At 36.3% G+C, this 72,089-nt stretch overlaps 1 protein-coding gene across 1 annotated transcript; it reads right to left on the reverse strand.

The window, feature by feature from the left end:
* Window positions 1–7,570: 7,570 nt before the first annotated feature.
* Window positions 7,571–45,463, reverse strand: PPP1R3A (protein phosphatase 1 regulatory subunit 3A). Its single transcript, XM_007089151.2, has 4 exons — window positions 44,676–45,463; window positions 12,541–12,599; window positions 12,303–12,427; window positions 7,571–10,387 (listed from the first exon to the last, which is right to left on the reverse strand). The coding sequence occupies exons 1-4, from the start codon at window positions 45,461–45,463 to the stop codon at window positions 7,994–7,996; spliced, it is 3,366 nt and encodes a 1,121-aa protein (XP_007089213.1). The 3' UTR covers window positions 7,571–7,993.
* Window positions 45,464–72,089: the final 26,626 nt, after the last annotated feature.

A 72,089-nucleotide genomic window follows, 5' to 3' on the forward strand; every position in this document is an offset into this window, starting at 1 on the left:
AATGGAGTTATCATGTCCTGAGCCCTCTGAATAGGGTATAGGCTATAGTATCTGGTTCCACAGTGTTAAAATTATCTTGTGTCAGAAATGTAAATGACTTCTTTCCAGTGGTTTTTGACCAGTGCATTCTTTTTAAAAAGTTCCTGCTTTTTGTTTTTTAGTCATTTGCCTCAGCATACTGAATCTGAAAAAAATGTTAGACTTCTTTACTGAGGCTGATCAAGAGGTGGTATATTATATTATATTCTACAACGCTAAGGACAAGAATTTTACAAGCTATAGAGGTGTTCATATTGCAAGCTTCTACTTTTATTCATGTGACACAGGGTGATTTACACCTACTAGCTAGAATATTTTGTTGGATTTTTAGGCTGACCTTACCATTTTTCATTCAAATTGTGTAACTTTTGAAAGTGAAAGGAGTACTATTAATAATTACACTGGGACATCAGGAAAAAATAAGCACTATATCAATCACATCAAGATGTATCTTCATTGTAGTTATTATGTTTGTAAAATTTAATTGTAAGGAAGTATTTGGGATTTTTACTGTGGTTTTCGTGATGCATGAAATTATAGAGTTATAAAGATTCCACATCTCTGAAATCCAAGAAGCAAAGTGTTTATAGGACCAAACATTCCTTCCTTTGTGCCACTTCTTTTCCTAAATATTACCTCTGTTACTGAATTGGTCACAAGATACTGCAACTGCTGGTTTATATCTCCATCCCCTTTGCTATACTCAAGCTAGGTAAGACCTGGGACAGGTGCATTTCTTGTGGCCTGGAAGGGAATTGATATATATTTTGTTAAGTGAGGTTATTTGATTCATTGAGAAGAACAGAATAGTTTTAGGAAAATTTTTTTTAAGGAGCATTAATAAAGATACGATTATCTGTGGGGGCAGCTGGGTGGCTCAGTCGGTTAAGTGTCCAACTCTTGGTGTCAACTCAGGTCATGATCTCATGGTTCTTGGAATCGAGCCCTGCATTGAGCTCTGCACTGACACCGTGGAGCCTGCTTGGGATTTTCTCTTTCCCTCTCTCTGCCCCTCTTCTGCTCACTTTCTCTCTCTCTCTCTCTCTCTCTCTCAAAATAAATAAATATACTTTTAAAAAGGTATAATTATCTGTGGAAAAGATGGTGTGTTACAGGTAATGGACTTATATACTAGAATCACACCCTGTAGCTTGCTAGTATATAACTGTGATTCATAATATAATTTGGTATATCTGGATTAAAGGAGTAACAGTATAATGGTTAAGAGGGTCGACTCTGAAGAAAGTCTACTGGAGTCTGACTCTAGACTTTGCCACTTACTAGCTGTGTGACCTTGGAAAAACTAGACTCTCTGTGTATCTGTTTCTATCTGTAAAATGGGAGAATAATAGTAAATACTTCTCTCATGGACTGGTAAACATAAATGAGTTGTTGCACACAAAGAGCTTAAAAGAGTGCCCAGTTATTGTAAATGCTCAAGTGTTGGCTATTGCTCTGTTGTTATAATAACAATCGCCCTTATTATAATAATTACAACAGTGATAAATATTATTATTGATACTGTTATTATTAAATGATGAACCTCACATGCACAGATCAATAGAGATACAGGTATAGATTTATACTCAAATATCCCGGCTAACTGGGTACCAAGCAAGAATGAATTTTTCATTCCTGTAATGAAAAATCAACATGTTGCACTTAAATATTAATTTAAGGATGGGAGTAAGACCAGGTAAGCCAAATAATTCACATGGGAGAAGGTAACTAATTAAATTGAAATCTATAAGATTTACCCCAAATATTGAAGACTATGAAATAAATATGAAGGATATTTATAATCTCTTACCTTTACTTCCTATTTTCCTTTCCAACTTTCAAAGAAGAGAAATGTATTTAAAATATTTTCACTTATATCTGCAAAGGTGGGAAATAAATTATCTTTTCTTTAACCTTTACTCCCTTCAGAATGTTTTCACATGAACATGGGGGACTTAAGTGCATAATGAAAATGACAATTGAATTTCCCCAAAATTCATGGGAATACTTGGAAAGGGTCATTTAATGTATAGAAAACATGGTATCAATACCAGTTTTAGAATGTATGTATAAACATGATTTAAATGTGTGGTATTTTCATAAATTCTCCATGTTAAAATATTTTATAAATTGAACATTAAAAGCCTCCTACATAAAATTATTAAAAGTAGATTATGGTTTATTTCAGTGTTTACAAAGAAAATGTCTAACCTTTTATTATACTGATTTTTAAGCACTACCTCTTTGCTGCTTGATATTATGTTTTATAGTGTCTTTAAGAAATTTTAGATCTGTTTTCACTCAGAACAAAGTCAACCAATACATGGCACTGATGAATTCTACAATACAGTAAATGTGTATCTTACTTAATTCTTAAGACACTAATTGCAGATGCTCTCAAGCTGTTGTGTGACCTCATACTACATTTCCAGGCTATATCCTGCTTTTCTTTAGACTCTGCCTCAAAAATAGACATATTTTTGTGTTATCGTTTTAATTTCGTATCTAATATGATAAAATGAGTGTCTTCAAGGAAAGGATAATACCAACTGCGTCACTACACACTGTTAGCAGATCATGTTCACAGCCATTACTGTCACTTATCAGATGTTCGAATACCATGCACACATGCGTGTGTGTGTGTGCGTGCTTATGTGAGTGTATTTTTGAATATATGCAATATATTCATATATAATATAGATTATATAATACATATTACTCTTTTATATGTTAATAGGGCAAATGTTTTCTTTTAAAAAAAATCCAGTGACTATTTTTGCTGGTTGTGCTATTTGCTTCACCCGAAAAGTTGACATGCAGAACAGGTGTGAAATTGAGAGATCAGCCGTTTTCAAAGGGCATGGCAGCAGTTCAGAAGATTGAGTTTCTTACACTTTATACCTTGTGATGTTTGTTGGTTTTTAAACTGCTGCACTACTTTATCTGAAACCAGGTCTTGTTCTATCAATTTTCACATTAGCCAGTGAATTGAAGTATGCATTATTATTCTTTTAATATATAATCAGTATGTTATTTTCCATGAAACAGAAGGAAGGGGGTGTTTCTTGTGCTAGGAAGAATTCACAAATACAGAAAATCAATTGAACTCAAGAGAAGTGGAAAGAAAGGATTGTTTCTTTCTTCCCCACATCCCAAATCCACTGCATTGCTCTGTCTTCTCATTCTCTTGGCCCCTTTCTATTTGGTCTTTGGTAGTTTACTAGGCCATCCCAGCTTTGTTCTGATAAAATTTATTCATTGTGAAGTCAGACCTCAGAGTAGCTTGTCTACGTTTTAGAGATAAGATAGACAGGAGACATTGCTGCAGTTCAATTCTATCCACAAGTATTGACTGAGGGATTCCCACGAACAAGACCTTATGAGGTGATGGGAGGGAAGAAGAAGCCATTGTCCCTGTCCTGAACAAGCAGGCAGTCCAGTTAGGATAATTAGTGAAATGGCCGCTGCATGCAAGAAAGTTAGCATCATAAGAGATCTAAGAACGAGGAGACTGCACAAACTGAACTGGTAGGAGACTTCAAAATGATTGGGGCTTGAGGTGTACATAGAAAAATGTGCAGAGTTAGATAGGAAGAATAAAGATATCTGCAAGTGACCTAGACAGAGGGGTGTATATGAACAGCCACAAAGGAACAGATGTGCATGGCATGTCCTGGGGACAATGTGCCTTGCTTTCCTGACGGAGGACTTAAGGCAGAGAGTAGTGAGGAATAAGGCTTCATGGTTCAGGTAGGGTGATAAGGATGGTGGGTGAATTCCAACCAAGACCAATAACTTGATTAGGCATTGGATGAAATGTGCCACAGAATCAGAGTTTGGAGGCATCTCAGCCAAATAAAAATGAATTCACTGTAACCCACTGTTGATTTACCCATACCACCCTTTAGTATCATGAATATAAAGAATTGGGTACATTAGGGGAAAACTTAGGGAATTTTCCTTAAATTGTCACATAATATATTGTTTCATGTTGAAAAATGAAGGTAATATATACGCATTTAGCAAATACAGAAATAACACAAAACAAAAATACTGAACTTGTTAAGGAGTTATTTGTTTAATAAGTTTTTAGCATAATACAATGATGACATTTCTCAAAAACATATGATCCTTCGAAGCTCGGCTAGTGAAGATTTAATTTGCTATTTAAAGAGGTTTGGGTAAAGTTATTGCAACAGATTAATGACCAAATCTATTTTTAAAAGACAAAAAGTAGATTATGTTGCTATGATTTTTATTATGAACTGTTTCTCAAAATGGAAGAAAAATAAGTAAATTCATTTAAGTAAATAAAAGTAACTTTGTTAGCTGGTCTCTTCACACACAGGTACCACTATGAAGACCGTGGAGGAGCATGGCCTCCCAATATTTCTTTCATACCTTGTCGTGGAATCAAAGGTGACCCCATTCTCAGTTCCACAAGAACTGGCTGAAACGGGATTCAGATAACAAAAGACAACCCCCATTACATTGTTCAATTTCTGTATTCACTCTGTAAAAATTTGAAAGATCAGAGACCCTGATGACAGAAACCAGTGGATGAATTGGCCCTGGGGGTGACAGTCCTCCCGCCTGCTATTTATTTCTCCTGCTAGTTTTTTGTTGTTTTGCTATGTTTGCTTTTTTGGTTTCTTTATATGCAAAAATCAGCCTAATACAAAAGGCAGCAAGCCTGGTGGTATGAGATAATATTCAAGACAAAAAAATTGTTAAGAAAGTCCCACGAATACTATTTGGGAAAAATAGTTTCTTTATTTCCCCAAATTTTGTCTGGATATCTTTAAGTTTTCCATTTACCCAGCAGACTGGCTTAAGATAACAAGCAAAAATGATCCTGTTTCTCTCACAAAATGGTGACAGTCACTGTTTCATTATCAAAATATTAGAACTCCCCAGGGAAGCGTGACTGCATTAACCCAATGTTCTTGAATGTTGAGGAGTGAGTCAATGTTGACTCATTTCCTTTTACATGGAAAAATCTATTGGGATATTGATGGCTTATACAGATACGATTTTTTTAAGACCGTTGATTCTACTACCTGTACTTGCTAACTAATTTTTATAATATTCTTTCTAATAGAAGCCCAGCAAAATAAAAGGTGGTGGGGATTTATCACATTTCTTAGCCACTTTAGGAAGTAGATGTGTAGTGCAGTTCTCTTTGCTTATTTTCGTGCCACACCCTCTTTTGGCCCTTAATCAATACTCGCGGGTGGGATGGGGCAGGAGACATGGTGAGGGCAGCTATGCTTATAAATATGACCTTACCATGGTGATTCACAGTTGAATCTTTATTAACCAGAGGCTACCAGTTTTTTCTGAGATCCACTTCTGTTGCTTATCATAATGCTGTGATCAAAATGGGTTGCAAAAATCTTCCTCTCCACCTAGCAATACTTTCCTAAGCGTTTATGGTTTTATTTCAAATTCTTCATAAGAAATGTTTGGAAAGTCAGTTAAATCACCAATTATTTCTTCATTGCATGCAGAGAAGTACATAATTAAATATTTTAAATTCTTTCAAACTTCTATTGTCATATTACAAATATGCATGAGAAGGTTTAGTAAGTTAATGTTACCAAAAGTCAAGTAAAAGAGATAAAAGAAATTACATTCTTTTATGTATAAGGGAATAATTACAGTTCAGGCACCTGTGTTCATAAAGTAATGTAGTATTCTTTGCATTAATAAGATATGGCATATTGACTGAAACTCTTAAAGGTAGAATGCAAAAACCATGCCATTAAGATCTGAAGAAATACTAACCTTATTTCCACTGTAATTTAGACCTGTCAACAAAATTATCAGGATAGCAGTTTTAGAGATAATATTCTAGGTACAGCCTACAGTGTTCCACTTGTATTTATTGAAAATGTGCTTTCTCAAGCAATCAAATATTTGCCATAAGTTCTACTTCAGGATGTTTGTATTTGTTCAACTAAAAAGTTAAGGTCAAGCATTCAGTTTCAATGGGACTTGAGACAAGCACACAATTAGGGATTTGGAAATAGTTGTGTATCTAATGAAAATTAGGGAAATGATTTACTACCACATTAAAGTCAGTTTAAATGCTTCATTCTCATTTTTTCTTCCCATAGATGCATGTTTCTTAGAACTGTGGGATGAGATAATCAGGTTTTACTCATTGAATTTACCTTTACAGGTAAATAAACAGATTATCTTTTCTCTTTGAAGACCAATGTTACATGCTCTAGGAAAGAAGTTCCTATGAAAAAGAAATCACCCAAAAGGATTCCCTCAGTGTGACTCTCTTCCATATTTCTGGCCAAGTCAAAAGTATCAAACTATATACCCATGCCTCCTTCTGGAAAATTAGCCATTCAGTGTATCAAAGGAAGTACTTTGCCATAGACCAGAGCACAGGATTTTTGCATCTAGCAGTCATTCAATAAATGGTTGTTGAAATCTTGTATAAAAATCTTTGCATTACCTTTATGTGATCAAAATGATTAGTTCCATGATTTCACATACTTAGCCATAGATAATAACAGCAGCCAATGTCACTGCTATATTGGATATTGATTTCTCCCTGAGTAGATTTCTAGATCTACTTAGTTGCCTATTTCAAACTTGAGTAATCGGGGTACCTGGGTGGCTCAGTGGGTGAAGCGTCACACCCTTGGTTTCAGGTCATAATTTCATGGTTTTGTGAATTCGAGCCCTGCCTTGGGCTGTGCTCTGGCAGTGCAGAGCTTGCTTGAGATTCTCTCTCTCTCTCTCTCTCTCTCTCTCTCTCTCTATCTGCCCCTCCCTCACTCACACTCTCTCTCAAATAAATAAATTAATTTAAGAAAGAAAGAAAGAAAGAAAGAAAGAAAGAAAGAAAGAAAGAAAGAAAAGCCTGAGTTATTATCTGATATATAACCTAATGGTATTATAACTATCACCAATGGTTAGTTGTTCATTCTCTATATGCACCTTGGGAAATAACTCATTGTCTTATAACAAAAGCGATTAAAAATTTTTTTGAAGACAAAAAAATACTACCAAGTAAAATAGTTCGTTTGGAAATCTTTTTTTAATTATTATTATCATTTAATGCTTTATGCTTTATAAGTACAAATTCATTCTGAAGCAATGCTTGTACAACTTTAAAACCTCGACTCTTGAATAATTGACATTAAAATTGTTCAGCTGTGTTATGCTTTCTCTTTATACAAGAGAAAAACATTGCTTAAGGACGGGCCACCCACAAAATTTTGTAGATTACAAGATTATCTCCCAGTTGCTTCAGTCTCTGTCAGATTCGGCTTATGAGTGCTCTTTGAATGTGTGAAGGAGGTAAAAAGGATTTGTGTATAAAGTATTCAAACAAACAAGGTCTTTCTTTAAGTTTATGCATTTCAATATACATGGGTATTGTTCTTAAAAATATGGAATCAAAGTTGAAAGATTTGATCTATCAAAACGTGCTGATAAATGATACAGTGATAAATGCAAATTTCATGGTCAATACCAAAAGACCAAAAAAAAAAAAAAAGTCCTCTGCCATTGTTCATGTTTTATCTATTTTTTTTTTTTTTTTTTAACCGTAGAGGGAAAAATACTCTCGGGGGGAAAAATGAAGCTTTACTGCAAAAGAAATGAATGCAAGAAATGGCACTTTAAGTAGTGAAGAGACGTGAAGCATTGCAACTTCATAGCCTGCTAAGGAGCAACAGCTGTACCTAATTTCAACTTGACGTGCTTCAGATCTCATATTCATATAGGCATTTAATGATCCAAACATAATGGTCCTATATAGAATAATTACTTATATGAAGGAGCAAACTTCATACGCATTCCTTTTTAAATGATCCTTCAAGAGAAAAACTGCACTGGGTCTTTGAACAATGAATAGTCTCTTTCACCAATCCAAATGTTTGGGGCTAAAAAGCTTATCATTTAAGAGAAAATAATAATAGTGGTGAGGTTACTTCTTTTTGACAGACTCTTTTTGTCTCCCCCCTTCCCAGGATAGCCAGTACAATGAAAAAAGGTAGAATGCCAAGCCAATCATCAGGTCATACTGGTAGATAGTTACAAGAAAAATCAGAAACAAAAGGAAATAAGGTATTTTAGAGTTGGTGTATTTCGAAATCAGAGATTCACTGCTTTCACTTTGACCTTCCTGGGCAAGGAGACTAGCAGAAGAAGAGCTCTCGGATTCCTTGTCACCTGAAGAGCCCGGTGATTGTCCAGAGTTGAATCCTTCTTTTCCATGCCTTGCCTCTTCCATGTTCTCCACGGCTTCACTGACGGAAATCTTTGGCCATAGAGATTTTTCCTCACTGCATTCTTCTTGTTGAAAAATCTGGCTTGTCAATCTTTCTCTGCTATTACCTGATGTCACTACTCCTGAACTTTTAGAAACTTCTTCAGGTGTAGACCCAGGATGAGGGTGCTTCTCGGTACCCGGGATTTCACTTGTTGGATTACAATTATATTCTGATTTAGTAGAAATAGATTGGAGAGTCATGGTAGTAATTATATTCTCTACAGCAGTTGCCTGTTCATGAGATGGCACTGAGGTTTTAGCATGGTGATTGGAAACGTGAGAGCCATTCTGAGAAGCTCTATTAGTGTCTGAATTTAAAGCAGAATGAATAACAGCTTCTAGATCCGTTCTCTTTGATGATTCTTGGACCTGTTTATGATCTCTGTTTTCTGGAAATGTTTTTTTGTCTGTTGGTAACATTCCCAAATGTAAATCCAGTTTTGAGGCTGCCTTTTGATTGCCTGTAATGACCTGTAAGGATTCTTCTACAGATGTGATATTTCCAATGCCACGTTTCTTCCTGTCATGTGTCTTCCTGGGATTGTACATAGATACGGTTTCTTCTTTCTCCGTTTCATCTACATGTACATTACAAATACCCAAACGTGACTCCTTTTCAAAATCATTGTCATAGATTACACCTCCTGTATCTCGTTGACAAAGGGTATAATGTGAATCATCATTTCTCCCTTCATGTGGATCAAACGCTGTTGCCTTTACCTCGATGGGCCTGTCACTTCGTGCTGTCTCTTGAGGTAGCTTAGCAATTATTGCTTTTTCTCTAGCAGACATGCTTTCTAGAGTACTTTCTGATGTTGTCTTAATTATATAAGCTGTACCTGCTTCTGCTCTCTCAGTAACACCATGATCAGCTAGAGAAGACAGTTCACAGCTCACTGTTTCTTGGCAGGTAAACAATTCTTCCGTAGGAGTAGCTTTCAAACTCCTTGTATTATCTCTCTTTCCCCACACGTCTTCACAATCTGCTTGTTCCTTGATCTGTTCTGTTCTATTTGTCTTACTCTCTCTCGCTTTTCCCTGACTTTCCAGAACATTCCAACTTTGTTTGTGTTGTGCGTTCTTATTCTGATCTTCAGGATTAATCCAACCTGATTTTTCTTCTTCAACTTGGAAAAGACAATCATTCCTCAAAACTTTTCCATTTCTTCGTGAACAAGCCTGATCAGGCATCCCTCCAAAAGTGGTGCTGTCACTAGTCGAGAGACCATGCTCTGGAGTTAACCCAGCTTCTTCCCGACTTAGACTTATCCTTGGTGAATGAAACGTATCTGCTCTGATTGTCTGGTCGGGAATTGTGGTGTCTTTACTCAGCCGAACGGCTAGGTCTCTGTTACCAGCTCCGGTCCCTTCCATACTTATTTCAGAGTGGCCCTGCTTCCTTTCTTGGTCATGTACGACTGAATGAAAATTTTTGCTTTGTTTTTCGTTAACACCTGAATGTGTTCTTTGCTCCCCCTCCTCAGTCTTACCATTGCCATGATCTTTCTTAGAAGATCCCTTTCCTCCTGCTTCTTCTGAATGGAAATCCAAACAGAAACCTCTTCTTAAACATTCCCAATCTTTCACTTCAATTTTCTCAGCTCCTCCTTCATGTTTTTTATCGAGATTCTCTGTGACTAGTTGATCTGAGGAGGGGCAAGATATTTGCACTCTGCCTCTCGCATGGGCTGGATTAGCATTATCATCCAGTACTTCTCTGCTGCCCATGTGTAATTGCACTAATTCATCACTACTAGTGTCTCCCAATGGTGGCTTGATTTCTCCTATATCTGGAGTAATTGTCTCTGAAGGTTGATGACTACACTTACTTCCTGAGGAGTATTTTTCATTGAAGTAAAAATCTCCCTTGAAGGAGCTTCCTGCTGATGAACTTGGAGACAAAGGCCTTTTAAACATGTCAGTGTACACTTCACCATGGATTTGCTTCTTCTCTAACCCCTCAGCTCTATTTGGAAAATTGACCGGATCTATCGCAAATGTATTCTTTTCATCTCTGGAAGCTGTACTTCTTATTAAGCATTGATTTATCTTAGGGGATAAAGAACAAAAACAAAACAAATAATGACCAAATGATTTTAAATATACAAAATGAACTCCATATATTTCATTAACGGGGCTAGCAATTAACCGGTAGGTTTCCTTGGCTCGTTTCATTTATGGATTTTGTATAAATTCTCAAAGCCGGATGTTTTGGGGGGATCCTTGTAGGCTATGACTTGGGAATGAGATTAATAAGAAAAGGGACCAAAATTAATCACTCTCCTTCCCAGCTTCCAAATATCACATTGTATTATTCAACTATTCTTGCTTGTCATTGCACTTTCTCCTCACTTAGGATATACACATTGATAGCTCCATGCTAATCAATTAGAGAGCAGCTTCCTGGGTGCCCCTTGCTGCATTTACACTTGCTGTAGGTGCCCCTATTACAGTTTCTCTTATTAATATGTTTTCTGCAAAGCCTCTGCAAACTATTAATAGCAAAACGTCACTCAAAGAAAAGTGAGGGAGTTAATGTCTCTGCAAATTCTGTTTTAATGACCCTCTGCCAACTGGTACTCAAATGTATTTGAGCTCTTCAGTGATGCCAACTGTCAGGATTTAACAGTGAGATGCCTGTGTTTTTTTTTTCTCCTCATAACTGACATTTGCATGATCTCAATAATTATATGCAAATCTTACGTTTTCCCCTTCTTCTCACATAAGGCTCATGTTACTTGTCAACTGCACAGCTGTCTTGTAAGCCAATGCCTGTGGGTTCCACAGATTTGGTTGTATTTCCATCTATTATAGAGCTTCATTGTTTTATGCATTAACGTCAGCATGGAGCAAATTAGCATCTAAATTACAGCTCCCTGTTCATTTATTGGATGTACAATCTCAGTAACTTCTAAACAAACTTTTATATTTGAGTCTGCTCATTGTAATGAGGTGTATTGGTGAAGTATGTGATTTTTCAGGGCCCTTTCATTATATTCTGTGGTTTGAAAAAAAAATGGCGATGTTAACTTTCAGCTGGTGAGAATTCTCACAATGGGTGACAACTTTGTAGTTTCTTAAAGTTGGAGCAAAGTAAATTGCATACTTTAGTGATGCAGCTTCCATATCACTATAGAAAAGGTAGGAAATGTAGGGAAAGAGATGAGCTCTATTTCTTTTCTTTTCCAGCTCTGACACTTGAAGAGGCAAATGTCATTTTAATCTTAGATGATTATGAATCCATGTATCCTAATGATATGAGCTCCAACCAAATACAGTAAAGGATAAATTGCATTATGTGACTCATTTACTCCCATTTCTTCCTTTGTGATAAAAATGCTATCTAAACCATCCCCCCAAAAATTCCAAATAGATTGAATGTTCACCAAGTGTGAAATTTATGATAAATTTAATACTAAATTGTACAGTGCTGGATTTGTTTCCTGTTTAAAAAATATAGCACAGGCTATTTTCTCCTCATTTGGTAATTTAATACTTTCCAACAACATAGAACTGTGAGGGTCTCATAAAGATGGAAGTAAGTTTTTAAAAATGCTGCTAAATGCAAGAATCACACTTGAAGAGCTGGACAGACTCTAACAATCATCTAGTCCAGCCCTCTCATTTTAGAGATGAGTTTATGCTAAGTGTGCACTTGTCACAAAGATTAGAAATGCACATCAGGATAGTGCTACCTCTTCTGTAATTCCTACAAACTATTACTCAGAGCCGCTGGTAAAGAGATAAGAAATGAATGTCATTAATTTACCACTGCAGAGACCAGAAGCAACATACTGAAATCAAAGTGCCTTGTTGATCAAGCTAGAGATGCGAGGACAGAATAGGCTGTGCTTTCACATTTGCAAATTATATTAGTTGAAACTATCGAAAGGCAGGCGTTGCAGCATCTTTGAAGCATAAATGGATTCATCGTCTCTAATACCGTGGCAACCAGAACACTTACCATCAACTCTAATTCTATTTCATTATGTTCATCATGTTCCCTGTTTACGTCTTTTACATTTTGATTACTGGTTTCTGAGTCTTCCTTGTCTTCATGGGAACAAACAATTGTTGGGATGTAGGTATCTGCAAAGTTAATACAATTGTATCTATGTGAGATTATTATCATCATAGGCTTTAACAAAAGACACAGACTTTGTTTAAAAATTAATTTGAATAAATCAAATAAAAAATAGTACCTGTAATCTTTGAATTCTCAAAGTCATTCTCATCTGATGTCAATAATGATTCTTCTTTACTGTCAAATTTAAAACAAAATGTTATACATGTTTTCTGGGACTACATCTTCTAAGTATTTTTTGTACAGGGGGAAAGTCAAACAAATAGCGAGCCAAATAAGTATTATACAACCTTTCATATTTTCTTGTGTTACTTTGTATGCTTTATAAATAAAATTGATTTCTTAGAATAATTCAGTAGCAAATATTAGTAGTAGAAAAATTTAAAAACAACTTCCATAATGCTGCATTTCTAAATAAGATTGTGTTGCCTATATTAAAACTTACATAACCAAAGTAAAAATAAGTGTAAATGTTGGTTATTCCATCATTCATGAATTTAATATTTGCAAGTGAGAACATTTTTCTCTTGGTTTAAATGCTAAAGTTTTATGAACTGTCAGTCCATTTGTGGTCATGGAAATTGTTTTTTAATGTTCTAATGATTAATTTCTTGTGTTCTACTTTACTCAAAATTCTTTCATTTGGATGGATACAACATTAACTCTCCTTTCAGGAAAGGAGAAAACAACAAACTTACTAAAAAACTGAAAGGCAGCTAAATTTATACTCAGCTTAAAGACTTTATGTGTGTATTGCCAAAGGCTGATTTTACAACTAAGACTTCAGATTGCTCATATGAAAGCATATATTTTCTTTCTTTAAAATTATTTGGGTTATACTTCCTTTATAATAATATTCTGCATTGTGATTAAGAAAGGTAAAAATATTTTTATTTCAAATGTACTCCATTTGTAGTTTTATTTGTGGAATCATTAGGATTTAGATTTGTCCATGACACTCAGCAAGAAAAATGTTACTGAAAAAGCCCATTTTGTGTATAGCTATGTCACAAGCCAATCTATCAGAAACGATTGGCCCAGTGTCCACATTTTCTTGTATTGTCTCAGCTGAATTTTCTTCTAGTGACTTTTCTCAATGACTTTTCTTGAATAAAATGCACGTAGAGAGTTGGCAATGTCTGATAAAGTTGTATAATACAGTCTACTCTTCATTACATGGATAATGTTGATCCAATTTCCAGGAAAGCCAGTCTTTTTCAACAAATCATGAGAAAACTGCAAATTCTTCCATCTGGACTATGCAAGAAAGAAATTCAGTTTTGTATATATTTATGATGCTTAATTGTAACTTCACCAAAAAGATTTGGTATTTTCCAGTGGGCCCATTAAATAAAATAAAGTTTCTATATAAATATAGTATCACTGGAAAAAATATAACATTTACATAGTGGATACTGACTTAATCTATAAATCTGTATCGTTTAATGAGGCCAGTAAATATGCAAAGATTTATTTTTATGGAATTTAACTGCAAATTGATGCATTTTCCTTTCTCCACACACCTAATATATAGGAGCTTTAAAAAACCCAAACCATTAAATATCATTTGATTGTTCTTGCTTCCTCTTTATTCCCATAACAGTGTTGAAAAATCTCATTTGTAGAGGGAAAATCATAGACATTTAAAGCCTTCTGTTTTTTACTAACCAAAATGCTCTCAATCATTTTTCTAAATTAATTCTCTAAGATAATTCAATTTTTAAAAAAATAAGTGCATCAAAAGGAAATAAACCTGCTTCTAACTCATTTTGGGGATAATTAGTTACTAAACTGTGTATTATTACACTGGTGTCTTACAAAACATGTAAATACAGAAATATGGGGGGGGGGTGTGGATCTTAGATTCAGGAATAAATACAAGAAAGAGAAGCTGAACTACATGAAATTTAAATATTATATCAAATATCTATGCAGTAAACTAATAGAAGATGTGTAAGACTCCTACAAGGAAAAGAATAAAATTGTACCAAGAAATACTAAAAACCTAGAAAAATTGAGAAACATACCATGTTCATAGATAAGAAGATACATGAAAGTATTCTTTCCCAAATTGATCCACAGATTCAATCCAATTCTAATCAAAATTCCACAACAGTCTTTTATAAAATTTGAAAATATGATTTTAAAGAGAACAAAGGACTGAAGAAAGAAGAAATATTTCTGAGAAGTATCTGTGAGGAAAACTTGCTCTACCTGATTTCAAGAGATCTTATGAAGTTTTAGTTACTAAAACAGTTATGTTGTGGGTGCCTGGGTGGCTGGTTCAGTTGGTTAAGTGTCTGACTCTTGATTTTGGCTCAGGTCATGATCTCATGGTTCATGAGCTCTAGCCCCATATCTGTGCTGATAGCACAGAGCCTGCTTGGGATTCTCTTTCTCTCTACCCCTTCTCCCACCCGTCTCTCTTCCTCTCTCAAAATAAACAAACTTTAAAAAGACAGTTATGTTGGCACAGAGACAGACAAAGATTGAGAGCTTAGTAAAGATTCTCACATATCTATAACTTGGGTATATGACAATCATAGTATGTCACATAGCAGGTAATAAGAGATTTCCCAATACATGGAGACAGGGAAAATGACTATTGTTATGAGAAAAAAAATGAAATTGGCACAACCTATATTCAGAAATCTACTCTGGATGGATGAAGATCTGAAATGTCAACAACCTTGAAATTCTTAAAAATTTTTTTTAATATTTATTTATTTTTGAAGGAGAGAGAGACAGAGTGTGAGTGGAGGAGGGGCAGAGAGAGAGACACACACACACACACACACAGAATCTGAAGCAGGCTCCAGGCTCTGAGCCGTCAGCACAGAGCGCAACGCGGGGCTCGAACTCACAAATGGTGAGATGGTGACCTGAGCTGAAGTCAGACACCCAACTGACTGAAACACCCAGGTGCCCCAGCAACCTTGAAATTCTTAATAGAAAATGCATGTGAATATCTTATGGACTTCAAAGTAGGAAACATTTTCTTAAATAAGAAAAAAAGTGGCTATAAAAAGGATTGTCAGCCTAACTATATTGAAATTTAAAACTGGTTCATTAAAATACATATTTATAAGAGAAATGTATAAATTACAAACTAGGAAAGAATGCAAAATCAACACAAATAAGTATCAAGACTACATAAAGAACTCCTACAAATCAATAAGAAAGTACAAACATTTCAATAGAATCAGGGGAGAGGGACAGACATTTCATAGAAGAGAAACTTCATATAAGCCTATAATATGCACATAAAGGGGTAGTCAGTATGGTTAGAGAACAGAGAAACGTAAATCAAGACCACAAGGAGATACTCTTTTATATCTATTTAATTGATAAAAATTGCTATCAACTACAGAATCTTGAAACAACCCAAATGCCCATCAACAGAAAAGTAGACACAAAACTATGGCATATCACAAAAAAGAATATTACATAGCACTCAGAATTAATAAACCAAAGATTCATACAACAATATGGATAAATCTTAGTAACATAACATTAAGTGAATAGTCCAAAAACATTACATCAAAGGATGTTCTTTTTTATATGCTAAAAACTACTGAAATAATTTGAATACATATATGAAGGAAAACAGAATATACTAAAAAGCTAAATAATCAAGAAGGCTTGATTTTCAAGATTATGGTTATATTAGGTGGGACAATTTGGGGTAAGGAATGAGAAAACAAGATGGTTAGGAGTTGGTTATTGTTTTGAGTGGTAGTTTTGCAGGTGCTTATTACATTATTTAAAATATCTACTTAAACTCTAGTTTCAGATAATTTGTTAAGACAAATGAGTTGCTCTTTTGATTAGAGGATGTCTATAGATCAAATCCCACTCTGAAACTCAAAGTATCAGTCATATGACCATTACATCTAAAGAGTATAATTAAAACAACTTTAGAAGAATTGAGGAGAAAGACAAGTTGATGATGATAGGGCTAGAACTATACACAATTTTCATAGAAATGAAAAGCATTATTGGATGTTTCTAGTCTCCCTTTTATGTTCTCTGAGCCCTTTGTAAGCGGGCAAGTTTCTTATTTATTTATAATGCCAGTGGCTAACACACTGCCTGGCCCATAATATTGGCATAATAAATGTCCAATAAACGCATAGCATCCTTTCTACTCTTCCCTGGTCTTTACCTTTTTGTCTTGACAGTGCAGAGCTTGCTTGGGATTCTCTCTCTGCCCCACTCTCTCTCTCTCTCTCTCTCTCTCTCAAAATAAATAAAAATAAAACACTTTTTTAAAAAAGGGCCATTGATTCTTCTAGAAGATATTTTGATCACCCACTCTCATAACTTCCAATAAACAGTGGAAAATTCAAGATAAATAAACTATAGCCTTTTATTTCTAGGAAGCTATAATGTAATGACTAAAATAGGTGCATCAATAGGCAATTATAATCATAATAAGTGATAAATATTATAATAAATTATAGAATATTATACATATTCTCTAAGACAAAAAAAGAGAGGACAGAAACAATGAGGTTATTCTGTGGGAGAATCATGGGATTTTTTACAAAGGAAATAACATTTTGAGTTACTGAGTTATTGAGAAAAGTAGGAGCCTGGCAATGAGAGAAGAATGGCAAGGTCATTCCAGACAGAGGCAATAACAAGTGGTAAAAGATTTAAGGGTATTTAAGGGATTTAAGAAAGCACAAAAGAACGAGACACGTTCAGAAATGAAATGTTCGGATTGTTTGGATTGCATTTTGGGGGGGGGGGAAGAATGCCAAGGAACAGAACTGGAGCTAGTTTGAGTACGTTTTTTTAAAGTTTTTATTTAAATATCAGTTAGTTAACACACAGTGTAATATTAGTTTCAGGTGTACAATTTAGTGATTCAACGCTTCCATACAACACCTGGTGCTCATCACAACAGGAGCATTCCTTAATCCCCATCACCTATTCAACCCACTCCTCATGCCCCTATCTCCTCTCTAGTAACCATCAGTTTGTTTTTGAGCATGTTTTAAAGGGCTTAGCATGCGGGGAAGTGGATCTGAGTTCTTTAAGCATGTTTTTAGCCACTGTGGGCATGGTGGGTAAAGGGAATTCAATGGGAGAGAGACATGGTCAGATGTCCATTTCAGAACCAGTCTCTAGAGGTACATTAAGGGACCTTTCTAAGGAGAACCTGGATAGAATGAGCCATGGTGGGGCAAAAAGACTAGCCATGAGATGACTACAGTATTTCAGGCACAAAATGATGAGGGTTAAAGGCGATGGCCAAGAAGAAAGAGGAGAGGAATGAAATGCTACATCCTTTTGATGTAGCAACAATATGATTGTTGATCAATTCCTGTAGATAGATTTAAAAAATGACTAAAGCTAATGCACCTAGGAGATTTAGAAATCTACTATTTTTCCTCCTAAGACCTAAGTAAGGGAGAGTTAAGTCTGGTAGTTAACTGGGGCTCCTGCACTACCAGTCAGTACGGTGTTGAATTAGTCTCCAGGGTGGTTTCTGATCTCTTATGGGCTGGGTGATCTGCTTCTCAGGTACCCATGAGAAGCACCTTCCTCTCTAATCTCACATGCTTAGATAGGGGACCCTCAAGTTATGCTTATTAGTTTTCTGGGTATTATTCTAGTCCTTCACTGGGGAAAAAGAAAATGCCTCTTCATCCATTCTGTTCACCTGGGCCCATAATATTCTAAGTAGTTACCAGTCAGCCTCTAGGTTGGAGCCAACTTGTTTTGCTAGATTTGGGCATTCTATCTTGATGAATTTCTAAGGAACTAGAGATCAAGCTCATAACGGAACTTTAAGCATGCCAGTTGTTCAGGAGCCCTGCTGCCTTGTCCTTCTCTTTTCCCATAAAAACTATAGCTCTTGATACAACAACAGTTCCCCAAATCTCCTTTCACATCAGAAGCACCAGGTCCTATCTCTGTAAGTTTTAAATTAATAGGCCTGCACATGGAGGTGGGGTGGGGGGAATGGACAATGATATTACTGGTAATCTCCTAAAGTGATTTCATGCGAGGCAGACTTGCAAACCCCGATATAGATGTGGTGTGTGTCAGTGCACGGAGTCCATTGGGTCTTGTGGCGCAGGTGGCCCCTTCCCTAGTGATAGGCAGTGGAGAGAGTCATTCTTCTGCTTTCGTTGGCCCTCCTGGCCCCAAACCCAGTTCCCTTACTCCGTGTTAGTTTGATAAGACTTTGTAACACGCTTTCCTACTATTTAGAAAACACTTATGGGTAAAGAGAAATAAAGGCTAATGCAGAGGTTTCTAGTTTCAGAATGCCAAAGGATGGAACTACCCTCACCTGAGATGGAGAAATCAGGAGGCGAAGCAAGGGTGAAGGAAAGCAGATGGGTTTCATTGAAGGAAATGTGTTAGGCTTAGAAAGCCTTTGGGCTTTTGACAAAATGGGAAATGAAAATTAGTTCTTATTGAGTGAAAAATGCCCAGATTATGTTGTTTTTCTTTTACCTCTCATAATACCATTGCACAAACGCTTGCAACATCTTTACATTTAAAAATTTTCCCCCACTTCAGAGAAATGGGATATAGTACTGAAATTTTATGTGATGGCCTCAAGTATATAATAAATATGTTTTGGATGTGTAAAGAAATTAATGATTTCCAGTTAATGATCCCTATGAAATGTAATAGTAACAAAATATATAGTAATCCGTATTCATTCATTCAGTCAAGCATCATTTAACAAATGTTCGAGTGCCCACAAATTTCCAAATATTGTACTAGATCATCACAATGAATAAGACCGAGTTCCTGCCCTCAAAGAGCTCCCAAACCCGTGGGAAGACAGATACTTTTTACACAAATCACAGTGTAATAAGTGTGTGTTCAGTGGGGTGGAAGATGGGGTAGAAATAGTTTCCAGGAGGATCTGGCCTCTAAGTTGAAAATAAGAAGTAACGCTAGTTAGGGAGGAGGGAAGCGGCAATTCTAAGTTTAAAGTGTCATGTACAAGTATGTTATCAGTAAAAAAGAGCTATTTTAAATATGTCAAGCGATTTAAGATACAATATAGGAAGAATGAAAGATCAAAACCCTAGGTATCAAATAGTAGTCAGCCAGTTCAAGAGGCACAAACTTAAAATCCTAACAATGCTTCTTAAAATGTGGTTCACTGAGCGCCTTCAAAAAATGACCTGGTACTCATTACAAATGCTGCTTTGAAGGCCCAAAACCGGTTCTGAATCAGCACGTCTGGAGTGGGGAGTAGGAACTGCATTTTTTAGTAGAACTTCATTTTTTAGTAGATGTTCTAGTGTTTGAAAACATCTAGTCTCACTGCTCATATAAGGGCTGCAGGAAGACACTCTAAGAATCCAGGAAAGTGATGCAGGAAGTAGCTCCTTATGTCTCTGACTTTTCAGCAAGTCCCATCCAATTCTGTAAGGATGGCTGCAGCTCTATGTACAAAATAACTGTTTATGCATCACATATACCCAGAAAATAAGTACATTGGAAAACAGACCAGTCTAGGTATCTTATAGAATAAAATGATGAAACATCGATAAGGTAGAAATTGAAAGGTATTTGCAACATATCTAATAAATTAACAAGAAAATAATAATTTGTGTTTATGAGTCAGCAGTTAATAACTCACAACTTGAGTCAGTTCTACAGACGCTCAACTTCTTAGCCTCATGTAACTTCAGAAATGTTATCCTACTTTTTTTTGCCAAACTCCTCCGATTCATAGGACCTCAGTTCTGTAAGAGGCCTCATACTTGGATAGTCCCATCCCATCATATCATAGACAGAGAAACTAAAGCCTAGTGAAACAATATGGCAGAAGTCACGCACACTAACTAGTAAGTAAACTAGAACTATGTTCAGATTTCTTGGTCACCATGCCAATGTTCTCTCATAGAGGGTCAAACCAGAGTGAAAAAGAAAGGCTTGGATGCACATCTCATTCACCACTTACTAGCCATGTGACTTCAGACATGATACTTAACCTCTCTATGCCTCAACTTTCTCCAAAATATTGCCTCCTCTTTATATAGGGCTATTATTTAACATAGTCTCAATATGTGTAAGTGTTTGATAAGTTTATTATTATTATCACTACTGTGTGGTAAATATGTTTTATAATACCATAGCACCCAAGTCCCATCTTTTTCCTTTTACTTGGACTTACCTGTATTTTTTTAATGTTTACCCTATTCTCTCATATCTTTAATTCACAAGCTACTTTCAAGAGTAAAATTTGCAACCCATGATAGCATACTTGCTTAGTTGTTTTTAGTGTGCCCTTCTTAGAGGACCATCCTCCAAAGAAAAATCACCAGATCTTCAGTGAAAGTAACCTTTTATTTAAAAGTGTCCTCTCCAAATACAGTGTGCACGGGAATGTTAATTCACACTTTGTTCTATCACCCAGTTGTTTTATTCAGTGTCAAGATCTGGGCACTGAGTTAATGCTACTGCAGTTTCTGGGTATATGGACCTTCTGCTTTAACACTGTCAGAATGTAGTAGGTTTTGTGTAAGTAATCATACGGTTTTCCTAAGGTCCTGTAATGCCATTGTGCTAAAAGTTCATATGTCTCTTAAAATAGGAGTGAAACGTCTCAGAGACCCATTCCACACAATCTACGTCTGATGTGATGGAATTACCTAACCAATCAGGGTAAATGTCAGGATTAGGTTGTAGGCAGCAAAAGTGTAACTCTTTTCCAAGAGGAATAAAAAAGTTGGCATAAAAAAGGATCACTTCCAAAGTGAATCATGACTTGTCTCTGTGTCTCCTTAACACTGCTTGAAAATGCTTGGCATTGCTCAAAGAGAATCAAACTTCCACTCTGAGATAAACAGCTAAAGAGTAAATAAAAGTTGAACTGAGAAGTTCAGCCTGTCCTTTTGTTCAAAGCTGGGGACCTCATTTTATTTCCTCTATCATCCTCCTTTAAAGAAAGAAAGGAAAATAAATGAATGGAGAGCTTTTAAATTAGAAAAAAAAATATGTACCTCAATTGAGATTTTTTAAAAAAGACACTTAAGAAGAGTACATTAGCCTTGACATTGGCACAGACAAATGGCTACTTCTAGAAATACCAAAAAGACTTTCAGACATTTTTATTTTAGCCTTTTCTGAACTAGAGGAAGAAAGGAAGCAAAAGCTTGTACTTAATGAGAGGTAAAGTTTGTAATACATTAACTAACTACTAGCGCTTAATATCTATTCCTTTGGTGTTACAATACCTGGAGTCTTCTCTTAATCATGAATAAAACTGAAAACAGAAGCGAAATATATGATCAAAAGAGAGAGAATTAAAGAGATAAATTTCTAATTGTGCACAGACGTATCTAAGGAAAAACATTTAAAGGCATGATGCAGAAGGGATTTAGATTGAAAGACGAGTTACGTTCAGTTCCTTGATGATAAAGAAAGGACAGTAAAAGGAAGACAGCTCTGCATTATTAACAGGGATTGAAAGAAGCAGGAAATCATCTTAAAGAAAAACTTCAAAATTTTTAAATGGCTTTATATTCCCTTCGATGCTGAATCTGGAGATGAATAACTAATACGGTAAGGAACATGGTATTTGTGGACATCACATTCCTTATCTTTAAAGCGAAAGCTCTGGATTAGATTAGGGATATCAAATACAATACCCTCATGCTGGCCTCCCTCTCTAGCATCCATGGCAAGCACTGATAACACATCAAGGGATTTCCTTGCTGAGACTCCACTGAGCTCCACGAACCTTCTCCGCACAGCCTGGCATCCACCACCTGTCAACCCCTTTATTGTTCAAATTGGAATGTATTTGCTCTTCTCACTTTTGCTATTAAATAGCATGCCTTCCAGTTTTAGAGTTCTATATTTATATAAATAATGGGAGTATCTATGAATATAATTTTGACATGTTTAATTTGGAAATTTCTTAAACTAATTAAAAAAATCAAAATGCTAGAAGAATCAGTAGAAATAGCTGTTAACCTAAAATTGTAATACAGTCAAAAATAAACTCTTGATAAAATCTTATGACCAGCAGTATCAGTTCAAATTGATAGAAATCCTACCTGCACAGTGTGTGAGCTCATCTTCTATTCTTTGTAATAAAGATGACAGAATCATGTATTTCCACATTATTTGGCTTTTGTCCAGGTAGAACGTTTCAAATAATGGAACATTACCAGTATCAAAACTGGTTGGGATAAATAAGTGTATTGGATAATACGTAACATATAAGCTAATTTATTACTTTTAAAATATAATCGTAAACCATGGCAAACCACATGCCCCTTGCGTAAACTCTAGTAAACTGCTCAAGCATTCAAGAAACTAAACACATACCATGACATTAGGGAGCAGATGGTTTTATAGAGTCATTTACCTGTTTTCCATTTACTACATTTCTGAAAATCTCTACTTCTATTTCTCAGTTAGAGCATTGCCCATTGCCTCACTGCTTGATTGTGAATATGTACTGGAAACAATGGTACTGTGCCTTCTTGATGCAGGAAATTTCAATAAGTGAAAAACATACTTTTGCTGAAAAATTCTTTGTTAAGTTTCTTTTCCAAAGTTTCTTCATTTTGTCGCTCTTTTTCCTACTCAGGATTGCCCCTTCGAATCTGCTTTGTTATGTCAAAGCACTAGGTGCTTTTTTTTTTTTTTTTTTCTTTCTCACTTCACCTCACAGGAATCAGGACAAAAACAAAACAAAACAAAACAAAACAAAACAACAACTACTTAGATTTAATTCTGTGATGGCATCTGGGCAACATGTGCCATTTTGTGGCAATGTGTATTTTCTAAAGAGGTACTAATTTGTGAGGATCTAGGAGGATCTTGGAGGTCCAAGTGTGAACCAAAAATTGTAGGTCGCTTTGGGAGGAGATGTAATTATAAGTAGAATCCATGAATTTTAAGTGAAGAAGGCTTATAGGTAAACCTGGCCCAAGGGGGGGCCTCTGCCACGTCCTGCCAGTTATACTCGTTATACTCCACTGGGGGAGAAATGTGAATGTTTGTAAGCGATAGGTACTGGAAAAACTAAAGAATACACATCAGAGAGATTTCAGAAAATATTCTTAAACTTATTGGCCCACAGTCCTTATTTCACTTGAGTTTTAAAGGAAGTAATTGTCACCCATGGAGTAGGTGGGTGACAAGAAACTAGAGATTATTCAGCTGAGACTCTTGCTACTTCAGAAGTCTGACATTCTTCTTCTCCACATTTCCCCAGCAAAGTGAGTGCTAAGAGCTTTATACCATCTCCATCTTTCAAAAATTATCAGAGTGTTGTCATGTGAATTTTTTTTCCAGAAGATACTAAATTGCAGGCATTATTTTTTTCATAATGATACTGATTTTGTCTCTGGTGGTGTAAAAAGTCATTATGCACAGAGTCCTGACTACTGAGCCAGCTAATTGCAGTTTAAGAAATTCTGATTCAACGTGTTTTCTTTGTGGAATCTACATGTAAGCATTGCCTAAGCTATTTGGTTTGTTAAATCCAGAGCTTTGACATCCCAGCTCTATAGCATTTGTGTTACGTGTCGTTTGGAAACTGTTTTAAGAAAAAGCAATTTCGATCCCTACAGTGACCAAAATATCTCTTAAAAGTAAATAAAATAAATGTGTGAAGCACTGGAAAAATAAATAAATAAATAAATAAATATTTCTACAGAAAAAAAGAGAGAAAGTGCTTTAAAGTGTAAATCGATATATCCAGTGTATGTTTGGAAGGGTTGGGAGACGGAGTCAATACAAAGGAGCATGAGACTTCCAGACTTGAAAATCCAATCATTCCAGAAGTGACACCTCTGGGAAGGAATTGTTGCCGAAGTAAGGGTGATGGGTATGAAGTCAGAGCACCAGCCTGCAGCTATTCACCTGAGCATCTTTGCCCTCAACTGTGTCTCAAGATAGCAGTGTTGACAAGTAGTAATTCATTTTTTTTTTATGGGGAACAAAGTGCTAAGAAACTTCTCCAACTTTTTTCCCAGCTTCTGTCCAATCCTGTCTCCTGACCAAGAATTTCAAGCATGTGTCAATACTCTTTCCTTCATCTGGATAGTAAGTTGGGTGAGATGGTGTACAGTTCAGTAGAAATACTGAAAGAACAATTCTGCAGTATTTCTTCTAGGAGATCACAGGTTTTATGTTTGTAAAAAGTCACCAGATATCTTAAATATAATAACTGGGACCAACAAAAGCAGAGGCATGACAAAGCAAGTTAGAAAAGTTCCAACACACGGTGCCTTCCTGTGACTACCTTTGTTAAATTTAAAAGCTATAAAGTCATTCTTAGCTTGTTTCTTCCTTGCTATGGAATTATACATGTCTATTTCCTCTATGTTTTTAATTTTTTATATATTATCAGCCACTGTTTTTTAGTTTTAATGAGTGTTTATGATATGAAGTCCGTTGTAATTCACTTCCATTCTCAAGCAATTCAGTTTCACCAACATATTTCCAAACTAGCTCTTCTACTTATGCTAATCACGGGAGAAATTGATATATCAGGGAAAAGAGAAATATGGTAAATTGGGTTGGATGGTTTATGTTAAAATCCAAATAAGAACCCTATTATCCAAGTGGATTTGTATTTAGCTGCATTTGAAAAGTTTTCCAGGCAGACCGAGTAAGGCTTAAAGCATTATTTCTAAATTTAATGCTTTTGTGCACTTACGTCACACATTAAAATCATCTTAATGCACCTTTTTGTCAATTCTTCACAATAGTATTACAAAAGGAAGGAAGGAGAGGATACATTTAAAAAGCAAATGAAAAAGAACTCAATGGAAGCCTATTAGGCTACCTGTTGATGAGCATGTAAGAGAGTCATTAATATGCGGCTCATTGACATGATAGGCCATAATGACTCCTCTAGGGACGGTTCAGTCTATTGTGTCAGAGACTAGTTAGGGATTCATTAACGCGAAGACTCGTGACTTCTTAATATGCAAATTATTAATGCAATGCACTGAGGCATCCCTCACAAATGTCCACATTTTGCATTACATGTTTTTGCCACCCTTCACCCACCCCTTTTGTGAACTATTTTCTTTCTTCCATCTTCTGTTGCGGATTTCTTCACAAAAGATTCTGCACTCACGTGGCATCTATCACTTCACATTCAAAGACCTCCTCCCCTTCAGCGCATGTTTCTTGGATTTAATGCAGGTTTACATATACAAATCGCTTGAACATTTTGAATAAAGCAGTAAAAATTCAGCATAAAACCTGATTTGAGATATTTCTCCAAGGTCAAATTGGTTTTTGGCTAAAGGCAGGGCAATGTGAACAAAGTCGTTGTTTTTAAAAAGTGAGACTCTGAAACATGAATAGTATCATTTGTCCTGAAAGTGGGAGGGGAAAGAGAAACAGAGAACCGAGAAAAGCCCAAGAAAGAAGACACAAGGAAAAAAAAACATTTAATTAAACCAAGAAGAGTAACTATTCATACCAATGTAATACATTAAATGAAGAAATGGATTTACACTACTCAATGTCTAGCATACAGCAAGTAATCAGTAAGTATTAGCTGGTATTATTATGTTGGCATTTTGCATGTTGCAAAAAGTTGAAGGTACTATCCACATTTCCTATTGAAACAATACGAAAAAATATTATGGAGTGAAAGTTGTTCCGTCTTTGTCTTTGAATTAACATACCACAAGGAAGGGATCAAACATATTCTTTATTCCTACAGCAGAATTAACTACAGAATTCATGGAGAGATACTCAAGTATTTTTTGAAACTTATCCATATTTCATGTATAGAAAATATGTTATAATATACCTTGTCATGTGGGACTTTATATACTACCCATATTCATTTTCTTGCACTTTATTACTCTAGCCTTGTCTAAAATACAATAGCTTCTCTACTGCATTTCAGGAGAAACAGACTCTATTTCTAAATTCCATAAACCCTAAACTCTTCAGTGGGTCTACAGAAGTCTGTTTATCATGAAATTCGTATTTCCATAAAAAATTAGTAATTTTTTTAAGCTAACAGCTTATAGAAGTATAATGTGTATATAAACTCACCCACTTTAAGTGTACAATTCAGTAATTTTTAGTATATTTAGTATATTTTCAGTACATTTTAGTATATTTAGTACATGATGGAGTCGTGCCATCACCAAAACCTAATCTTAAAACATTTCCAACACCCCAAAAAGAAAGTTCATGTCCCTTAGAATCACTCTTCATTCCCCACCCGCAGCCCTGGAGTACTAATCTTCCTGTCTCTATATATTTGCCTAATCTGGGCATTTCATACAAACACATTTATGCAGTATGTGTTCTTTCGTGTCTGGCTTCTTTCACAGCGCATCATGTTTTGAGGCTCATCAGTGTTGTAGCCTGTATCCGTTCTTCCTTTCTTTTCGTTGTTTAATAGTATTCCACTATATAGATACACCACACTTGGTTTATCCATTCGCCAGTTGTTGGGCATTTGGGTTGTTCCATCTTTTGGCTCCTGTGGGCAGTACTTCTATGAACATTTACGTATCTGCGTGGGCATATGTTTTCATTTCCCTTGGAAGAAACCTAGGTGTGAAATTGCTGGGCTTGTGATAATTCCATGTTTCACATATTGAGAAACTGTCATATTATTTTCCTTTAAAGTGGCTGTTCTATTTTATAATCCCACCATTAGTGAGTGCATGAGGGTTTTAATCTCTCTATGTCCTCGCCAGCACTTGTTATTATCTCTTATCCATCATAATCATTCTAGTGGGTGTGAAGCAATACCTCACTGTGGTTTTGATTTGCATGTCCCTAATGATTAATTAGTTGTCTACTGTTTTATGTGCTTATTGGTCATTAAAATAGCTTCTTTGGAGAAATATATATTCAAATGCTTATTGCATTTTATTTTATTTAATTTCTAAAATTTATTTATTTATTTTGGGAGAGAGAGAGCGTGCAAATGAGGGAAGGGCAGAGAGAGGGGAGGGCAGCGAGAGAGAGAGAGAGAGAGAGAGAGAGAGAATTCCAAGCAGGCTCTGCACAATGGGCTCAATCCCACAAACCATGAGGTCATGACCTGAACTGAGACCAAGAGTTGGTTGCTCAATTGACTGAGCCTTCCTGGCACCCCTTAGTTTATTTTAAAATTGAGTTCTCTTTTTATTATTGAGTTGTAAGAATTCTTCTGCATGTAACTCACTTACTAGATATACAATTTGTATTTTCTCCAATTATGTGTGTTGCCTTTTCACTTTGTTGACTGTGTCTTTTGAAGTGCAGAAGTTTTTAATTTGGATGACGGCTGTAATTTTTATTAGCCCTAAAGTCTTTGCTACCTTGGAGAGTTCCTATATAGACTTTATTTGATTAAATCTCTTTAGGGAAAAATATTATTTTTAATATAAATAATCTTTATTAATATAATTATCACAAGCAACTAATTATACTTCACATTCTCACTAATGCTAATTTCAATACCAAATGCTAGAAAACATCCAACAGTCATTGGTCCTACCTAGGTTCTAGACTGAAGTAGTTGTAAACAGATACAGAAATGATCCAAATGAATATGTAGATTTAAGGAAAGAAGTCCAACTGATTTAGGAAGCTCACAGTACAAACATCATGTTATTTTGTCTGGAGCCTACCATTAGAAGAGATAGAGTAAGCATGGAGGAGTTCATCAGTGCCAAGATGACTCTCCCGGTTGAAGGTCTTTGGATCCCTGATTAAATAGAGCAAAGTTTATTACTAGGAAATCCTAAGAAGATGAAGTGAGAAGGGCTCAATAAGATAGACTATGGTTGAAGATTAGTACAAGAGCAATATGGTGCTTGGAAGGACTAGTTGAGAACCTGATATGAGTCAAAAGGCAAGGAGCAGGTGACTAAAGAAGTTGGGCCACAGACTGGGATTGCTGAAGGAGTCGGGTGCAAGAGCCAAATTCTGCTGAGATGCAGCCACATTGCCAAAGGTGGTATCTCGGCCACACTTTCAACAAGGCAGAGGAAGATTCTGGAGTCAATACTCTGAAGAATCGTACTACCAAGTGGGCTTGAAGGACTCAGTCCATCTATTGGACATCATGCTAATTCAGAATGTCAGACACAACTCAGTGTGTTTTCGATGGACAGATATTTAATATTTGCTAGACATTATACTAGAAGTTAAACCACGAACACAAGCCAAGATTAAACAAACTCTGCCTTCATAAAGTTTACAGTGCAAAGAAAGATAAATAAAACCAGCAATTTAAAAATCACAATTGTACCATTCACGACTGGGGAAGCCTGGGGTCCTACAGAAAAAAGTACTAGGAGCACTAACCCAAACTCAAAGAGGGGAGGGAGCTGGCTGTGTAGATACATGGGCTTGCAAAGAGAGATCAGACTGGAGGAAGAGGAGATCCTGCAATCTGATTACAGACACTTTTTAAAAGCTTGATTTTCTGATTTATAAAATACACAATTCTCAAAAAGACAACCTTGTAAAAGAAAACTTCTAAAATTTACTTCATTCTAAATGGTAATTAACTTTATCTTTAACATTGCTACTATTACTTAACCCTCTCACGTGCCATACCTGTAAAAGTGTTACTTCGTTTAGATTTACTTTCTTTTCGTTTAAACTCTATTAGTGGATACTGAGACCAAATGAATTGCAATTTTTTTTAAAAAGTTAACTCAGAACACCTGTGTTTATGTCTTCAGATTATACCAGTTATTCTTAATCCTGGGGCATAACAGAAACACCTGGGGAGCTTTTTAAAAATACCTGCGCCTGAGCCCAGCCCCCGACAAGTGCAATTCGTCTTTGTCATGGCGCCTACGTATGGGTACCTTTTTTTCCCCTTTCCTGTGTGCAGCCACACTTGAGAAACCCTGGTTTACGCTACTACACTGGCTGCTCTGTGAAGGTATGGTTAGTGTGAAATTAATTCCTTCAGTAAAAATACTTGGAGTTTTCGTGGGGTGGAAAGAGGAGACGGAACATATAATCAAATATGCTAGCATTAATATAAATTTTACACAGGTTGTATTTCTGCTACTGTTATGTCTATAAAACAATTAATTTTCATTCATCATGGAGATTGCCCATCCATACTTCAGTGAATCTAAATTTACTTATTTTTTTTTAACTGAAAGGAAAACTACATGTTGTTTAGGGTAAGAAACATTCATAATTTCTACACTAAGAACCATATTGCTATTATAAAACTGATAGTGTTTGTAAAATTTTAGACCCAGACTAGTAAAACAGTGTTGAAAAAGGCAGAACTTTCAATTTCATAGTTTAAATGTAAGTTTATGGATAATGCTAATAGCTTCATGTTTTTGGGGTTTATCATATGTAAGAGAATGTTTCATGTAAAAATACCACAACCAGGTATATTCTGGTCTTCTTTTTTCCTGATATGATACGCAAGTGAGGGCACTTAGAAGATTATACTTGCTGTCTTTGAGAATCGGCATTTCGCAATGGTTTGCTTTGTTTGTATATGTATGGTGTTGATTTTATGAAAAAAAAATTCTTTTCACATGTCTCATTTTATATAAACTTATTATGCGAGTTTGTACAATACTATATATATATGATACTAGTAGTCTATAATCAGGATAATCAAAATATGTGAAAGTAAAAATGATAGGTACAATTATTTAGTGCTTTTAAACTCAAATAACTCCAGTGTTAAATTTCTTCTTTGTTTAGATTCACTATAACACAACTCCATCTTCACTAAAACAAAGCTGCAACTTGGTCCTTCAGTAGAAAAGATGGACCTTTGAAAGATAAGATATGAGAATCTGGGCAGCCAGAAAGCAGCCAGGAAAAGGAGAAAGGGATCCTAGAAAGGTATGGTGTCAAAGAGAAACTGTTTTCTCTTTACTGCACGCTTCCCTTTCTGTCACGGACCCTGTGATGAGGTTGTGACTGGTCCTGTGGAAAATATGCCCAACGGTCTATAGGAGACATAAGTAGACAAAAGGGAAAGGTCCATCACTTAAAATCGCTTCAAATAGTGCCCCAGCTGCTTTGTTCAGCATGGGACTCTGTTCCCCCAGATTTCTTCATGACTAACTCTCTTCAAGTCTCTGATCAGTTGTCCTTTCCTCAGCGATGTGCCGTCTTTACTAATTCTTCTGATGCCGCTTTGCGTTTTATATTCTCAGCTGCATTTGCCATCTTCTAACATAACTTACTTATTCGTTATGTTAATTACTTATTAGTTTTCCCTCCATTAGAATGTAAGCTAACCCAGGAAAGAGACTGTCATTTTTTTCACTAATGTACCCTTGCTGTTTCGAATAGTATCTGGCACGTGTAGTATGTGCTGAATATCACTTGTTGAATGTATGAAGACCCTTGATTGATTTCTCCAGTCACTAGTGTCTTTTGTTTGTTTATTCTCTATCCATGCACAAGCTGAAGAGCACAGTAAGACCTTTGCTACTGATATTCTTATTTTTTTTCTTTCAAGTTAACCAGAACTCATACTCTGTCAATCTTGAGGTCACTGGTGTTATAGAAGGGACCATACTAGGGTAATTTCCATATGCCCAACCACAAGGATAAACATTGAGACGCCTGGACTAATCTTTCTCACTCAGTTAAAACATAACCCTTAGATTTTAAAGGAAGAATTTGGATCAACTAATTATAAAAAGAAAATTTCCCCAGGCATGACCATGAAATAGGTTTAGAAATCTCTAAAAACGTGTGCCATCATACATATCTGCTTTTTATATTAAGGATGACCTATAGCAAAATGAAATAACTAACATTGATAACGAGAAAGGAATAAAACCTATATTTAACCATTCCAATAGTAAAAATGGTAAAGACACAGTAAAAAAAAATGGTTAATAACATAAAAAAGATTTTAAACCATGAGACACCCAAAACACAAGCAGAAGTGTAATGGTGTCCATAAATGCCATAAGCAGTTTTTCAAGGCAGTAAGGGATCTTCCATAAAACACGATTAGTAGAAACATGTTAGGAGAAAAACATGAGGGCAATTATGCTCAACATTTACAATTAAATCAATATCATTTCATACAGTTAGCAACCCAGTTCATACTTTTCATTTATTTATTCTGAATACTTTCTGAATTAATATAATTGAAATACTACTTTATCTTTGAATAGGGAGACTAAAGTTCAGATGTTCAGCCTAGCAAGAGGGCACAGTTCATTTTCAACTTTGTTTTTCAAGTTTGACTTTCACAATTCTGTCCATTCTAGGCAGTCTGATTGACCAACAAAATCCTCCCGTTGTCCTTCACACTGTCTTTTCCACAAATATTTTTTACTCTGTGTAAATGCTCTCCTGCTCCTCCTCCACCTACCGGGGTTTACCGTTTCAATGTCAAGCTCAATTCCTCTGAGATGCCCTTCCTAATGAGGGCAGCCTACAAGTACAGTCCTTTCTGGAATGCCTATTGCTCCGTGTCTCCATTGATTTTCTCTGAGTACGTCATTCCATTTGGCACATACTATGTTGATAGCTAACTCTTCAGGTATATAAATATTATCCCTTAACCAAATCCATGCTTGAAGATAGAAGCTACCTAGTAGTGTTCTACATAAAACAAGAACCCTCTTATTTCTTTATGAATAAGTGGCTGCTTGAGGCATTTTGGTTCAGAGCCATAGCAGATTAGAGAGCTTAAATCACAAACCTGACTTCTCTTAAATATTTTCTGGACTTGATCAAATAGATCCCTTTTGCCCAATTTCTTATATGAAATGAAGTGGTATTGCTGACTACAATGTATAAAAGTGATCTAATGGGAGATAACTTTATATCACTATAGAAATGTGATAGATTTAAAACATATTCTTTAAGCTTATATAATTAGAAATTTCTAAATGAAAGGACAAGGTAACTTATTAAAGTAGTAATATCATAATATTAATATCATAGAATTAAAGTTGTCAGTGTGATATAGTCCATACATGATATGAAAGTCCCGCCTCGTTTTGTAGCCAACTTCTAACTAATGTTACAGATCCTTAGGTACAAAATTAAAAGAATGAAAGGAATTTCATCAAAAATTACCATAACTGGCCAAGGAATTCCCTAGGAATTAGAGAAACACACACACACACACACACACACACGCACACAATTGACATTTATAATCATGCCAACATAATTTTGAAAGGGGTTTCAAAAAATTAATTTCCTTAGAGGTTACAATTCATCACAGACCATTATATTGGACTGTACTAAAAAAAATACCCCCCCAACTTTCTCAACAACGATGCCTTACCCAGAAAATGTTTAATTCAGTCTCACAAATAACATTTTCAGTGGGAACCCATCTCCACCTGTACTTTGAAAGTTAACTGGGGGCACCTGGGTGGCGGCCTCTGTTATGTACCAGACTGTTGATATCGGCTTGAGTCATGATCTTGCAGTTGTGAGATGGAGCTCCCTGTTGGACTCTGTGCTGAGCCTGGAGCCTACTAGAGATTCTTTGTCTCTCGAAATAAACAAATAAACATTTTTAAAAAGTTAATTGGGAAACAACAAGTTTAAATAATAAAACTTTAATTTCTACCTAACTGCACTTAAAAACTTCTTATAACATAAGAACTATTTACAAATGCCATGCGTTCCCTCCCTCAATAATACATTTTCACTTTGGGTCAAGACTTTAGGTTTTATACAATAAAGTTCTTTAAAATATTAGGAAAATTATAGTAAAACTCTTAATGAAAACTATGGGGTGTCAGTGGAGGGTGATGATATAAGAACTAATTACTGTGTCAGTGTAGGGGGAGCATATTAGTATTTGTGCCATAAAAATATGTAATTATTTATGCTAGTTTCCTAAGATAGATGTTTGTTTCACAAATCTTACTGTCATAAAACTCTAATTTTTAATGTTTAAAAAAATTTTAATTAAAACTTTATACTGTCTGATGATGACCGTACTATTTCACTTTGAGCTTGTTAACATTTTCAGCAAGTATTTTCAAGGTATTTTATGTTCTGCAAAATCAGCAATTAGCTATAAACTAGAAACTTTCCATTGCTTAAAGTTTTCAAAAGTTAAAGCTCTTGCCTATAAGAATCAATGCAAATGGGCCCCTGTGTTATATAGTTTCAAAACATCTGCATACAGGAATATGGGAAGTCTTCCTATTCTTCCTGTAACTTTTCTTTAAATCTAAAATTATATCCAAAAAAATGTAAATAGTATTATATAGAGTGTAGCAGATCCATCACACTGCCTTTGTAGGTTTAAGGTTAAACATTTAGATGCATTGCATTAGTCCCCTTAAATATTTTTGGTTTTTGATTTCATGTAGGGGAAGACCAAGATTGCAGTCCCAAGACAGAGCTGAAAGTGCCAAACAACTTAACACAGTTGAGCTTTAGGTACACAGGAGGCATCCAGGAGAGGCAAAAGGCCCAGTCAAGGGAAGACAATAAAATAAAGAAAAGCTAACAGGACAGCAGGCAGGCCCAGAATCCACAGGTGTCAGGCTGAGGGAGCAGCACACGAGCAACAGTAGCACTAATCTGAGTATTGGCTTTGGTCCTAGCCCTGGCAAGAAAAAAGAATGAATGACCCAATTCTGATCAGTAGACATACAATATCTGCCTTTGGTCTTTCATTACTCAGCCTGTTAAATTTTTCTGGCTCTGGTCCCACTGGTCTGGACTGTGGTATAAAGAAAGTCAAAGGCCAACCAATGAATATTTATTTTATTTGAGATAAGATTATTTGACATTACTTCAAAGTAATATTATGGTGACTCCATGAATCAGGTCTTGGGAAGACTTGGGAAGACTCGGGATAGAAAAAAAGACCATCGTAGTAGACAATCCCATAGTAGACCATATTAATTTATTTCTCAATTGTTGAGAAAGTTACTGCAGAGACAAATTTGCTTTTCATCTGTTGTTTTTTATAATATGTATTTATAGTCTTTATATATTCTATTCTTAATTTTTAAAGTAATTTTTATTTTTGATCAAATACACGATCATTACCTCATGGCCATAAAATATAATATGGATATAGAATCAATAGGAACCAGCAAAAGGGAAATCAGTTCTTCTGTTTTTTATCTGCATGGCAGGGATGTTGTCTTTTATTAAGGGATGTTGTCTTTTATTAAGTTTTTTATATGCGTGGCAGGGATGTTGTCTATTATTTTAAACAAAATATAAAATAAAGGAAGACGAGTTATGATTTAAGGAGTAATGTAACTTTGGTGTGAGACATCAAGGGAATTAATTTGCCACCTGGATATCCAGATGGAGATGTCCAGAAGGCATCTGAGTTTTAAAGATTGTGAAAACAATAAACGTACTCATCATTAAACTGTAACAAGCATAATTCAGTCTTCAATTATTCAGAAGCTGCTTTTGGATTTTACTAGGCCTCAGGGTTATCAATGAGAAAACCAGTTGCCTTTAATAGATATCTTTAAGAGCTTTTTAAATGCAAATACTTTTATTAGTTACAGTGAGGAATCACGCTTAGACAAACATATCATTCCTGGCCTCAAGGAACTTGCAGTCCAGTTGGGAAGATGACACACACACGAGTTTTTCTTTAAGTACAGGAAAAGGCCACCACTGTAAATGCCACCTTTGTAAACATTGTGACTAAACAGATACCGAGAGCCCTATGACAGAAGTCCTCTTCCTTCCAGACATACAAATATATGATAAGCAATAAGTCTTCTGTTAAATGTTAATTTTTCTGTCTCTAAATAAATTACATCAGATACAAACATGGTAAACAGCAATCCTTTCATTTAAGGAAAGCTGTTTCCTTTTGTACCCTAGAAGCAACTACTCCATGAAAGAATATGGCCAGAAATACTGTCATTTAAAGGAAGAATAAAGAAATATAAGGCCAAGGGGCAGCTGGGTGGCTCAGTTGGCTTAGGTTATGATCTTACCGTTCATGAGACTGAGTGCCAAGTTAGGCTCTGCGCTCATGGTGAGGAGCCTGCTTGGGATTCTCTCTCACTCTCTTTCTCTCTCTCCCACCCTCTCCCTCTCTCCCTCCCTCGCTGCGCCTTCCTTGCTCTCTTTCTCTCTCTTAAACTTAAAACAAAACAAACACACAAATAAAACCCCAAAGCAATATAAGGGCAAAAGGGATCCTATTTGAACTACATGAGTTTAATGAGAATGGTAAACAAATGTCTTGAATGTCCATATAACGAGCATTATCTAAAAATTTAACTTTGTTTGCCAAAGTTAGCTTTAAATGAGATATTACTAATACAGAAAATATGCACACGATTAGCAAACATATGATCTATCTGAAGAATGTCTTTATGTATTACACACACATATACACAAACAAGATAAGGGTTAAGTAAAAAGCCCATAAAAACAGATACGTGTATGTATATTTTTCCACAAAAAGGAATTGAGTCAAGAATAATTTGAATATAGATGGACAGTATTACTTCTGCTCGCTATGTTCAATTTACTAAATAAATTATGAACTGGATTAGCTTTCCCAGTCCTCTGCATATATTCATTAAAGCAAATAGCGCGCACACACACACACACACACACACACACACAGTCAAGAAATTTAACATCTATTCAGATGAATTCTGCTTGTAGACATTGTATTAACCTTTCTACAAAAGGATACACTTAACAATTTAAATTTCAGCTGGCTTAGACTACATTTGACTTTTATAAACCTATTCAAAATTTCTTTTCATTGTCTTATACAGTTATATTCTTGAGTGAAATTTTATTAAAATATTAGATATCTATAAAATAGTGTACATAGCTATTCTAAATTATTCATTATTTGTCTAAGATTCTAACAGCTATCTTTTTAGGTAGAATTGAGAAATACACTGAGTAATCTTCTGAAATACCTCTAACTTTGTAATTTTGTAAATTAAGTATCTTTCTCTTCTGTGACTCCCATAGGAAGTACAGTAATAATAACAATCACTCCAGAACTCAGAACTCAAAGCTACTAATGGCAGGATCGGGAGAGCTGTTTAGCAGCCTTCTGTTCCCTGCCACACCTGAAATGTTAGTGCCCACAGTGCCATCCTTGGAATAGTGATACCCTTCACTCCTTCGGAAAATCTAGTTGGTGAGGAGGTTTTTTTTCTTCTTTGATTTTTGCATTAGAATACTACCAACTAGTTTAGTAGTTTACTAGTTAGGCCTGCAGGGTAACAATCTAAAGCTGTTAGGTTACTTGACAAAGAAAATAGAAATCAGTCACAGAAACCGAGGAAACAAATGGCAAGATTAAAGACCTAGAACAATATGAATGGGACATAAAAGACAAGGAATTCCTGATAGAATACATTACTGAAGAGCACAATTTCCCGGTAGATGATTAATAAGAGAATATATAACCATTCGGCCCGAGTAGTTTTTGGCATAAGTCTGCCTGGAAGCAAAAGAATTAAGCGGTCTTTTCTAAAACAATACGACTTGTTGAAAATTACTCAGAAATCAAGTGTGTTTTAACATTGGAAACAATGATTGTAACTTTATTTACACCAAACACAATAGAGACCTACTTAGAATATATGTGAAGATTATATTTTCTATTGCACCTGAATGTGATTTTCAAAATCTGTGCAATGCTTCTATTGGTAAATACCCAGAAGATTTAACATATGACAGTACATTATAAAATCAGCTGTATTAATCCTCAAAGGGAGATATTAGTAAAACGTGAGTATTGTTCCCAGTTTCATTTCACACATGGCTTATGAAGCTGAAATTTACCTACACATTTCTATGTGATTTGTAATTGTGTATGGACATCCACAGTAATTTTTAAGAATGAAAATAAGCTTGGGGTTTTACTTAGGAAGTTATAGTCTATTTGATTTGTATCATAGCTTAAATCTGTAAAACAAATCAGAATACCATCAATGTTAAATGGGCTATAAAATCTGTTTCACATAATTAAGAAAAGGGCCTACTATTTGGCATGCTTTACAAATCTGAATTGGGGGATATTTTGTCTTTTTTACTACTACAGATTTCAAAAGGGGTAAATAAAATTCAAATCCACAACCACACATAGGACAGTCATTGTCTTATGACAGTTTGAATCCCATTTCTATTTGTGACGTAAATGGTACTTATTTGCAACACACCCCAATTTCAGACCCTTTCACTTGAGGGGGAGAGAGTAGCAAAATTTCCTGAGACAGATTTGTTTAATGTACAGTTGGTCTCTGTCACTAAACAATGCCATATAACATTCCAATCTAGCAATTTCTATTTTGTCATAAAATCTTTAAACAGCAGGGTGATATGATTAAGCTTTCAAAACCAGTTATTACTTATACAATAGATAATAACACTACCATGGCATTTACCCAAGTAAAACTATTAGAGAAGCAGAATAAAAGCCTGAAAAGATCCGAGGCATATGTCCTGAGGAGATTTTTTCTTTTTTATATAGAGGTAGGGTACGGAGAATGCTTTAAAACAAAGAAATGACTGAAATGCAATGGTATATAATATATTTTCTTAGAGGAAAAGAACTACATAAAATTCAATTTCATCTTCTATTCATAGGTATAAAGCGATAAGGTGAAGTCATGTGCAGGTAACTTTATTTATTTAGTCCAAAAGAACTATTTTAAGAACTACCTTAAAAAGAAACACGTTGTAGTTTTTTGTAAGTAGTGTTCAACTTATGAACAGGCAATCCAGATTTTTTTTTTGTAACCCAGAAATTGCTGGAATTTGGAAATAATTTTCCTCATAGCAGCAGTGGCATCAATATTGGTGTCCCTGATTGGTGACCAAAAGCTTATTGAATCTATAATACAACTAAAATTGAAACTCTTTGTATTAGCCTGGGTCCTGGCAGCAGAAATTATTATAAGAAAAAAAAGCATGCCTCCATTAATCCTGAGCATAGAACTAGCCATATACAAGATTTATAAAAGTGGAATTTATCAGGGTGCCTGGGTGGGTCAGTCAGTTAAGTGTCCAACTGCAGCTTAGGTCGTGATCTTGAGGTTCATGAGTTCAAGCCCTGCATCAGGCTGTCTGCAGCACGAATCCTGCTTCAGATCCTCTAACCCTCTCTCTGTTATCCTCCCCCACTCACTTTCTCTGCATCTCTCTCAAAATAAATAAATAAACTTTAAAAAGTGGAATTTATCACCAATGCCATTTTGAGTGCATATAAAGTATCAGCAACTGAGACAGATGCTTGTATATGTTAACTGATGTATTTCTCATAGCACCTCTGCCAAGTAGAAATTATTATCCCTATTTTGGCCTTAGTGAAAAGGATGAAAAATAAAATTTATCCAAGTTTGCACAGTTAGTAATTAGTTATACTGACAGCTCAAATCTGCCCGACTTTAAATGGTATGCTGTTTCCATTAGGCCTCATTGTTTATGGAATCCACCTTTTCCCTTCAATACACACATACAGTCCAGACCCCCCCCCCCCCCCACCGAGTCCTCTTGCCTCTATGGAGCCTTTACTACAACTCCGTACACAAACTTGCCTTGTATCCCATAATGCTCTCTGCTCTAAAATTATCCATTTCCATTGTTTCGATCCACACTTAAAGCCCCCTTGTGCAGCTGACTTTAATCAGGTGTAAGATAAAGATAGTCCCTTCCATCCTAGATGTGTCTGCATTTAAGGAAGGGAAGTGTGTGTGTGTGTGTGTGTGTGTGTGTGTGTGTAAAAGTTTCAGGCATGGTTTCAAGGTGAAGTGTCAGAGTGTAGAAGAACTTTTACGTCTGCCAGGGCACTAAGGAGTCGGGCCCACCTCAGATGTCTGCTCCTGAGGTCACTTCCCCTATATTATTTCTGTTGGGATGTTGGGGTAAAAACTTAGAAGAGGGACAAGAGCCACAGGCAGCAAAATTGGAAGAAGGTGGAAAACTAAATGTCCCAAATTATAATCATTTTTTCTTCTTGGAGCCTTATTGGCTCAGAATGCTTGGGCCCTATCAGAATTTGTGTAGACTTGCAGATGGGCTTTGGGTGGGAAGTAAAGTCTCATGGAGATCCAGAGGATCCATGTAAGAAACGGGATCCATAGTGATTTCCTTCAACCAGAGCTTCAGAAACACCTTGAATGATGAGACTCTCAGGTTCTTCTTCTCTCAGAAAAGGCTCCAAAACTACTCCATGGAATCTAGGCTTCTAGGGCTATGGGTTTATACAAAACCAGGAAGCCACAAAGCCCTGGTAGATCTCCAAGGAAACTAAGCTACTTGGCTCCTTGCTGTCAACCAGCTGGCAGCTTCTAAACGGTCCTCTTGACAGGTCCTGTGCAGCTGCGTTTTATGTTTCCATATGGCCTTGCCAGGGTCCCCCCCGCTTTAACCAGACCTGGCTTCCACAATTAGTACGGACTCACAACAAGTTAGTTATGGAATACATTAAGTCCTAAAGGCCTCATGGGGCTATTTACACCTCTTTGGACTATTTCCAGGATCCCAGATTATACTGTAAGTGTAAATTAAGGAAGTCTCACGATCCAATGGGCCTGACTGGAACATGCAACATTACCATATCTTATGCTCCATTTTCCAATGCTTTTCTTGGCTTCATTTTGACGATTTTATACCACCCTGAAAGGTAAACTCTCTGTAATCTTAAAATCATGCTTTAGAAAATATTTCTCTCTTTTCCCTTCTTGAATGTGCCTTATTCTATTCTCGGGTACAAAAATTGAAGACTGATCAATTTTCTCCTTTGGCATTGAAATCTTTCAGGAATTTATTTGCATTCACCTGGCCAAGTTATAAATACCATCCAACACCTATATCATGCCATTTCTTTACTTAAAATAATAAATTGGGTTCACTTAATAAAATAGAAAACCAGATGAAGTCAGTCTGTGTACCCAACAGTTGGGAACATACATTTAGCAGCTGGTGGGGGAACAAAAAGGTCACTCCTCTAGCCCTTGCACAAGATCAGTGATAGATCACATGTTCTAGAAAACATGAAACATAATGTAAATGGTTCTTACTTTATTTTTTATCCCATCGTATACCCAAAGAATCGGAGCTGATGGTCTCTCTCTTTCCCTGTCTCTTCTCTCAGCCCCTGGGAGGCCTTTTCTTTGGGGCCTCTCCTCATCTCAGAGTCATGTTTGCAGCCATGTTTTTCTCATGGATACTGGTGTCTGACAACACACAGGTCCTTAATAAACACTTGTTGAATGAGTTTTGGAACCTGAACAAGGTAGACTATGAGGTCTAGAGAAATCGTACAAGTCCAAGAATCAGGAAATTAGCTGAACAAGATTTGATAATCATGGCGAATATGCTTCGCTTTTGATGACTACTCTGTATGTGGCCAGCACTCTATTAGAAGCCTTAAAAGTATCTAATTTTATGGTAATTGAATCATCACAATATCAGGCATCATTACCCCTATTTTACAGATGAATAAACTGAGGCGCTGAGAAGTAAAGTAATATGTCCACAGTCACCTAGCTACTAACTATATATTTTACTGGGATTAATATGCATTGTCTGTTCAATGCTGAAATTCATGCCTTTTTTTTTTTTTACCCCTTCCTTTCTGTTCCTCTATTTTGTCATCTAGTAAATGTGGAAATTTTAATACTCACTAAGAAACCCAGTTTCAGGGTGTTTCAGATATAAGGTGACACATTTCTCACGAAAATTTGCAATTGAATTAGTTTTGTTTATTGATTAAAATCCTGCAACAGACAAAGGAATGGCTCTCCAAAGCTGAAAAGTTGGGAACCCTGAAAGCAAAGTCTTGGTATCAAGACTTTGGGGCAGGTTGAGCCTTTCTAGGGTTTTTGAGATCCACCTAAAGCTAAAGTTAGCCTTGTCTTTTTTTATGCTGGTTAACATTTACTGAAAACTTACCATGGCCAGACACTGTGCCATAGAAGTTAATATGTATCATGCCACAGAAATGTCAACCCCTAGAAGATAGTAGTACTACTGTTATTCCCAATTAACAGATGAAGAAACCAAACTTAACTTGCCCAAAGTCACACAGCCAGCATGGTAGAGCTTGGACTCAAAGCCAGATATGTTTAACTCTGAAGCCCGTAATTTTAACTGCTTATGCATGCTATTTTTGGCTTATTTATCTCTGTAAATTTAATGTAATTTATATCAATGTCATTTATTTCTTTTGGTCATTTATTTTGAAATAAATCCCAAGGAATGCAGATCAGAAATCTGCTTAGTTTGTTTGCTAACACATACACCTGTGCCATATATGTGGTGACACTTATCAAGTATCTCATGATGCATGACTTTCCGTGCAATTAAATACCTTTGGGTCACTCTCAGTCACATGCCTGAGAGTTACAAACTCTGCTTTCCTCTCCCTCTAGATATTTCTTTCTGTCAAAGTGGATAGATTAACAAACATCAAATAGACAGCCATATCAATGTAGAGATTTTCAGACTCTGACCTGAAAAAAATCTCCACAGGAAAAGCATAGTGCCTAGGGTGATTGACATAACAGAAATCCTACCTCACTAAATGTGTTCCCACAGTTCATTCTGTATTTATTAGAAGGAATTATTGACACTTTCAGAAGATACAATCTCCAGGACCCTGATAGGAAATTAACTTTGGTTTTAAAAAGAATTGGAGCTAGATGTTACTGTCTGCATCAGGACAGTTTATTTTCACTTTAACTCTGAGTTATATAACACAGTATTATCAATTGCTTGCATGTATGGAGCAAAAATCCACATAAATTTCTCTTCTGTATTTATCCTATGGAAGAAGTGCCCTGCAAATTAAGCTATGGAGGAAGTGTGGAAACACTAAAAACAGAAACAACAACAACAACAACAACAACAAAACCTATCTAGATTCCATAACTCTTTGAAGGGAGAAGGATATTTTAGAAGCTATAATTTTTTGATCAAATAAGTATTAGTTCACTTTTATTTTAGCCAACTACACGTTTTGCAAAATAACACTAATAAGGTGTGCTCTTTTTCCCTAACTAAATTCTTCACAATGAAATCCAACTGCAATATTCATTTAGAAATTTGATAATGCTCTCTTGTGTGAGTTTTAGGAATATTTGAAACCCCATTGCATATAAATTATATCATGGAAAAGCTGTATAAATATTCTATTACGGCACATGCTGTTCTAAGGATCTGTCAGGATTTCCTTTATACACTCCATTTTGAGTGGTATATAAATCAGATGTAAAAATTCATGTTGGACTGAAACTCAGCACAAAAGGCCTCCTCCAGAGGCAAATGCTTTTTTCAAAATGTGGTTTGAATTATGTTGGTCATTTTTAAGTTATAGAAGTGCAGAAAATGTATTTGTGGTTTTGAAGGAGAGAGATTTTTTCCATTTTTATAACTCATTAGGAAACTTTACAGGCCTTTAGACCATTTTGTGGTTTAGTTCTTCTCAGGTTTTTCCCCAAAGCAATATTAAAACTTGAATGGTGTCCGCTATGAATCCAATGATTACTGTTCTGAATACAAATGTGTGTATGGATGTATATAGTTATACATATCTTAGACTAGGAGAAGTTCCAATAATATCATAACTGGGGTGGAAGATTAGACCTATCAGTTGCCCTTTTTTGTTCTTGGTTTCAAGTCAGGGTTTATCTATCAAAAGAATCCTCTATCTATACCATAGTTCACTGCTTGTATTTTTAAAGCTGCATCTTAAACTTCAGAAAATACCTTGGACTTAAACACTGCTTCTTCTATTAGCATGTTGACAATAAGGTTGTGACCTTTCTAAATTTTGCTTTTCACTAACAGAGAGAGCAAGTTGCAGCACGTTTAATAGATATTGTAAAGTATTCAATGTGCATGTTTGTGTATATAAATTACTTTGTTAAATAGTGTTGAACTTATTTTGTCTATATAGGTAACATGTTGCCAAGTAATTTCATAAACATCTAAGTTATTATTTTAGCACATGTAGAGATTATGGTTATACTATTCTCTTAACAGCATCAGTTAAAATCTGAGAAAGTTTTATTTGGACTGAGAAAGTTGGCAAACTTCTCAAAGTGGAGCAAGCCAATCTTTCAAATGACTTTAAAGGATAATGAAAATAGAAATATTTTATATGATTGAATTGCTTCCACCTATGTTATATTTAGTTCATCAATGTGTTAGACTAACACATTTAGTGTTATTATTTACTATCATATAATAAATCAAGACATTAAAGCATAAAGAGGTTGAAATTTTTCCAACGTTATTCCTTATATTTTTTATTAAATTCCACTTGGAATCTCAGTGTCTTGATTCCTAATACAGTTCCCTCTTCAAATTACACTATTTCTGGTGCAATTGTGAGAATCTTTAGGTCTAGTAACAGTTAGGATGGACCACCCAAAGGACAATCAAACATTTGCCTGTGACTTGTGGAGCAAAGTCGACTTTCCCACTGAGACACTTGGAGGATCAGAAGGAATCTGTCTCCTCCTGGATGTTTTATCTACTAACCTAGTGTCATGGAAATTAGCCAACTCTACAGTGGAGACAGCCGAATGCAGTTTTCTTTATTTTTTCATATTAACAGGAGAGCAGGGTTACTAATGAGGAGTCACATCCCAAATCTCTGATCTATAAAGCTGAATCTCCTTATTTCTATTTGGGTCATTTTTTTTTTTTTTAATTCTGCTCCATTTGCTTTTACTAACTTATGCTACTTTGTGTTCTATAATGTTATATTTGTTTATAATTATAAACTTTCTATGTGATTCATACATAACTCATATACTTTTGTCTTTCTCTTAGTTTGTCGTTAAAGTCATCACTGTTAGGATTTACTTAACACGTATCACTCCAAACACTCCTATATGACTTAATCAGTCATTAAAAAGTTTGGAGGGAAGCCTACAAATTTCTGAGAACTAAGAGCATATTGAAACACTGTTTTGTGAGAATCAGAAATGTTTTGAAGTATGGCATAGACATTTAAAAGCCACTGAAAGTAAATATACTATATATGTCAAAAAGAAGCTTTACATGTTAAGAATCTACATTCCATGGTTGAATTTAACAATTTGTAAGTCATTAGGCGGGCAATATGCACATTGTACTCCCCTGCTTCTCCATTTATTATATTATGCCCATATTTTTCCTTGCATTTGGAGGAGAGATAACACAGTGCTATTATTTGAATAGCACTGACGTTGTTAAAGCCTAGCACCGTTGTTTTCTATATAATGAGCAGTATATTTTTAAACAGAATGGCTATTTCTTACAACACATGAAATGAAGAATGACATAAAATACTTTAAGACTATGAAGAGTAATGAATGTAAGACATATCCTTACCTTGATTTTACCTTTAAGCAGCCTTTTATTTGTCTATTAGGAACGTCTTCCCGTGGTTTTACAGGCTCCGGCTCTTGTTCTTTCTTTTGACAAATCAGTATATAATTTGTGCCATTATTATTTGACCAAAACGTACCAACAGAAGTTTCGTAACGTATACAAAACTCAACTTTACTGCCATCTTTTTGGTAAGGGGGAACCAATAAAATCTTAAAGGAGAACTGATCAGTTTCACCATCACATGAATTTGGGACATATTCTGCTAAAATGTCATAATGTGTCTGCCAGTCATCCAAGGACATTCTCACATATACTAACTTCTCAAAAGAAATATTCAAAACTCGAATAATGCCCTTCATACTCGTAGACCCAGGAGGATACTCAGTTGACTCCAGTATTGCTTTCTGTACTTGAAGTTGCTGCATAAGATCTTCTTTTGAAGAAGGCAACTCAAAGAGTGGAGATAAAACATATTCTTCTGTGTGGAAAATGTCCTTACTTAAGTCAAAACTGGTTGAAACACTCGGTAAATCCCAGCAATCAAATTCTTTGACAGACACAAGATTGAATCCAAAGGTGTCAGCGAATGAAACTCTTCTTGTACCTGAAGACGGAGTGCCCAGGTACATATCTTCAGAAGAATCAGAACCTCGTCTACTAGGTTGAGGGGAGAAACCAGGTTTGAAGGTAGCTTTAACTTCTTCATCTTCAGAAAGAGAATCAGACAAATTAGGAACTTCTAAAAAGTTATCTTTGCTAATCTGACTAGGTTCTTCAGAAGACTCCATTGGGCTCTCTGGTATCAAATAAGAGAGAACTGTACAACTAGTAGAGGCTGATATTTGAGATACTGAGGCTTAAAATAAGTATAATGTTACAGTTGACATTGCAGAAAGGAGTCAGCTCTATAAATAGGTCCAATGGCGTGTAAACTATGCTAGCTCGCCTCCAAAGGCCTTTAATATGATAGCATCCATGTTACTCTCACCAGTATGTTTCAGATTTAACTCTCAGTTTTTAAAGTTGCATTTGTTTATGAGCTGAGTTCTAAAAAGATATTTTAAATCATTTTTTACTGTGTTGAAAAATCTGAAGCTTTACAATTAAAAATTGTTATAACCAGTTGATCTTAAAAATAAAAACAACCACAATACTAATATGTAGTTTGAGCTAAATCAATCTATTGGAGCAGACAAGGGCAGACGGAAAAAAATAAGAACATTTGTAGAACTGGAAAAATCCAGTGCCTAATAATAATGGTAGCTACTATTTAACAGGGCCTTACAGTGAGTGTAAAATGTGAACTATAAAAGGGTTAAATAGAGGTGCTGGGAGTTCTCAGGAAACATGATTTAGATGGAGAAGGCATCATTTGAAATAAAGCATGAAGGGTAGGTAGGATATAGACATGCAGGGTTGGAGTGAAGCGGATTTTCCAGGTGGGAGAAATGGCCTAAGCCAAGGCCTAGAACAAATAATTAGTCAAATCCGTTATTTTAAACATTAGTGAGTTTCTTTTAATTAAGCTATGGAAAAATACACACAAGTAATATGTTATTGACTTGAAAATATATATGAGCAATGGTAAGCCTGGCCCAGGAGTGAAATATTTATGTAGAATAAAATGTTCATCTTTGGCAAATTGCCATTTCATGCCCACAGAGCAGAAGTTAATACCATGAAATCTTGGAGTTTGATGTGAGTTTTAAAATGTGAGCAGCCTTTTTAGACCACTGAATTTTTGTGTTCGTGTAAAACCCACTTTGGGGATGACAATCAGGTAAATACCTATTAAAAAAATTAAATATTCATAAGCTTTGGCCCTGGAATGTTCCAGCTAGAAATTGCCTTATCAGTACAACCTAAGTATACAAAGATAAATTTGTGTGTGTGTGTGTGTGTGTGTGTGTGTGTGTATTCATAACAGAATTATTTTAAAACTCTAGAAACTATCCAAATATCCATCAACAAGAAAGTAAATACTGGGACACCCATACAATAAAATGTTTTGTAGTCATTAAAAGGCTACAGTAGCTCTTTATATATTGATACAGAAAGATAACCAAGATAAATAGCTAAGTGAGAAAAGAAAGTGTGTACAGATATTTGCACAGAAAATTCCTGGAAAGACACAGAAGACATTGTTAGCAGTGGTTATCTCTGATCATAGAGGTTGAGGGTTGTAGGGTAGAGGAGACTCTTGACTTGATAGTCTTCTTCTGTACTCTTTGAAATATTAGACATGAGCAAGATCTTTCGCTATCTCTTTGACTCAATGAATTAAATTAAAAACAGAAAAAAATATATTTTCAGCTTATCTCTTTTGAGAGACAGAGAGAGCAGGGGAGGGGCAGAAAGAGAGGGAGAGAGAGAATCCCAGGCAGGCTCCCTGTTGTCTGCATGGAGCTAGATGTGGGTCTCGAACTCACTAACCATGATATCATGACCTGAGTTGAAACCAAGAGTCAGTTGCTCAACTGACTGAGCCACCCAGATGCCCCTCAATTAATTAAATTGTGAGAGGTGATTAATTAAAAAAGGCGGGCTGTCCAATAGCATTTCTTTAATATCATAGCTTTGTAAGTATATTATAACTTATTGGACAATTTGAATTGCATAAAATAGTGGTTCAGGAAATTATTTTTTTAATTAAAAATGAGTAGGATCTAGAATAAGGAAATTAAGTTATTTGGGCCTTACCTTACCCATAAAACAAGAAGGAGTGGTAACCTCACGGGTTGTGCAAGAAAGGAAAATGGCTATGGAAATGGCTATCCTTGGCAAAGTTCATGACCATAAACTTTGAGTAGACATAATCCAAGTTACCTAAATATATCACTAGGTATTCAAGGAAAATAGTAACAAAATAATTTAAAGAATTAGTCAATAATCCTTACAGTCATGTAAACAATAGAAGAATGAAAATTTATAGATACAATAATATACAGAAGTAACTTAGCTATTGAAGGATGATAAGCAGAGACAGAGATAAAGACCCATGGGTTGTATTCGGGCTCTGCCACTTAGTAGCTGGGCAATGCTCAGAATTTTGCTCAAATTTTCTAACCCTCATTTTCTATAACTGTTATGCAATGTTAACGATTAAATGAGCTGTGTGTTAAATGTCTAACACAAAACTTACTATAATAATAGCAGGCATTATTTTTATTTCTAAATATGCTATGGAAGGCTGATTTCTAAGATACATCAATAGATAATAGATTATAGAGAACCTACATATAGAATATTAAGTAATAATTTGTAATTTGTTTGATTTTGTCTTTTTCAAAGACTATAATATGTAACACTTAACTCTGTAACATAGTTTTATAAGACACAAAATAGCTCTACATTAGAAAACGGGCTTGTTATTTGAGGTAAACTTTTCCCTTCTTGAGTTGTCTCTTTACACAGAGCACTATTCCCTTGATCTGTAGTAATCACTGCCTCTCTTTAGGAGTCTATAACCTTCACAAGATTGGAGACAGTTGAATGTTGCTCCTTAGTCACTTAGCTAAAGCCCGGTGATTTCATCCTTTCAATCTCTTCTCACATGTCAGTCCTCCAGCACTTTTTTATCATTTTGTTACTCCTCTAGGAACTCCTTCCTGCTTGCCCATAGTATTCTGTTAATCACAGATCAGGTGTCTCTGGAGCAGGTACAGAAACACTACCGGTTTCAGCCTTGTGATTTCGTATTTGTATTCAGTTAAAATTCACATCTCCTTGCTTCTTCTTAATATCCTAGGTCAAACCAACGTCCCATTTTCTCATATTCACTACTACTTCAATTTTAACATGACTTTTACCACCCTGTTCTTCAACTGTATAGGCATACCTTTTTTTTTTTTTTTTAACAAACTACAGCTCGAGTTTTCACATATTCCACTTCGTACTTATCAAAGAGTCTCAAAGTCACCTTTAACATCTGTATCAGTCAGGATCCCAGTAAGTGGGAAATCAATGTCATGCTCAAAATAAGATAATTCCAGGAGGGTTTATTTACAAGGATCTATTTATAAAGTGTAAATGCAGAAAAGCCACAGGGCTAGTGCAACAAACTGGGAGCCAGTTGCAACAGCGTTGGTTACCTTCCCTCAATGGATGAGGAAAGGGGTAATCATCAGAGCTTGAAAGCAAAGAGCACCATGATCTTTGGTTGAGGGACACAGCCAGCCAAATATGACCTTTCCAGGAGAGATCTAGGAACAAAAATACACTTAATTTACTTTTCTCCTTTCATATGATGTCCTACCAGAATTAGGCATTGGCCAGAGGCTTTGGGGACAATTACAGTTCATTCAGGTCAGTCTCCTGGTGCAAAGAAGCTGGGTAGAGAAGGGTGAAAAAAGTGCCAAATGGAGCTGGAGGGACAAAGGTATCAGAGATTAAAAGTTTATTATTAAGTTATCATTATGTGCTTATGCACTATATTTAAGCATATATAATTTAAAATATGTATGTGTGTTCCTCTTGCCTTATACATAGTATATCTCAATGCCAACTGAATTCTTATTCCCTGATAATTTGTTGTCACAGCAAAATACTCAAATATCTAACATCTGTAAACTCTGATCCAGCGAGGGTCATAAATAAGAAATATTGAGTTTATCCACAGATGGCAAAGAAAGAAACCCTCTTTTCTGAGATTATAACTTTGTATCTGTTTCCCTTGTTGTCATAAATCTTTGCAACTTAAACTCAAGAGACATTTTGTCAAAAGAGAACGTGGAAGAGTGATTTTCAACCAAGCATCACTGAGAGGTGTTCAGATGACACAGGTTCAGGTGCACCATTAGATCTACTGAATAAGAGCTTCCAGGTTGATGATACTGCACAAGTGATTCCGGTATAGATCGGTTAAGGTACATGATCTGTGAGTCTGTGGGCCAGAGAGACAAGGACTTGTATTCTGGTTAGAAAGAATCATAGCTGTCATCCCTCAAGTATTAGGTGTTTTTGTTTTTGTTTTTGACATAGAATCTATACAATAGTTTTATTTTAAAAAAGGCATAAAAACTTAGTAGAGTTACAGAGTAGCAGAATTTTAAGGCATTTAGAAATCATGTAGGCTAGTCCCTTCACTTTCATAAAGGAAAATGGAAGCCTGGAATAGTGAAAGCCCCATCATTTAGTAACCGAGCTGGAACTTGAACCCAGCTCTTTCTTGCTTTCTGTCTGGTGTTCTCCATATTATCCCATACATACACCAACTTTTAGCTTTACAATTCAGAATTAACAAAGTAATCATTTTTTGAAAAATAGTCATTAAAATTCATTTGTTCTAGATCCAGTTTATTTTTTAAAATCAATTAACTTTTGTGAACTTTCTTTTTTCCATTTGATGAAAGATCTCCAGAGTGTCCAGATAATTTTTCTTCATGACACAGTCACTCAACCTTTTTTAACCTTTGCTGCTTTGGGTAAATATAATATCTTACACTGTCCTCTCTCTCCCTCGGAGACTCAGCTATACTCCTATTTGGGAATTACTGATCTAAGTTATAAAAATGAATTATATGATCTTTTTAGAACTAATATTGATACTTGGTATTTTAAAGGACTATTAGTTAAAGGACACTACTTCAAACATAGTTTGAGACACAGATTGGCTCATCAGATGCCAATTACTGGAAAAAATCCTCTGCAAATGTGCACATCTACCAACAGAGGACACGCAGATAAATCAGCAGAAAGTGGAAACTTTGCCAGGTGAAGATAAATTTTTAAAGGTATGTGTCATTTATCCCATGGAGAGATGAATGATTCAGTGTAGGTAATTGATCATGTTACAGGAAAAGAGTTTGCCACCAAAGGCAGCATCCTCATTCCTTAGCTTAATTTACAAAAGAAAAACTAGTATAATATTCAAGCGCCAAGTGCTTATTTTATATGGATTAGATAATGTTCTTTAAACTCCTTTGATTGAAATAAAGACATAGAAATACAACTTTAAAAAAAAATCTACAGTTCTAAGGTTGCGAAGCAATCAAGCATCAACCCCTTCATTTTGCATATAAAAACATCAAAATCTAAGTGGTCAACTGGATTCTTAACTCAGGTTGGGGGTGAATCCAGTATTAGCCCTAGAAGAAAAATAGATCATACATTTCTCAAAGACCAGTATAACTTAATAATTTCTTAGTAATTTATTAATTGACCTTTATGGCTCTTCTCCCATTTGAGTCACTTAATATAGCCAAAAATGTAGCATCAACCAGGAGTTTCTCCTGAAGTTCTAAAGATATATATTCACTTTATGCAATGCTTGGCACCGTTTTGGATGAGGATAAATAGTTAATGCTTCGGTAACAGCTTAAAGAACCTTAAACTGAATTTGCCATGCAGGGTACAATGCCTAACAGTGTTTAACATTCTAACAAAGTCAGCAACATTGTCAGCATTACTTAGTTGCCTCTACTGCACATATTAGTTTACCAGGCTAGGAGCTTGAAACCTGTGATCTATTGACATTGCAGGGTAAGTGGATGGAAAACAAAGGATCTGAAAATTCTCTGCAAGTATATGTTAAATTTGTGCGTGTCTCCATTTTCCTGTGTTGACTATACCAAATTTACTTCCTGGGTCTCTGAACCAAATATTTAAGAATTATTGGGATCCACAAATGACTTGACAGTCAGGAGGAGGCAGTCCTGTAAGTTAAAAGTAGAACATGTACCAGTCTGTCCCTTTCATGCACCTAAAGTTGAGCACAAATCGAATCAGGACCCATTATAAAAATCTCTTTGCTATATAATATGAAAAATACATGATGATGTTTATGTGAACACATACACACATTATGCATATCTAATTTATTTAGGGGAGAAATAAATAGAACTTGCTCAATTTTTCATAAGGCACTCCTGGTACAGTGAATAGCTATATTAAGCATCATTTAAAATTTTCCCTTGGCACATCATCTTTTACCAATAGAGTAGTCAACTGTTTGGGATTATTTTAGATTTTTCTTAAGAATAAAAAAAAATCTGGACATAATCTCTTGCTTAACCAGTAGTTTAATCATATATATTTTTAAATCATATAACAAAAGAGTTGTCAAAAATACAAGGAACTGAGAAATACGTGTTCTTTCAGGTGGAATCAGCTTGAAAGTTTAAATGATTTGCTCACTGATGACCAGTGTTTGGAAAATTATTTGGGAGAACACATTCAGGAGCTTGTGTTTGTTCATGATAAGGTTAAAATTATGTCTCCTAGAGTAAGAAGGTTCCTTGGAAGTTATTCTGTCCACCTCCACCCTTTAAAGACTCCCTTTTAAGATTTATTAATAGGAATGTTTCTATCTTTACCTTAGATAAATTTAGTGATTGCAAACTCACTGCATCATAAGGCAGCACATCTCACTTTTAAAAATTTTAAGAAAAAGATCTTTGTCATTTTGTGCCACAACCTAATTTATATTAGTAACCCCACCCCAAGGCTACTTTTTAAAAAATTTTTATTTATTTATTTTTTTACTTTTTTAATTTACATTCAAGTTAGTTAACATATAGTGCAACAATGATTTCAGGAGTGGATTCCTTAATCCCCCTTACCCATTTAGCCCACCCCTCTCCCACAACCCCTCCAGAAACCCTTTCTTTGTTCTCCATACTTAAGAGAGATTGTTCTCCATTGTTCTCTTATGTTTTGTCCCCCTCCCTGTTTTTATATTATTTTTGCTTCTTCCCTTCCCTTATGTTCATCTGGTTTGTATCTTAAAGTCCTCATATGGGTGAAATCATATGGTATTTGTCCCTCTCTGACTGATTTCACTTAGCATAATTCCCTCTCGTTCCATCCATGTAGCTGTGAATGGCAAGATTTCATTATTTTTGGTCACTGAGTAATACTCCATTGTATATATATACACCACTTCTTTATCCATTCATCCATCAATGGACATTTGGGCTCTTTCCGTACTTTGCCTATTGTTGATAGTGCTGCTATAAACATTGGGGTGCATGTGCCCTTTTGAAACAGCACACCTATATCCCTCGGATAAATACCTAGTAGTGCAATTGCTGTGTTGCAGGGTAGTTCTATTTTTAATTTTTTGAGGAACCTCCATACTGTTTTCCAGAGTGGCTGCACCAACTTGCATTCCCACCAGCAGTGCAAAAGAGATCCTCTTTCTCCGCATCCTCACCAAGATCTGTTGTTGCCTGGGCTGTTAATGTCAGCCATTCTGACAGGTGTGAGGTGGATCTCCTTGTGGTTTTGACTTGTGTTTCCCTGATGATGAGTGATGTGGAGCATCTTTCCATGTGTCAGTTGGCCATCTGGATGTCTTCTTTGGAAAAGTGTCTATTCATGTCTTTTGCCAATTTCTTCACTGGATTATTTGTTTTTTCGGTGTTGAGTTTGATCAGTTCTTTATAGATTTTGGATACTAACCCTTTGTCTGATATGTCGTTTGCAAATACCTTCTCCCATTCCATCGGTTGCCTTTTCGTTTTGCTGATTGTTTCCTTCAATGTGCAGAAGCTTTTTATTTTGATGAGGTCCCAATAGTTCATTTTTGCTTTTGTTTCCCTTGCCTCCAGAGACGTGTTGAGTAAAAAGTTGCTGCAGCCAAGGTCAGAGAGGTTTTGCTTGCTTTCTCCTCAAGGACTTTGATGGTTTCCTGTCTTAAATTTAGGTCTTTCATCCATTTTGAGTTTATTTTTGTGTATGGTGTAAGAAAGTGGTCCAGATTCATTTTTCTGCATATCACTGTCCAGTTTTCCCAGCACCACTATTTTTATTTTTATTGTGGAAGCAGCATTTGATATTCTCATAAAAACTTACTGTGCTAATCAAATTCTTCATAAAATTATGTCAACTGAAAGAAAACTTTTAAAGTATTGCGTTCGTGCAGAAAAGTTCATAAACCATTAGTGTACAGCTCACTGAATTTTTCTCAAAGTGAACCTAGCCATTTAACCACCACTTGGTCTAAAAAAATAGATTACCAGTGCTCAGCCAGAGATCTGTCTCATATCCATTCCCAGTGGCTACTTCGCAAAGGTAACCACTATCATGATTTCTCACACCACTGATGAGTTTTATGATTTTTGAGCTTTACTTTGATGGAACTAAATTTTTTCAGCACAGCTAGTTAGTAAAGGATGGAATTAGTCCCAAAGCTAGTACCCTTCATCTACCTGCTGTTTTACACTAGATTCAGTTCAACTGATGTCCACTGGGGAGAGAGCAGCCCATTATGAAAACAGCATTTGAGTCAAGAAAATTCTATTTAAAACATAACTCATACATTGACCATCTTGTGACCTTGAGCAAATATTTGACTGTTCTAAGGGATCCTCATTTTCTTTATATATTTGTAAAGCAAAAATAATAACAGTAATGCCATGAATATTAAATGAGATGATACTTTTTTTTTAAAGTTTATTTATTTTGATAGAGACAGAGAGAGCCTGAGCAGGGGAGGGGCAAAGAGAGAGAGAGAATCCCAAGCAGGCTCTACAGGGTCAGCACAGAGCCCAATGTGGGGCTTGAACTCACGCAACTGTAAGATTATCACCTGAGCCAAAACCAAGAGTTGGTTGCTTAGCTGACTGAGCCACTCAGTTGCCCCAAGATGATATCTTGTTTTTAAAGGTCAAGCACGGTGCCTAGCAAACAGCAGGTGTTGGGTTTATAGTAACATACACTGAAATGAAACGTAAGGTAATATATTGCTTTAAACTTGCATAAAATATTATATTTTTGAAGCACAAATTCGTTAGATATTATTGCTTTTATAATAAACACTTTCTTCTCTTTCTGCTTGTGTAACTTCCTTTTAAGGTAACTTACAGTGTTCACTTTACACTGGAGTAACCACAGAAGAAAAAGAAGAGTTGTAATTGTTGTATCTTTTCCATTGAATATTTCAGCTCCCAATCTTTCTATCTCCCACCCCCAGTCTCATCAGCCCATCTGAAAAATAGTCACCGCTACCCTCAATCCATACCAAAATAACACAACAGAAGACAGGAAGTTCCTAGAGGCCTAAAGGGTAAACAGGTGGGGATAGGAAGGATCTGATATTCTCCTTTCTACACTTTTGGAATTTAAACTTATTTTAACTTGGTAATTCCCTCAGAAAGGCTAAATATAAATTCTTTCACATTCCCAGCTCCCAGAGAATGAGAATGTGATTTCTAGTCATGTTCTCTCATTAAAATAAAATTTCAATATCATAAAACAATTAGATAATCCCCAAGGTCCTTTTTAATTTTCTAATTCTGACTCTATATACCTCATGAAGTTTACTGCAATGTGCTTAAACTTGTGTATTGAATCGTGCCTGTTTGTTCATTGTGTGTATAAAAGTGCTTGTCCCAACACACACAATCGATGAACTCCCCAAAGTTCTATTTCATAAGATTCACTTCAGTAAATACTTATTAATACTTTTACCCTGTGCCAGGGTGAATGAGAAAGTGCTCTTGCCTTTAAGGGGACCACAATTTATCACAGGAAGTGTAACTCAACTTCTCCAATGTGAATTAGACAAATATTTTCAGATACAATGATTAATGTTCATCCTTTTACTTCGTTAAAAGTTTATTAGACTGTGACTTTCTTTTAATTTTAAAAATTTCAGTTGATAAGCTTTCCACACATAATTTAGGTAAGTTGCCTACATCACATAAACAACTGGCTGAACCACACTAGACTGCTGTGATGAATAACATTTTCTTTCTTTCTTTCTTTCTTTCTTTCTTTCTTTCTTTCTTTCTTTCTTTTTCTTTCGAGGGGGAGAGAGAGAGAGAGAGAGAGAGAGAGAGAGAGAGAGCGCATGCTTACGCAAGCCAAGCAGGGTAGGAGCAGAGAGAGAATAAGAATCCCAAGCAGGCTCTATGCAGTCAGCACAGAGGCTGACCCAGGGCTCAATCTCATGAACCATGAGATCATAATCTGAGCTGAAATCAAGAGTCAGATGCTTAACCCAATGAGACACCCAGGCACGCCAAATGGCATTTCACTCTTAACAGGCAATCTGCATGTCCTAGAACTAGACCACGAAGATAGTATCATAATTATCACCAAATTCAGATCAGACAACATTATTGAGTCATTTCATTAGTTGCATAATATTGCAAGATTGGCTCAAAATTTCAGCTTAATTTTTCTGTACTATTTTCACAGAGGATGAAGTAAATAAGAGCTGGTATTGAAGGGCTTACCAGAAGACGTTTGTATACTAGAGCACATTTAAACTGGAAGGGATTCTAGAAAGCCAGTAGACACTGTACTACATTTTATTGTAAAAGAAGCAGGTTTACAAGGAAGAAGGGAATTTTTTCCCCTCTTGTTATCAGAGCACTAGCAGTATAGGCAAAGCCAGCCATTGCTCAGCTCACAATTTGATGGTCTTCCCCCTCAAACTCTTTAAGTAGATCTTGTCTAATAACTAAAAGAAGTGCTTAAAGTGTGGCCCCTGCCACTCCTGAAGTTGTTCTCCTGGGCATAAGCAGCTAAACTCTTCTGGATATTTTTGTTGTATCCATATTAAAGACTGGGATAGTATGTAAAATCTGACTCTGAGGATCAGTCGAGTCCCCTAAAAGGAAGCAGTATCTATCCTCTTTATCCAAGCAATTGCAATGAGATCACTATGACACTCCTTGACAATGGAAAGTCCAAAGGTGCTTCCTAATTGATAAAGGAATCCTTCATCACTAATACATCATCATTTCTCTGCTTCTCCTCACTTGGAGGTGATTTCTCCACTGCCTCTATGGAGTCTAAAGAAGAGTGCTTTGTATCTTTCAGAATAACCTCTTGAAAAGAACAACTGAAAAGGTTTTAATGTATTAACAGTCACCATAGTGAGATGTTTATCACACTCATTTATATAAGAAGCCCTTTAGGATAAATTTTCATCATGCATTATACAGATTTACTTGAAAAGAAACTTTAAAGAACAGTAGAGTGCAAAAGAAAAGAGTTATGAATTCATGAACAAGTAGACTAACATTAGATCATTTTCAAGTATAGTTTCATATAAAATATAAAGATGTAAGGGAAATGATCCATTAAAAACTGATATCAGAGAATTAGAATCACTACAGGAGATGTGATAAATACATACTTTAACTATTTGCCCCTGGTTGCAAATTTTTTAAATTTAGGAATGGCCTATTTCCTTACCCCAGGAGAGTAATTGGAATTTAAATCGAGGGTGAGAAGGTGCCTGATAAGGTTTCTGATCCTGAACTTTCCCAGAATGGAGAGAGAAGTAAAAAAAAAAATAGGTGCTAGCCTATCTGGAAAGTGGTATTCTCTTTCACTTTTTAAACACTGGAAATCATGGTCACTGTGGTAAAGAAGTAGGATGAACCATCTTACATAATTGTAGGTTGAGTCTTCTGAGCATAGGTGAAGTGAAAATAGAATATGAATAAAGTTCATTTGCCCAGTCTAAAATTCAGGAGAGACATAGCAATCTCTGATTCCAAGGCGCAAATTACTACAATTATCATAGCATGCACGGTCAGTGGCCCGACACTGCAAATTTCAAAAAGAAAAGCAGAACATACAGAATAATTTTATTCTGCTCCATGTGTCCAGGTGTCACTCATTCACCCTTTACTGGAAGTTGGAGTTGGGAGGCCAGGTAGGTGAATTTACTTTCCACACCATCCCTATGAGCTTTTGTCTAAATTATCTGGCTATACAAAAGATCAGCTTGAAACTTATTGCTCACCTCTTATCTATTCAATGGTTTGATGGAACAGCAAGGAATATCGTTAAAGACAATGAGGCATCAACTCCTTTAATTATTCTCTCTTAAGAATCTGCCATTTCAGACCATCTATTTCAGATTTGGAATCATGGCATTTTAACCTCTTCTTGATTAAAGGTTTCTATCTCCATCTCAAAGAATGCTTACTTATATGTGGTTTCTCACAAATGGCTTAACCTTTCTGCATCTCAGTTTCATCCCTTATAAAATAGAGATAATTACAGTGTGTTCTATTTCCCCAGCATGTGGCAAGCATGCTCCATGCATGGACTCCCTGTAAGGTCTTCATATGGAGTTCGAAATATGTCCTAAGAATAAAGACAAAACCGAAAATAGAATTGGGACTAAGAGCAAGGCAAGGTGTAAGGTATAGAGGAGTTGAATGTTGGTGTTCTAGAGTCCTTTAGTTTCCTTCTGCCTTTTATGCATTTCATTCACCTACCTAAACAATTGTAAAAACAACATGCATAATAAGCAAATAGAACTTTACAACTAGTATAAATTAAAACTTTCAAAATGTCTCATGAGCCTTACAAGTAATGTAGTACTCTTTTTTTTTTTTTTAACAGTTACAGAAACACAAAGTTGAGAACTGGTGGGATTTTAGTTTTCAGTTATTTTTCTAACAGAGATAAAAGATGTGGGATGCTGATATTTTAATGAAGAAGTGAATTATTATCCCATGATTTCTCCAGTAAGAATAAAAACAGGCTACCCTTGGAGAAGGGTTTGTATTAATTTTTTAGAAATTTCAATTTTGAATGCATTTATACTTCCATTTTTTAATTATAGCATTTTTGTTTTGTCATTGACAAGTGCAAACTTTTAGTCAATTTTCTCCATCAATCATTGGTGATTAATGGTATTAGTCTATATTGGTAAATATTTTAGAAATGTTTTTCACACAATATAGATAATAAACAGTAAATTGCCATAAGTGGACATATCCTTTAAGCAATTTACTTGATATTAGAACTATGTAGAGCCGTTACCCATAACATGCTATCAAAATGTGATCCATAATCAGATATTAAATGAATACTATTGATAAATATTGAGGAATATTTGTTTGACTTTAGGTTTTTTAACCACAGTACCCACTATTAGCAAAATGTTGGCAGCCATAGTGTCCCTTTTATGACTTGCCTTTAGTTGAATAGAAAGGCTTACAATTAATTTTAAAATATGTGTGCTTAAACCAAAATATTTTCACAAGGTAGTATCTCATCTTAGATAAAAAAGCAAGACCAAGGCAAAACAGGAGACATTGATTCCATGTCAACAAATTATGACTTTATTTCTCTTTCAATAAGTGGTTAAGTGGAATGTTTTCATTCATTTTATGTGAAGGAGGTTGAAGTGGAAAGAAGTTCACCAAATTATTATTGATTTACCTATTATTTTTAATAGGCTTAGAAAATCGGATCCTGATAGAATTTTGACAGGAAGAAACTATTTGCCAATAAATAAATCTTAGAATGATGTTAATTTATTCTTTAGTTTGGTTGATGAGATGAAATTCTAATATCTTTAAATTTCCTTCTAAATATAGTGCTTTGTTGTGATATTAGACATGTAGTTATTATGGTTATGTTTTGTAATATATCTTCTAAGAAAAATGGATAAAACCTTCTGCATATATCTCAGCTCTTTGAAGAAATACTACTACTTTGAGATTTGACTGTGAGCATTCATTTATTCTGGTTTCATTATTCTTTCTTGACCAAGTAATTTTTGTCTTTATTTCTTTCTTGCATCAAAGCTACTAGTAAATACAATATCATTAGTGTCTACATGTAAAAGGCATTAATTACATAATGGGGAATGTAACTGACCATTTCTCCGGCCTTCTCCACTTTACTCCAAACAGCCTCTCACTGACCAGAAGAATTTTAGTATGAGTAGTCTTCTTAACTCTGATCAAAAGAGAGCACAGGGTCTAGTGCACAAAGGGCTGCCTCCCCAGTATCTCCTTGAGTGTGGCCAAGTGTTCATAATTCCCCTTGTCATGCACACATGATCACAAACTTTTCCCTGAGGTGGACATAAGAGAAACAGACTTCCATGCACATAGAAGTAAATACCAAGATAAGTATTGTCCAAAATTCTAAAAGAGCGAAATCATTTATTTTGAAGCAAAGGTCTATAACTACTCTTTTTTTTAATTTTATTTATTTAAAAAAAATTTTTTTAACGTGTATTTATTTTTGAGACAGAGAGAGACAGAGCATGAACGGGGGAGGGTCAGAGAGAGGGAGACACAGAATCTGAAACAGGCTCCAGGCTCTGAGCCGTCAGCACAGAGCCCGACGCAGGGCTCGAACCCACGGACAGTGAGATCGTGACCTGAGCCGAAGTCGGACGCTTAGCCGACTGAGTCACCCAGGCACCCCATGTCTATAACTACTCTTAGAAACTTCATAATAGTGTCAAATAGTTTTAAAAATAATTTAAACTAAATAGGTAATAATAAAGGAGAACTCCATAATCTTTAAAACAGTAGTCAATGAAATGTTAGGCGTCTGACTCTTGATTTCGGCTCAGGTTACTATCTCACGGTCTGAGATCGAGCTCTGCATTGGGCTACGTGCTGAGTGTGGAGCCTGCTTAGGATACTCTCTCTATCTGCCCTGGCTCGCATGTGTGCCCTCTCTCTTTAAAAAAAAGAAAAGTGGTCAATAAACTGACTTCTTCAGTGAGAATGGTAGGGCAACGTCTTGGAATTCTTTCACATTGCACTGAATAATGAATACTGAATAAACACTAATGGAAATAAGGCTATCTCTATATCTAATTATCAAAGCAAATGATTTGGCCTAATGTGACTCAGGATACTTAGTAGTAATTATTTCGCTCTTACACTCTTATTTGGTCACAACTATTGATAGGAGCTGGTTGTCTTTCCCACATTAAAATAGTGTTCCTGACCTATTATCAATACACATAGCATATAAGAGTTATTTTTTAGGTACCAGTGATAGCTTTGCCCTCATTTAAAAACCCCTCACTTCATTTATCCTTAACAAGAGCCTAGATGAATGACCACAATTCAAGGCAAAATCTCTGGCTGGAAACTCAAGGGCCAGAATAGCAAAGTCATTTCATTCTCATACCAAGCATAACTGACAGATAGTAGCTCCCTGGAGCACTGTGTTGAGAAAAATTGTAAGTCCAAGTTCAACTTAGTAGGAAAAACATTATGGTTGAATTGTGAATGAGAGGACGAAGCAGGGAGCGGGCTCTGAATAGATACTGGTTACACTGGATTTCTTTAATATTTATTCAGCACCTACTATGTGTAGGACTCTGAACATCATTGCAAGAGAGATAAAGATCAATCAGTTACTACTGTTGAATTCAAGGAAGGCAGCAGGGAGAGGGAGGAAGAAGAGGTATAACAAACCATCATGCACTGAATGATAACAGTAACATATGAGGAGTACACAGATCAAGTTCTAATCAGTTTAGGGGAGGGGATTTTAGCTCAAACAATTATTTTAAGATTCATGGAGGAAATGGTAAAAAGACTTCACAAATATTGTTTTGATGTTAATAACTACTCTTATACCATTTCCTGAACACATGAAAATCCTGCAAGTTTACCAAGTTAATCCAAGTATTAAAATTGAAATTTGGTGGGGCCCCTGGGTGGCTCAGTTGGTTAGGCGTCCGACTCTTGATTTTGGCTCAGGTCATGATCTCATGGTTTGTGAGTTCCAGCCCCGCATTGGGCTCTGTGCCGATGGTATAGAGCCTGCTTGGGATTCTCTCTCTCTCTCTCTCTCTCTCTCTCTCTCTCTCTCTCTCTCTCTCTCTTTCTCCCCCCCCCTCCTCCCATGCTCATGCTCTCTCTTTCAAAATAAATGAATAAAATTTTTAAATAAATTAATAAAAAATAAAATAAAAATTTGGCAGGTAATTATAGTTCAGTGTAATGGAAACTTGCCCAAATTTGTATTTATTTGTTAACCATTCTGTGGCATTCTAGATTTGAATTTTCATTTTTTGGGTTTGATTCCATACAAGACTATATGGTATGTTTCCTTCCCCACCCCACCCCCACCCCTAAACTGCTAGACTCCATCAGATGACCAAGGGTTAAGGATTTAATTGATATTTTGAATCTGTCAAGAACCAATCACTTGGGCTCTCGAGCCTCTTGGTCCTATTTCGAGAATGGCCTGCCCCATATAAGCCATAATACAGTTTGTAAATTGTCCAACTTAGCTGTGCAGCTGCCGTAGTCTAAAGTTTAAAAATATGTAAGTGGGTCAGTTCTAAAATTAATTCAGCCTAACTTTGCCTGAAAATACTAAGAATATTACCCATCACGAGGGCCAAAACATCACCCCCAAGCAGACAGAAACAATCCCTAGAGAACAACTGCCCAGGATGATGGCTCTGTGACATGCTCACTCTACCCCTATGTCTGTAGCCCTTGATTATAACCCAGATGCTCTGATCCTGCTGATCAGACTGAAAGGTGCCAATTTTAAGCTGATATGCAAATAAAAGTAGGTTGATCAAATGAAGCAGTTAAATGTTAAGAATCATAACTAACATTTAGTGAGTATGTAAAATCTACTAGACAAGCATTTAATCTTCTAACAACAACAACAACAACAACAAAAAGAGGTGTTATCATTATGCCTACTTTACAGATTTAGAAACTGGGTCTGGATGAGAGGTGTAGCTGGACCTTGAACACAAGTCTCAAAAGTCTGTGCCTTTACTCACCATACTATACTCTAGATTATGTATGTATTACTTTGCTTTGTATCTACCCATCATTTATTAAGTACTACTACCTATCAGTCACCAGGCAGAGATTAGGGAAATAATGACAAGGTCTCTGTCAGATAACAAATACAGTGATGAAGACTGCTATGGACTGAATTATATCTCCTCCAAATTTATATTTTGAAGCCCTAACCCTCAACGTGACTGTATTTGGAAATAAGAGTCTTTAAGGAAGCAGTTAAGATTAAATGAGGTCAGGGGCACCTGGGTGGCTCAGTCGGTTAAGTGTCTGACTTCAGTTCAGGTCATGATCTGGCAGTCTGTGAGTTTGAGCCCTGCATTGGGCTCTGTGTTGATAGCTCAGAGCCTGGAGCCTGCTTTGGGTTCTGTGTCCCCTCTCTCTCTGTCCCTCCCCTGCTCATGTTCTCTCTCTCTCTCTCTCTCTCTCTCTCTCTCAAAAATAAATTAATACTAAAAATTTTAATAAAGGAAAGATTAAGTGAGGTCAAAAGAGTGGCTCTAATCCGATAGGATTGGTGTCCTTATAAGAAGAGGAAAGGGCATTGGGGTGTGCATGCACAGAGAAAAGGTCACATGAAAACACAATGGGAAGCAGAGTATACAGCTGGAAAGAGAGGTCTCAGTAGAAACCAACCCTGCTGACACCTTGATCCTGGACTTCCAGCCTCCATAACTGTATAAAAATAAATTTCTATTGCTTAAGCCACCCCGTCCATAGTACTCTCTTAGAGCAGCCCTAGCAGACTAATACAGAGACAGATACATGTATCATTTTCTATAAAAGACTAGGAAAAGAATAGATGCACAGATATATGGGAAGGATAAATGTTGTTACTTTAATAAACATGAAAGTGGGTTACAAAATGTAATTCCTAGGGAATATACAATTTTTAAGTTTTTCATCTATAGCTAATCGGTCTTCAGGAGACCCCATTGTGGTTTATTAGGAGAAGCATTAACTAACTGTCCAATCCATTTTAAAACTTAGTCAAATATGACAATTGAAATAACACATTTGGGTAATGTTTAGCAACTCTGGGAAACTTTAGTCTCTCAGATTTCTTACTCTTTGTACCACCTCCCAGGTTCTTCTTCAACATGACACCTGCGTGTGGGGTAAGGGTCACAGGAGTGGGGCATTCCTTTGGTGGGGTTTTCTGGCTCCTCCAGCCTCCTGGTGATGCTCCTTAATGGTCTAATTTCTGGATGCTCTGTGGTCCTCCCATGCTAAAAACTGAGCAAGAAAATGGTGTACCATTCTTTTGGGTTCTCCAATATGCAGATCGCTCCCCTGGCAGGTTCAGCCTCACTTTTGCTCGTATTGCTGCTATAAACACTAAGCTGAGTATCCCATTCAGTACCAGCCTAGGTGGTCCACTCACAGAAATACATCACACTGCCAAGTCTTGGCAAGTCGCCAATCAGACTCTTAGCTACCCAGGGGGCCTATAATACACAGGAAAGGGTAAGAGTGAATTGGAAAAATAAAATTTCAGGCTGTGCCTTCAAAATTACTCTGTTATGGCTGAGCCCCAGCCAGGATGGTACAAGAAAAAGTATGAGAGGCCCTCCACCCAGAGTCTCAATTGGGCAAGACTTAACTCCGCACGGTGGTATCTTGACTCACAGAAGGGATAGATCTATTCATCATATTCTCCCACTTCTCTTTTTTCTTGTCACATTTCTCTAGGGTTAGAAAGGGACACGTTTTTTTTTTTTTTTTTTGTCCTCCATCCTCTTCCTGTCTAGAAAGCTTATGCAAAAATCTATACTCTAGATCCCTAAGTCTATGCTAACGATAGACATAATGGAATATGGAAAGTCCAATTCTCAATCACTGAAATCTGGACTATTGCCTTGCTGTACATTCTACTCTTGAATACTAGTTATTACTTCTATCTTTTTCTTTTCATTTCTTTTGGAAGAAATTTAACCTACATCAAATCAGAAAGATCTCTTCAATGGACTACAGCTCACAAAAGCAAAAGAGTAAGCCACGTTAATAATATTCAACATAGAGATCCTATTACACTTTTCCTTAGTAGCTAAAGATAGTACAAGCAGTCAGAGAGAGGGAGAGGGAGAGGGAGGGAGGGAGGGAGAGAGAGAGAGAGAGAGAGAGAGAGAGAGAGAGAGAACCTCAAGCAGGCTCCATGCTCAGCAGAAAGCCTGATATGGGGCTTGATCCCACAACCCTGGGATCACAACCTGAGCCATAAGCAAGAGTCAGATGCCCAACCGACTGAACCACACCTAGGCACCCCTCTAATGCTCTCTTCTAAATTCAAGAGTTATACATTTACTTTCAATCTCAAAGGTATATTAAGCTTACTGTATCCAAAGTTATATTTATAACTCAACTACATTCCCCTCAAACATTTTCCTCTCCCAGGTTTTCTATTTTAGTTGATGGCTCCAGGAGCCAGCCAGCCATCAGGCTGGTTTCATTGTTAATTCTTTTCTTGGCCTCATCTTCAATTATTAATTCTTTCTGTATACCATATGGAGGCATCAGCAACCATTCAACGATTTAGGCCAGAAATGTGCAGCATGTTTATCTCCAATACCCCATCTATCTAGCTTGAGAGAAAATGATTATAGCAATGTAGATAGTACTCCCCCACCCCTGATGCAATCAATTACCAGAGCCAGTAGATATTACCATCTGAAAAGTGTCTTGAATTTAAGCTTTCAGATAGTGAAGAGGTAAATCAAGTTGAGCTATGTGTGAACTTGAATACTTGGAAGTTTCAAGCATTCAAGTTCACAAACTTGAATACTTTAATCTCGTAACAGAACAGCATGCAAAAGACAGAACTGGAATGCTGTCCATGTAACCAAAATGGAAATGTAGAGGGACAAAAAGGCTCTGGGAGTGAATCACAAGGCAAAAGCTCAGTCCCTAAAATTAGGTGTAAGACTTGAATGAATCAAGAATAGACAACAATAATGTTAAATCTCTGCGCTGTGAGACTAGGACCTTATAAATTTCCCCTGACTAGGGATGAGGTTAGTTAAAGGATCAGAGGCAGAACTGAACAGATATTTACATATATATACATATATTTATATATATATGTAAATACATTCATGCATACATACATAAAACAAATTCACAAAATACAGGAATGCACAAAATTGCAGAAGCAACCATTTATTAGTCTTCTTCAATGCATAAGCTCTGAAGTCCAAATTTCTAGGTTTTAATTTGATCTCTACCATATACCTTAATATCTACCATATGATGTTGGAAAACAACCAATGTACTGTGAGCCCCATTTGTAAAACAAAGATTATAATACCATCTACCCCATAAGATTGTTGAGAGGTTTAAATAATTTCAGGGGAGTTAATAAATAACAAATTTTATTATTACCATTATTATGTATCAAAACGTCATGCAGCAGCATCTTCACCTAGAGCTAGTTTCCTTTAGGACAGCAGTGTACTCCATTTTTTCTCTCATCACTATACAGTAACACCCTAATCTGCATTTCAAATCAAAAGGGCTCATCTATGTCTTACTTATCTTTATTAATTTGAATGTTTCCACTTGAACGGTCTTTTATTCATTTTACAAATCTGAAACTTAATATATTATCTTCTCTTAGTTACTGTACATAACAGTAACCTTAGCAATGACTGAGAGTCTTGGCTAATGAGACTCCAAAGAAATGTAAGACAATGTTCTTCCCCTTACAGTAAATTAACCCTGATCTTCTCGACTAGATTGTAAACTCCTTAAAAACCTTGAACGATTCTTCTTTTTACTATTATGAGGCTGGGCACCCTAGGAGAGATGAAATTTGTATGTTTGGGTGGGGGCCAGGGGAAATTGTTCTCTCATTTTCTCAACTGAGAGTTTTGCCACAGAACGCCCTCTGTATCCTTGAACAAGTCCTCCTACCTAGACTTGCCCTCAGAAGACAAATCACCATGGGGCCCATGAGGGCAGTCTCCCTTGATAAAGCAGGCAAGCAACCCATTATCTGGATAAAAATATATGAGAGTTTCAGAAGGAAATATTACCTTCCTCTGAGGGGTATGTACCCAGGTAGGCATCAAATTCTGGAACTAACCCTAACTTGGCATTCCTGAAATCAACCAGAAGACTGGAAATGCCAACAAAACTGGGAATAGAGTTCCAAACCTCCTGGAAGAGAGTGAGACTATCTTCCCTTTAAGACTCTGAGTCCAAGATCTGAGGCAGCTGGTATTGACACCATGCAGGAACTGCATGCTTCTCGCCCAGAAGAGGACCAGGCGTGGGAGAAGCACTATGTGTCAACAAGAAGCAATTCTAGGGTTCTCAGCTGGCCCATCCATCCCACACACATACAACGTGTGCATCTAGTGCCCACTGCAGGTACATGGGGAGAAGGGACAGGACCAGCTGGAGAGAGAATGGAAGTAGGAGTTGGTTAGGAAAATACCATAAGTCAGATGATAGATGAAAACCTCATCTAAGATGAGGGTGATAGGGCTGATCAAAGTTGGCAGACAGAGACTGATTCTTCCAGAAGAGTAAGGGACCTGGAAATCAAGGATGCTGGCAAGAGAGTAGTGGAGACATAAAAGTTGACAGAGGAATCAGTCTCCAGAGATGGAGAAATCAAGAGTCAAATGGTAAATAGAAGGAGATGAAGATGTGGGCTGAGAAGTTCTAGAAGATTGCCTGCAGACAACAATACTTTGAGTAAAGCATAAAAGACCTGAGTGGCAAAGGGAGTGGGAAGCCCATTCAGAGGCTGCCATCTGCATGCTCGCTTGAAGAGGCAAGACTGCTATTAAACCAAACTATTAAGGAAGCAATGTCAGTGTTTCATTTTTCCTTTTCCTCTTTCTTTTGGTACCCATGAGATCGTCCAGTGCCTTTGACTGTTTCCTCTGTTTGAAGGACCTTCTGCCCAGATACCTGATGGCTCATTCCCCAGCTTCCTTTAACCTTCACTGTAAAATAGCCCTCTTATCAAAAATTACAACCTCCTCTCTGGGAAGCACACACACGTCTTATCGCCCCTCCCTGCCTTCCTTTTCTCCTTAGCACATGTCAATATTTAACATACTGTGGATTTTTTTCATTTCTCATTGTTGATTGTCTGTGTTTCCCTTTAGAATTTAAGGTCCCTGAAGACAGGGATTTTTGCCTGTTTTATTAACTCTCTAGCCCCAGTACCAAGGACAGTGCCTGTTGCATTATTATATAGGCTCAATAAATATTTGTTGAATGAATAATCAATTTCTAGATGGGTCTTTTGTTGTCACAATGGCTGGCCTCCTTCACTTAGGGATTTGCGTGTTCACAAGCCATCACCAGGGAATTTCTGCCAGTAACCATGTTTTTTTTTTTTTAATTTTTTTAATGTTTATTTATTTTTGAGAGAATGCAAGAGACAGAATCTAAGCAGCAGAGGGGCAGACAGAGGGAGACAAAGAATCCGAAATGGGCTCCAGGCTCCGAGCTGTCAGCCCAGAGCTCGACGTGGGGCTCGAACTCATGAACCATGAGATCATGATTTGAGCCGAAGTCTGACGCGTAACTGAGTGAGCCACTCAGGAGCCCCTGCCAGTAACCGTGTCTTAAATGATTCTTGAATCACTTTCCCACTCTGTTGAAAATTATTTGTCCCATTTTCCATTTTCTTGGAATTTTTCTAGATAATTGGGAATTATTTTGAGAAAAATATCTGAGTGTAGATGGCTAAAATTAATGTAAGGTGCAATCCATATACTCTTTTCCATTATGGGGCCCTCAGTGACTCCTCCCAAAGAACAAGTAATGTGAAAATTTCAGGAAATGGGATAGTCCTGTGGGAGAAAATTTGAGGGCCTGGGAGTATTAAGCATCCCATGTAGAGAGCTGAATGTGCCTTCTATGTTTATGTTTAACCCTGGGTCTTCCAGTGTAATCACCCTGGCGTAAGCTAATGTGTCATAAAAATTCAACTTCGTAAATTCCGTAGACATTTACTAAAATGGGTAACCCATTTAGGAAATACTTTTTAGCACAGATATGGGCCTTTTGGCCAAGACATTTTTACTTGACTACAATTTAAACCAATTTCCTTTTGTTTAGTCCACAAGAAAGAGTGAATAGCTATTTCTTGTTATTTATCTTTCTCGCAGTAATATTGTGAAGGATTCATAAAGGGCAAAACAATACTTTAGCAGGTATAAACTGCAAGAGAAATAATGGTGGCTTTATTCTTAAGCGGCTCCATGTCACCCTGCTATTTCACGCTCGTCATTCACTAATTAAATGTCAGTTCCCAGTAACTACACGGCTAAAGGTGTTATTTGACATAATCTAAAATAGAATCTAAGTACACCCAATTGTGCTTAGATACAGATACTGTTTGTGCCCCCATTCCTCACCTTAAGCCAGTCTCTCTGGTCTCCTTTATTGTTCGTCCCTTCCCTCTACCGCACACCTGCCAAGTCCCACCCCATTCCTCACCATCTCATAGAGGAAGTGAATACTCACCACCGTCCATGTGTTATTAGCTAGTGTTACCAGTTCCATACCCACTGTCCCAGTGCTGTACCCCGCTACCTACAGATTTCATGCTGCTTTTGTTTTTTTGGCTTTTATTTGGTTTTCATATCAGGGATTGTGTAACCACAGATGAGCAGGCTAGAACTAAGATCCAGTGTTAAATCAACTTACCGGGACTGAAGTGTATGTGAAGAGACAGTGAGAGATGAAGACTGACAGAGGCAGCTGCAGTTGAATCTACTCGTGGTGGGATGACACTGCCCCACCATGGCCGCCAATGTGTGATTTGTCAATGGAAAGACAGCATTTTGCAGACAAGATTGCTCTTAAAATGGGTAGCCTGGGACATTAACCGGCTTTTGTAGTCCCTCATTTTATTTCAAACAGCATTAAAACCATGAGAAAATACAGTGGCCTCTCGTAACAGATTCTGTAAAGTAAAAAAAGGAAATATTAATGACATTTGTTTGATACTCTCCACAACATCGCTGTAAGGCAGGAAACTAAGTTATAGAGAATTCAAATGACCAGCCTGGGTGCACAAAGACTGGCAGTCAGAACTCAAACCCAGGTCTTCAGAATCCGTACCCAGTGATCTTTCTACTTTGTTATAATTATATCCAACTCTGTACATTTTCTTACCCGTGTGCCAGTAAAAAAAAATAATTAATTGTGTTGAAGTTAATTCTTTCTCCATTTGAGGAAGAATATTCGCCTGATATTTTATTTTAGTATAAAGTGAACAACACAGGTCATATGTGTGTCAGGTAAATTCCTTTTGTGATAAAAACCACAAAAAGAAGAATCTTTACTAACCGAGCTATTTCCTTAACACATCAAACAGCCCCGTTGGTCTGATTCTATTCAATTTTGCACATTTAAATGCTTTCTCTGGCACAGGTTTTCTCAGTTGCCACACAGAACGGATGTCATCGCACACTGTACACGTTGGATATAGGAACAGACCCAGGCGTGAACAGCTTTGTGTTCTAAAGATCAAGTGTCAACTTATTATTGCTGTGTCTCAATAATTCCTCTTCAGACCTGTCAAACACCTCAAGGAAATTCATCTAAACTCCCAAGTCTTAACAAGAGCATAATCCCACAAAGAATCTTAAGAACTTTGATTAAAGAAAAGGGGAGAACTAGTTGTGACGTCTCTTCTCCTGTACCATTTTCAAAATACGTGTTGCATTCCAGTTGACTTCAAAAGGCCTGTATGCCAGCTCTATTTATCCTCTGACTTCTGCACAATGTGCCTTCAAAGGGAACAGAATTTTATTTCAACTATTTGTATATTCCAAAGCACTTGTTTTATGTACAGAGCAACCACATATATCTTTAAAGAAAACGTTTAATTCTAAAAATAGTAGTAAATATGTCTGAGAGATTCTTGTTTGCTCTTTCAAGACATCTTACTAGTTTTGCTTACAAAGACTGTTTTATGCCTGATTAGATTTTTTTCTTGCCTCTAGTAGGGATATTTTAGGGATACCGCATATGCTCAATATCCACTATCCCTTCCTAACAGCATTGCTATCAATTTTGGGAAATTACGCATTTCTCATTTTCTGTTATGTTGGTGGGCCATGAAATCCTGGGGCCTGCCTCCTACTAAGAGACTCAGGGGAGGATACTTTCTTTTTTAATTTTTTTTTTTAATGTTTATTTATTTTTGAGACAGAGAGAGACAGAGCATGAACGGGGGAGGGTCAGAGAGAGGGAGACACAGAATCCGAAGCAGGCTCCAGGCTCTGAGCTGTCAGCACAGAGCCCGACACGGGGCTCGAACTCACGGACCGCGAGATCATGACCTGAGCCAAAGTCGGCCGCTTAACTGACTGATCCACCCAGGCGCCCCGGAGGATACTTTCTTACATTGCCTCCATACAACAAGAAGGAAAGTGTATGACCTAAATTTGGCTAAAGTAAAAACTAAAAAGTTGTAATCTTGGACAACTGAAGTGAAAGAAAGAAAGAAAGAAAGAAAGAAAGAAAGAAAGAGGAAGAAGAAAGAAAGAAAGAAAGAAAGAAAGAAAGAAAGAAAGAAAGAGGAAGAAAGAAAGAAAGAAAGAAAGAAAGAAAGAAAGAAAGAAAGAAAGAAAGAAAGAGACAGAAACAAAGAAAGTAACAAAGAATAATTGGAATTCCATTCCTCCCAGAGTGGTCCCAACCAGTCTATTCTTTTTTGTAATTGAGGTAAAATTTTACAAGCTTAACATAAAATTAACCATTAACCATTTTAAAGTGTACAGCTCACTGGCATTTAGTACATTCACACTGTTGTAGGACTATCACCTCTGTCTTGTTCCAGGACATATTCATTACACTAAAAGCAGTAGGCATACCCATACCCATTTAAGTAGTTACTGCCCACCCTCCCCTCTCCCCAGCCCCTAAGAAACACTCGTCTGCTTTTTGCCTCATTGGATTTCCATATGATGGATATTTCACATGAATGGAATCATATAATATGTGGCCTTTTGTATGTGACTTCTTTCACTTGGCATAATATTTTAAAGTTCCATCCCTATTGTAACCTTGATTGATACTGACCAGCCTGTCCTTACTCCCAGCCCTCTCCTAGCTTTCTGTTTCTATTCCTCTGCTCCTGCCTGGATTTCTGCACCTGACAAGCCCAGTCCTCCAATCATCCCAGCTGTTCTGTCCGGTGCCCTTCTTCCCACAGTCTTTCGCGTTTCCTTTTTTCCCAGTGGTGAACTAATCATTGGTTTGTGTTTCTTTCAATTGATGATGAATTGACATACTTTCCACTGGGCACATTAACTGTTAGTTTCTAACTGGCTACAAAAGTTCAAAGGTTTCTTTCCATTTTCCACTGTCTTTTCGTGTGCCAAATAAATACATGAAAATGGTAGAGATCTATTTACTTTCCTTCTCTTTTATTACCCCTGTTAGGGAGTACTTGTCTTCAGGCAAAGACATTGTAAGCATAAGAAGAAACAGATGTGAGTTCCTGGTGACTCATTCCCTCCCTTTTGATAATTTAGCAAGAAATTAGCTCAGGGAGAATCTGTTGATAACAGAGGTTGAGATCCAGAGACTCCTCTTTTCTGAGGCCAATTCCTCTAGCAGGGAATTTACACTTGAATAGAAGGCATTCTATCCCTAAAGTCCCTTCAGCTGGGTGTCTGCACTCAAACTGGGTAGTCTAAAATCCACTTCTATTGGGGTTGTGGGAATTTAGAGAAATATATGCACTCTGCTACTTTTTTGCTTAAAAGTTTTTGTCTTAGTAAAATTAATTTTATAGCTATACCCTGTGATACTAGCAGTATGTCCCCGTACTCCTTTTGCATAACAAAGCAAATCCAATAAATAGGATGAGAAACACAAATATAAATGAGACAAAAGTCCTTATTCATTTTGAGGGGGCGAGAGTTTAAATTTTAAT

The sequence above is a fragment of the Panthera tigris genome, chromosome A2 (assembly GCF_018350195.1).
Source record: "Panthera tigris isolate Pti1 chromosome A2, P.tigris_Pti1_mat1.1, whole genome shotgun sequence".
Lineage (NCBI taxonomy): Eukaryota > Metazoa > Chordata > Mammalia > Carnivora > Felidae > Panthera > Panthera tigris.

What these genes read in the sequence shown, in the direction of transcription:
- PPP1R3A (XM_007089151.2), bottom strand. Translation starts at nt 45,463, where the DNA reads ATGGAGTCTTCTGAAGAACCTAGTCAGATTAGCAAAGATAACTTTTTA. An exon ending in TGAGAATTCAAAGATTACAG is followed by an intron (nt 12,428 to 12,540) that starts GTACTATTTTTT and finishes TTAACTTTGCAG; the next exon opens with ATACCTACATCCCAACAATT. An exon ending in AAATAGAATTAGAGTTGATG is followed by an intron (nt 10,388 to 12,302) that starts GTAAGTGTTCTG and finishes TTATCCCCTAAG; the next exon opens with ATAAATCAATGCTTAATAAG.